Raw genomic sequence first — 71,236 nt, forward strand, 5'->3', positions numbered from 1 at the left:
TGGAATACACGTGGCATGCAATGAATGGAGGAGGTAGAGATGGAAAAGTTGGAGGGGAAGGTTGCTAGCATTCCTCTAAAAATAAACACTTAATGTATAATATTTTGAAAATGAACCGAAGAAATTACTCTATCTTTTAGAAGAATTTTTTATGTATATTAATAACAAGGGAGACTATAGTGCATTAGAATAATTGGTTGTGACCACAACACCATAACACAGATTCCTACCAAGAACCACAGTTATTGTTCAGTCATTATTAATGACATCCATGAGCCAAAAGGGCCTAACCCTTAACCAACCTTTATGCCCATACATTCAGGCTACAATGAAACGTAAATTATCCTAAATCTCCCATTTGCCACCAACATCAAGATGAACCACTTCACCCTCCCAAAACCGCAAGACCGTGTTTAAGGATAATCCTCAATCTTGTTGATAACCAAAAGCCCTAAATTTAGTTCACATAATTTCGCAAAATAATGCCTTAGAAAAAAACATAATAGTAGGACCATCACCGCTATTCCGCTAAACTTGGCTCAAAATAACTAATACCAAATTGAAAACTAAAAACAAGAGTTGCACCGGCGCGCTCTTCCTCGAGCAATCGACATTGAAACTCATCTAGCAAGTGTCACCAAGGCAAACCAAATAGGTACTCTTTCTCAAACTCTAAACAACTCCATATCCACCATTCAACCATAGGCTTTGCTTCCTCTCCAACCATCCCACCAATAATCAATCTAAAACCTAGAAATCTAGTGCTTTGAATTTAGGAAGAGATCACATATCTAGAAATTAATAGAAAGCCCAAGAAGTCAACAAACGCAGCCACCGCCGAATAGATCATGCATGCTGCACAATCCCATCAGGTTACACCAGTCAAGAACACGTCTTTATATCAGCAACAAACCGTCCCCTCTCAAATCTTACATGATTGCAGATTAATTGATGATCAATGTCCATGGTCCGCCTCCCAGCATTCTATCCAAGATGAACCGATTCGATCGAAAATCCCTTCCTACCAAAGTTAACACCAGCAGCAAATCTAAGAGCCAACCTGTCTGAGGAGAGATTAGGCTTGAGCAACAACTCCCTTCCCAAGAAACCACGAAAAACAAACAAACTAGCAGCATGTCCGGTTGCATCTGCCATGAGCCGAAGGTGGTGATGGTGGTGATGGTGATGGTGGCCGGCGATGGTGCTGTTGCTAGATCTGCACAGAGAGTGAAGCATGGCTGCTTTTGGGCTTCAATTTTTGGGCTGGTAGGGTTTTTGCCCTAGGCCCATAAACATTCTCTTTGTTTTAGGGATCCTATGTTAGTAGTTTTTAATTTTAATAATTTCTCAAGTTTTTAGGGATCTACGTACTTTCTGTGTCTTTAGTGCCTCTGGAGTAGTACTGAAGGAGGATTTATGCTAGTCTCTACGAATTTGATGTATAATGAGTGGACCTATTTCTATGTATCACCGTGGATACTACCACACCTTTTTAATTTGTCTAGATGAAGGCCATTCTGGCATGTGATTAATGAAATTGACACTCGATTTAGATTTCATTAAAAAATAAGTAGTATTTTTGAATTAATATATAGTTTAGCACATTTCACATATTGATTCCTACCGATGTAGAAATAACTATCATTTCACATCATTTTTATTAAAAGTAAGATGAAGATGCATCATTATTTCATATTCTTAAGAACATCGCAACACTACTTCAACAAATTTACGTCTTTACGCATTTGCATACACCGTTAACACGTTCTAGGCAAGCATCGATACAAACAATGTGCTTGCAATCAGTCGGGGGACATATATATAGTTGGTCTGTTTTCAATTTTCTTGCTGGAGATTGAGAAGTTGCAGAGTGCACGCATGTGCATTCATGGTTAACACAAACAACTAGAACTGGACATTTTGTTTCCTTGCAGTCATCACTAGTCAAACATACTTCCGTTGCCGATGAGAATGATACACCTGCATTTGATATTCATCCAGACAATTAATTAGTTCGCAGGGGGCGGACTTATGGTCAGGCCTGGGAGGGTCCAGAACCCCATTGGTTTCGTAAACAATCTAACTAAGCTTCATTGTTTACCTTAATTAATATAGCTTACTTCTTGCTCAAATTCATTAATGGACCCCCATAGATTAACAACAACGCATTTGTTTCCAAATCTAATAAAGAATATCTATCAGATCTTTCCTTTTGTGTTACATTATGTTAATTATATCAAATTTGAAATGTTTAATTATTTCCTTTTGTTTTTCCTATTTGTATTCCTTAATAAGCATAATAGAATTGATTTTTCGTTTTTCATATATACCACATTTTGTATTCTCTTTGAAAAGAAAAAACAAGTTTATTGTCGAACAAAAAAAAATTTAATTTGGATCCCCCAATCCTAGAATCCTGGTTCCACCCATGTGATGTATTGAAAAAGAGAATGATCAAACGATATCGTCACGCACGTTCACAATCAAAAAAATTTCAATACTCACAAGATGTGTTGATGACCAGCAAGAAGATGACCAAGAAAGCTGCCTTCTCCATATTTTCTCGATGTATTGATACCTGCAGAAATGAATGTGATAGAAATTGTGTAAGGTTTGATTTGTTTTAATTTGCACTATACAAATGAGGCTACTTCTGCTGAAATATTTATAGGGACTCTTTCTGGATTTTAAGGCACAAATCTTTAAATTGTGGTCTTTCCTTTATTGCCTGCAATTATGCACACATGCATATGCATGTTTCTATCCTTAATGTAGCTATATGAACAAAAGAATCCACATTTTCTAGTTTTAATATATCGAGGATTAAGTGCTATTATTTAGCGATTTTATTCTGAATTAGTAGTTATTGGAGAGTGGATACCTACATGTTACTTGTTAGAGATCACTACAGCGTGGTAGAAAGAATCGATTTGGATCTTATGAATTCTTCATTCTTGAGTTCTTGCACAACCTTGGAAATCCACTTCTGAGCCGAGGCCTTTTAGCAGTTCAAGACATCAAGACCTTTGGCTAGCTAGTTGGTTCATTTCAGTCAGTTCACTAAAATCAAAATAGACCTTGAATCTTAAAGCAAAATATAAATACATTTCAAGAGATTATACTATATGTATACAGTACACATTTCTAATATTTCTTTACATTGAAAAGTGTTGTTGTGTTCTTAAAAACTTACTTGGTTGTGAGGCTTGTAAACTATTGTTAGAAGTAATTTAGTAGTTAAGGATTATATATTCTATCTATATATAGTTAAAGTTGAAAAATGAAAAACTAAATTGAAAAAACTGTATAACGGAGAAGTTTGATCACCTGGCTGGCTCGGCCAGTTGGCCCAGTTGTATGTTACTATATGGCAGTAACGAATTTCTCACAAATAATCACTGGTTCTTTTTTTCTAGAAAAGAAGTTCAAGAAAGCAAAACAATTAAGTGGTTCTTAGTTACAACTTACAATAGTGTAATACGTACCACCCTCAAGCAAAAGAAAATTAAAGGAGCAGAAGAACGAAACAAAAACTAAACATTGCAGTTCCATTTTTTCCTCCGCTTGCTTTATAACTAAAAACTCATACCTCTCATATATATTCTTTTGTAATTCGTAGAGTTTTCAATTAAGCAAGCTTCTGGCAACAACCTCCATCAACAAGGAGGCATAGAAGTTTCTTCACCGAACACAATGACGATACGAAGCTGTAGAGTCCTCTTGATTGCTCTTGTTTCCATGGTGATCTCAGCCGGGGCGACGATAGCCCATTCCAAAGGCCATGAAGGGAATCAAACGCTTCAAAATGGGCCTGTGACATACGATGGCAGGTCACTGATTATCAACGGAAAGCGAGAGCTTCTGTTTTCGGGTTCAATCCACTACACCCGAAGCACCCCAGAAATGTGGCCTGATCTTCTCCGAAAGGCCAAACAGGGCGGCTTGAATGTGATTCAGACCTATGTGTTCTGGAACATTCATGAGCCTGTGCAAGGTCAGTGCAATTTCAAAGGGAACTATGATTTGGTGAAGTTCATAAAACTAGTTCAGAAGCATGGAATGTATGTGACGCTTAGAGTAGGGCCATTCATCCAAGCCGAATGGAACCACGGAGGACTCCCATATTGGCTCAGAGAAGTCCCGAATCTCCTATTCCGTACCGACAACGCACCGTACAAGTACTACATGAAGAAGTATGTGACCATGATTGTGAAAAGGATGAGGGAGGCGAAGCTATTTAGTCCACAGGGAGGTCCCATTATATTAGCACAAATTGAAAACGAGTACAATCATATCCAACTGGCGTATAAAGAGATGGGATACAGTTACGTCCGATGGGCAGCGAACATGGCGGTGAAGCAGGACGCCGGAGTACCATGGATCATGTGCAAGCAGATGGACGCTCCGGATCCGGTGATCAATACTTGCAACGGAAGGCATTGTGGTGATACTTTCCAAGGGCCTAATAAGCCTAACAAGCCTGCTCTATGGACCGAAAACTGGACTGCTCAATACCGAGTATTTGGTGACCCTCCTTCCCAGAGGCCAGTGGAAGACATTGCATATTCGGTTGCTCGTTTTGTTTCGAAAAATGGGGTTCTAACAAACTATTACATGTACCATGGAGGGACTAATTTTGGCAGAACAAGCGCCATTTTCACGACGACTCGCTACTACGACGAGGCTCCCGTTGACGAATATGGTCTGCCTAGAGACCCTAAATGGAGTCACCTTAGGGACTTACACAAGGCTTTGAAACTATGTAAGAAGCCTTTGCTTTGGGGAGTTTCTGGAGTCCAGAAGCTAGGCAAGGACACCGAGGCTCGTTTCTATGAGTTGAAGGACAACTCCACAATCTGTGCTGCCTTCTTGGCCAACAGTAACTCAAGAACTGAAGCAATTGTTAATTGGCGAGGTCAGGAATACTACCTGCCTCCTCATTCGATTAGCATTCTCCCCGATTGCAAGACTGTCGTCTTCAATACTCAAACAATTGTGTCGCAACACAACGCGAGGAACTTTGTTAGATCAAAGGTTGCCAATAATTTGAAATGGAAGAAGTCTCAGGAACCAATTCCAAGCATCGTTCAAGTTCCTATCAATAGCAAGACACCTCTAGAGCTTTACAACTTGTTAAAAGATGCTTCAGACTACGCATGGTACACCACCACCCTTCAGTTGAGCAGGCGTGACTTGCCCATGAAGGCAACTATTAAACCAGTTCTACGAATTGCAAATCTCGGTCATGCAATGCTTGTGTTTGTTAATGGCAAATATGTTGGTTCGGGACATGGGAGCCACGACGAGAAGAGCTTCATCTTCCAGAAAACGGTTAGCTTTACGGAGGGCGTCAACGAAATAGGACTATTTGCCATGACAGTGGGGCTCCCAGACAGCGGAGCCTACATGGAGCACAGGTACGCAGGGCCTCGAGAGATTATAGTTCTAGGGCTGAACACAGGAACCTTAGATCTCTCACAAAATGGGTGGGGACATCATATTGGTCTGAACGGAGAAAAAGTAAAACTGTTCACCGAGGAGGGATCCAAACAAGTTCAATGGAGCAATACAAAAGGAGCAGCTCAGGCACTAACATGGTACAAGACATATTTTGATGCTCCAGAAGGACGTGACCCGGTTGCAATCCGAATGACAGGCATGGGAAAAGGAATGATTTGGGTAAATGGCCAAAGTATTGGTCGACACTGGATGTCCTTCCTTTCTCCACTCGGGCAACCTACTCAATCAGAATACCATATCCCGAGATCCTTCATTAAACCTAAACAAAATTTTCTTGTTGTATTGGAAGAGGAGCCGATGAAGCCTGATGACATTGAGATCCTAACAGTCAACAGGGACACAATCTGTAGCTTCATTACTGAGTATCATCCACCAAACGTAAAGTCGTGGGAAAGAAAAAATAGCCATTTTCGACCAGTGTTGGAGGTTGTCAGAACTTCGACGGAGCTCAAGTGCCCGAACTACAAAAAGATTGTTTCTGTTGAGTTTGCAAGCTTTGGTGATCCAACTGGGGTATGTGGAAGCTATGTCTTGGGTAACTGCAACTCCCCTATATCCAAAGAGACTGTAGAACAACATTGCTTGGGAAAATCTAGCTGCGCAGTCCCGATTGACGACAAGCTTTTCTTTAAGAAAAATGATGCGTGCCCAGATATCAAGAAGACACTTGCTGCTCAAGTAAAGTGTGCTTATTAGAGAGTGTTCGATGTGACAAATATTAATGATTTGGGTGATCCTCATTGTTTATATTAGCTTAAAGTATCTACCAATTGTGACGGTTAAAATGACCAATTGTGCTTAAAGATCGAATTTATTCTTCATTGTAAAAAATTTTGAGTACTTGAATTCAGGATATATCTATCTCTATATAATGCAAAAACTTTGGTTCTTAAATAAGGGATTTGTTGTCGTGCAAATTGATCTGTGTGGTATTAGGGGTGGGTTCGGTTCCGAGCCTAAACCGAAATTAGAATCGGTGCGGTTTTTGTATTTTCAGAAGTTGACACTGAAAACTGAACGGTTCAACCAGTTTCGGTTTTTTTTTTTTTTTTTGGTAAACAGATTTTTACAAAATATATATACTTCTTTGGTATTGTAACTCGAGAAGTTTTTGTTTCTTCAAACCTGTAATAATAATCTATCACAATGTGTTTACAAGTTTACTAATGCATGTTTTGTACTTCAATAGACAATAATCTATAATCCCTGAATTCCATACCCCATAGTCCATATAATTCAATTCATATAGTCTAATAGTCCATCAAGTTCTAGCATCAAATCATCAACATATGAAATGGTAAAAAAATAGAGTCCAAAGTTTATAACAGTCCATCATTACATCAACACTAAGTCACTAACCTCACAAATTAAAAATGTATAAGTTCACTAAAAGATTAAACATCACAAAAAGAATGAACGAACATCAACATATGAAGGAGAGCAATGGCATGATCTCAAGCTCGGAAAGATGAAGTCTTCGACTTTGGAGGTAACATTCCTCTCCGACTACTCCCCACTACAGCTCCACATGGCATCTTAAGCATCTCTACATTAGTATAAGAGAATAATAAAAAGAACAACATTAGAAAAGAAATACATACAATCATATATAACATAAATATTACAACTTCATTAACCCAAAAAACTTTTACTAAGAAAATAGAAACAATTACCTCTTTCTGCTTCTTCCAACAACTCCATCTCCTCAATAGTAGGCATATGATGTAGATACACTCTTAAGCCAATTTTGTGTACATATCACAAAATGAATTCGGATTTAGGTAGATCTGCTTCAAATCTGGTCTATTTATAAGTCTACTCCTAAACAAGATTAAGAACCACTTGGTGATAAAAAATTCAATGGATCTCTTAGATCCCCAAGAGCGTGTGCTATAGTGCACATATTTTATTTTGCGAGAACCGATCCAATCACCTTGAGCCAGTAGGTGTGATATATTCATGCAAGAAAAAAATAAAAAATAAATCAAGGCAACAATCTTTCCAGTTGACAATATTATCGAGATAGGCTTGTATTTAATTTATTTTATTGAATTTATAAAATTAGTTATGTGTTTTCATTGTTGTTGCTCAAGAGCTCCTATAAAGAGAACCACATGGTGCGTCAAAATCTAGCGAAGTTTGTTTTGTCTAAAGAATGTTTATGAGCCTCAAAATTAGGTGTATTCTAGCGCACGATTTATTGGTGAGAATTGACACTTAAAAAGTTAAGTTCAAAACGTCGAGGAATCCAATATGTTAGAATAGGACATGAACCCTTATTATCTATATTAAACATAAATAATGTCAATGATTTTGATCTTGTTGTATGGAAATGTATTTGACTTTTTTATTTAGTTTGTAAAATCAATTCCATACTTCCACGATTTTATTTGCCCTCTGAAGAATTTTCCAGATATTTTGCCAGATTTTAAGAAAGAAGTCAAAATGCCAATGATTCCAATCAATTTGAGCACAAGAGGCTACATTTATAAGCAAAACATACAAAATATATATGGCAATGACCTTTAGCAAGTCGTCATAAAAAGATATATCTACAATTTGTAAAATTAATTGTATGCTTTCTAAGTTCTTTTGTTAGAATTGGCACTTTATAAAAATCTTAGAGAATTGTCACAGTTAGTTTTATGCGACGGTCTAGACTTATCCGTAATGTTTCGTCATCTTGATTGACCAACGATTTCCGACATTATTGAAATTTTACAGAATTTATTATAACGAGAAATCTCAAATATAAAATCCGTTTATTAAAATCTATTATATGGTTGTCGGACCACGAACCGAACAAAATCATCATTAGAGAAACCGGCCAACCGAACCAATGTGTTCGGCTTTGGCCGGTTTTTCCGATTTTGGTTCCCCACAAAGGCTCAGCCTACACACGAAAATGGGAAAGACAAACCGATTGGGAATTGTAGTCTCCGAAAAAGTTAAAATTGCAAACAGACCCGACTTTTATTCTTAAAAAAATCACAACCTATCAAAATACCCATTTTGTACTTTGGGGTTTTTCTCTTCTTCTTTATTCCCCACCTTCGCCTTCGTCGCCTTACTCTTCCCCCAGATTCTCAATTCATCACTCTCTGACGGTCCGGCCCCAACCCGCCCTAGAATTCTCTCACTTCGATTAGATCTCGCCGTAGAAACAACCCGACTGAGTACCCATGACTCTAGGCTCTGGAGGATCCGGTGTTGTGGGTGAGTCGGCCCTTTCTTGATGATTTTTTTTTTGCTTTGATCTTGTTCCTTTTGTCCCTTTTGTATATGGGTTTCGATCAGTTTTGCCGTTCATGCGTTTTTCTTGGATGATAGTGATTAAATTATTGCTCTTTCTTGTTCGTGGTCTTGGGATCAAATTGAGCTCCTTGTTTTGAATGATTTTGTACTTGGTGTTTAGGGTCTGTTTATGCAAAGGTTGAGATTCTTTTCATGGTGAATAGTCAAAGAAATTTTATTTGCTGAATTGTGGTTCATTGACCTAAGTAAGTAATACAGGCGTATTTGATGAGGGTTCCCTTTTTTACTTTTGTTTGTTTATGAGTATGTAAATTCATGTACCGATTCTCAATATGATTGTGTGGTGGAGAGACTGTTTTAAGGCTGCCAACTACTGTTTTCGGTACGTGCAAGTGTCTAGTTCTTGCTTGTGTGTGTCACTCAGAAATTGTGAATGCAAGGGTTTTATAAGTCAGAAATATCGGGGAGGGCGGCTAACCAAATGACTGTGCATGAATTTGTATATACTCCACCATTGTTTTGAACCATGTATGGTTTATCTGAAAACTTACACACACTGTGTCGAGGACTTGTCTGAGTATCTCATATAGTCCTGTCCAGGCTTTACATGTTCGTCTTCTTGTATCTCATGTTTTGTCTGTTAATGTTCTGTGCCATCTTTTTTTTTCCCAGAGTACGTGAACTAATTGGACTTCCCTTGGTACTGAAGTTTAAACAGAGGATTGATAAATTGATGTTCTTGCTTTTGATTTTTTGTATGAAAAAGCTGAAAGTTTATTGGACAGTAGAGTAGGGCAGCCATGGTTTGGACCTTATAGGTTGTGGAATAGAATAGTGTTAGGTGGTGATATGCCCACTATATTGATGATAAGGTATGCAAGAAGAATTTTGTATTGGTTTCGTGGATGAGTTTGTGAGCCAATTATTCAACACTGAAGTAAAAATTATTTAGCAGAGTAATCGTGAATCTTAGTTTTTTCCTTATGTCAAATGTGGACCCTTAAGTCAATTGAGTTTCCCTGCAGTCCCAAGAAATTTCAGATTGCTGGAGGAACTTGAACGTGGAGAGAAAGGTATTGGGGATGGCACTGTGAGCTATGGGATGGATGATGGAGATGATATCTACATGCGTTCTTGGACTGGCACCATCATTGGTCCCCATAATGTAAATTCCTCTTTCTTATAACTAATCTTATGTTCATTTTTAAAATTGGTTTTGTCAGACTATCTGTTGCATATGGGTTTATCAAGAAAGATGATGTGTTGAATTTTTAGTCCCTCCCAAATTTGAGCTGATCATTTTATTTGGAATATGCTGGAACTAGTCCCTGCACTACCCAAAATGACAAAAGATGATGGTTGTAGTCTCTCCCAAATTAGAACTAATCAGTTTATTTTGAATATGCTGGAATTAGTCCCTGCACAATACAAAAGGACAAAAGTTTGGCCTTTTAGCTTACCCTTGGTCATCTGTACTTGGAAGTCCTGAATTCCGGTAGCCTTGTTATTAAAAGTTAGTCAGAACCAACAAAATCAATGCTGGCTTTTTGTGGGAGTCCAGAATTCAATTCCATGTGGTTATTGTTAGCTTAGTGAGTCTATTGGGTTAGACATCCACCTGCAAATACGCACAAAGATATCATTGCTTTTTTTCTAGGAGATGGACTGCAGTTTTTCTGGCTGCATATGACAACTATTAGAAGTAAGTATTAGATATGTAACAGGATACAGAACTTGTTGCCTTTGATCAGTAATAATCCAACATCCAAATATAACAGAAAAACTAGTAAGTTGGTGTCTGTTTATTGTTCGGCATTGAGGAAACTTATATTTGCTTAGCTTTTGGCAAATGCTGAGGGAAAATAGAAGGGCGGTGTATATGGAGAGAGGTTGGACTAGGCTCCACTGTACAATAGATAGAAGCTTCAGTTTTCCAACTTCCAAATATATCAGAAAATAGTTAAAGGGTTAACCTATTCTCCACTTTTCCAGCATTTTCTTCTCAACTGTATTAAGCTTACAAAAGTTATTAGAATGCCTCATGTTTCATATAATTTTTTTGTTTTGTTTAATGCGGTGAACCCTTTTCTGTTATCTCTAGACTGTACATGAAGGTCGGATCTATCAGTTGAAGCTGTTTTGTGATAAAGATTACCCAGAGAAGCCACCAACTGTTCGATTTCATTCACGGATTAACATGACTTGTGTCAACCATGAAACTGGAGTGGTAAGGTTCCAATTTACTAGCTTCACTTTGTAGTTCAGTTGCTGTGGTTTGCAGTTTTTTACTCTGGCTGCAGCTACTGATTTGCACTTGACATTATTTAGTCCCATTTTTGACCACCTTTTCATGAAGCAAGTAGAGAAGAGAGTTAGGTCCATGTACTATGTAAGTTCTATTTGTCTTTTATTATGCGGTAAAGAAACCAAGGTGCCATTTAATCATTTCGTACTGCTTTCATAAACAATTTCTCAACTCTGTAATAATACTGATTTGGATCATAAAAAAGGGGTATGACTATATTGAAATTGCATTCTACTTGGTTTTGTTTAAAGAAATTCTCTTTGAAAGTACCTGAGGACGTTCAATTTAATAGGTGGATTCGAAGAAATTTGGGCTTCTTGCAAACTGGCAGAGAGAGTACACCATGGAGGATATTCTTACACAGCTGAAAAAGGAGATGGCAGCCGCACATAACCGGAAGTTGGTCCAGCCCCCGGAAGGTACCTACTTCTAGTTTCAGGACCATTTAGAAATCATGGATCCAATTGCATAGGCAATATGCAATATATAGTTTGTAATGCCCTTGTTCATCCCAAGCCAAAAACATGCAGGGGACTGCCCTCAGCAGCTTCTCCTACTACCTCTCCATGGCTTCATCTTTGTTTTATTGCCTTCTTTTCTTGAATTTCAATTGTGTTGAAGGGATGCTGTTTGATTAATGGGATTTTATGTGTGAAATATTAATGACCCTTTAAACAGATATCTATATGGCATGTGTCTCTCCTCTTATTCCTCCAGTATATCTTTCTTTATCTTTCTTGTTGGCAATTGGAAAAGTGAGTGCTAAATTTCGAGCATTGAATGGTGGGTAACTGAACTCATGTTTGACCTATAATGTCATGCTCCGTGTGAATTTATGAAGAACAACCAACAGATGGTGATGGTACTAAACGAACAATTTATGATTGTGTTGTTTTAGTGAAATTTTGATGAAATTGTGTTTTGTGACAGAATTTACTGTGATTTTGGTGCACTCTTCTTGCATATTTCATCAAATGTGTAATTACTCTAGAATCAGTGTGAGCCTTGATTCTTGGTGTGTTTTTCTTGTTGCAAGAAAATTGTTGCTTAATTTTTCAAAAATGTATGAGATGCCCATGGAAAACGGGTGCTTTCCCAACCTACAGTTCTGCACATCCCTGGTTGATTAATGACTTTAAAGGCTTCATATTTTTCCTGTTTATTGTGCAAATTATTTTAATTTTCACTTGAGCCAACTTTGGCCTCCAATGAAATTTATTAGATCCAAATCATCCAATGGATTCTAGACTTATGGACAACGTAATGGTATTAATATGAAACTGACTGCTACATCATGTGAATCTAACAAGTCCAATAGGTTTGCCCTAATCTCTAAAGTAGACTTAATTGAGGGTCAAGTAACATATCTTTAGTTTGACTTGAAAATCCATCCAAATTCAACCTGAAATACATTTGTTCCTCTCACTTTTCGTCCATCCAAGTCCGTGATATGGAAGATTGCTCTAAACCCTGTATTTTGTACCTGATGATTAATTTCCAGGATCCTAGATATGCCATGGATGTTGGATTCAACCGGATTAACTACAAATTCGTATAAATAATCACCGGACGACGACGACGACGTCGTGTCGGATGTAGGTGTAGCTCTGCAACTTGGATATGGATATGCGTCATTGTTGGAAAAAGTTTGGGGTTGGTTTTTATAACGAAGTGGTATGAATGCAAAAGTAAGTCACCCAACTCGCCAACTTGGGTTCGTCCCCTTGTATTTTTCTATTGTTAGTTGTTGCTTGGACCTTTATTTCGTGCTCGTAATCTAGACACCAGTGAATGACTGGGTCACAGCTCAGATGCCTAAACAAGAAGCAAACTAGTAGTAATAACCAAATGAGATAAACATTTATCAAAAAAAACCAAATGAGATAAACATGTTTATGTCCTTCCACCAATTTTTAGTCAATTACGCCACGCCTTTCACGTTCTTTGCTCACTGCCGACTTGCATGTTTTTATCCTTTTTTGTTTGGCCTCAAGACAGCGGAAACTGTGGCAATTTTCAACGCATTGCTGACCCGTCAAAGGTCAATTCATTAGCTTCAAATCGGCAAAGTTGCCAACTGAAGAAACTCAGCTAATGCTCGCACGATCTAAATTACGTGTATTAATCGTTAGAGAAGACTAAACATTCACGATGAGCGAAATGAAAGGACAAATGATAACATTATGATGAAGTTAGGTAGAATAGGGCAATGGTACAAGTAATTAAGGTTATTCAATTATTACATATTTGGAATTAGAATAGTGCTTGATGTGGTGCATCGTAGGGCTGGGCGCGGTGCGGTTCGGGCCGGTTTGGGCCCGGAACCGCAACCACACCGCATTATTCGGTAGGCCTATTTTACAAACCGCAACCGCTTTAAAATGGTTTGGACTGCATTTTCGGTTGCACCGTTTTACCGGTGCGGTGCGGTGCGGTTTGCACCCAAACCGCATACTAAAACATGCAACCAAAACCTGGAAATTTGAAAACCTGCAGACTTGAAAATAATAGAAAAATCAACTAAAAACTGAAACTTCTACAAACCAACTACAGAACTACTAATACAATCGATCTGAATAGATTCAAATTAGTGAATGTATTAGCATTTGTTAAAGTTCAAAACTTCAAATTAACCAAATGCAGAAAGTGGGAAACTGAGAATGGGAGTTCATAATGGTGCCAAATTACAGACCAAAATAAAATGGTAGTCCAACAAGCAAACAAATGCCAAAGTGCTAAACTAAGAGTTGCCGAGTGCCGACTTCAAGCTTCCTCCAAGCAATCCAACTCCTTCACTTCATTCCTCAGTGTCACTAACAGCAGATTCCCCTCCATCTGTCCATCAAATTCCCAACAAGTGCAAAGCAGAAAAATAAATAAACCCATCCAAATCAGAAAGCTATCTTACAAATCCAAAGAAACTACAGATTCTTCACCTTGTGGGGGAAGTGGTGGACGTGGTGGTACTGGAGCATCACTTTGAACAACTGCAGCACTTGGACTCGGTGCAGGTGTCGTCCCGATGCTAGAGTCTACAGTTCCAGCTGGTGTAGATGTCGGAGTTGAGGAAATCCCTTCCATTATCTGCAAGTAGCCATGAAAAACAATGAAATTCAATCAACTCTGCAGCAAACTAGTCACATCAGTCAGCACACTCTCATAAGTCATAATCTCATCAAAGTATCAACTGGTTTTGAACACAGATTGTGAGTGACCTTCTTTTTCCATTTCCAATCCAAACTCAGATTACCTCTCCGGCTAATTAGAAAACTTCCCAGACCAAAAATCAGAACATCTCAAGGCAAACCTTAAAACTTAACTCACTTAACAAGGTTAAGGTGTGCAGAAAAGAATGAAAAAAAGAAGTGAACAAATCTGCATGATGAAGCTTGAAAAAACTAGTCTTCTGTTGCATTATAAGCCATTGCACCAATTGCAGTAATCAGAATTCATTCTAGCTCAAGGCGAAACCAGAAGATGTTCCCAAATGACGCAAATGCAAGACAAAAATTAACAGGGGAAAATGATGTGACAAGAAATCCATACAAGTCTTAGGATGGTCACTGACCATCCCCAAAATCAAACTGGGATGTACCTGAGTTTTCCGAAACTTCAACAATAAATATTACAAACTTACTCATGGTTCTAATAGAATGTTATATGTAAGACATATCTATCGCAGTGTCCATGATTCACCAGCAAGTAGATAACCTAGGCTATAATACCCTTTCACAACTCATCCATGAAGTTTAAGATACATGTCAAATCCATCATAATAATAGTCTTCCACACAGGTTCTATTTCAAAAACAGTAAATACCAAAATCAACTGGAAGAAAAAGCCATAAACCATTTTCCAGAGAGACGACGCCGTTCTGCTCAGAACCTGAGCTTGGCGAAGAACCACCTGTTCTTTCCGGTCTTGAACCTCTCCTCGAACATTGACTTGTTAGGAAACTTACACAACAATTTCGAGGAGACCCCCAATAGCAAAAGACATAATGAGAATAATTAACCACAACTGACATAATTTGGTTTTGAACTGGAAAAAGAAAAAAATCGACAGAGACAGAGAAGTGAGAGAACTGAGAAGAGAAGGGAACTCGATCCTTACCGGCGATGGGGTTCTAGCCATGAGAGAAGCTGAGTGACTGAGATACTCGAGAGAGAGGCGCCGAGAGAAGCTGAGTCATGCGAGACCACCGCCACCGTAGGCCCGTAGACCACCGTAACTCCGCCGCTCACGATCGCCGGATCTTCAGGCCTTCTCGATTAGGTAACTGTCGTGTCCTCTTTTCGATTAGGTAACTGTCGTGCCTTCTCGATCGCCGGATCTTCAGGCCTTCTCGATGGGTCAGTTTCGATTGAAAAACCGGCGGTGGTGGTAGTTGTGTGAGGCTCACACTGTGAGCGATGATGGAGATTGGAGACTGGAGAGATCGAAAGATGAGGGAAAAAATGAAAAATGAAGGAAACGGCGATAGGTAAAGCTAGGGTAACTTAGTGATATTATATATATATATATATATATAAATCATTAAAAATAATAATTATATATAATAATATTAATTCGGTCCGGTGCGGTTCAATGCGGGCGGTTCGCAGCCATGAACCGAAACCGCACCGCAGTGAAGCGGTTCGGTGCGGTTCTCTTCCTGCACGACGTCGTTTTGATCACAATGCGGTTACCGAACTGGAAAATTCGGTTCGGTTCGGTCGGTGCGGTTTGAAAAACCAGTTTATGCCCAGTCCTAGTGCATCGTCACTTGGTAGTACCTGACGTGGAATTGTCACATTATTTCATTAAAATTTCTAATTCATCTAATTTCAAAATAGTTCTGCCACATAAGATGGGGTATATATAGTACACTAGCTAGAAGGTAGTTCACCTGCTATTATTTTCGAACTAAGATTTGGTTTAAAAACTCAGAAAGATAATTACTTTTCCATTTGAGCATCGTAATTCACTTTATAACAAGAATAAGCAGCATACTTTGGTTTTATGTAAAGGTACACCCCATCATGAATATCTATCTCTAACAGACAAAGTTGATCGCATTATATTTGTTATACATGTGCTACATATTTTGCACAAAAGACGTACATGACTGTTATGTCTGTCATATGCCACATATTTGGCATCAACTTTCGCCGCTACCACACTGGTACTCCACTTTCTTGTCTTACAAGTAGCTCAAGGTATCTAGACGGTTAAACACTTGAATATCATCGACCCGATTGGACATACATTTTAGCTAATGGAGTCAACTTTATATCGGTAAGCATAATTTTGGTGTCCATCAAAGTTATATATATCCTTTTATTGGCATCTAGTTCTATGGCTGAGTGTCAAATAACTGAACTTTGAGTTCATCTATCCATGGTAGACTAAAACTTCACTACCATACCGATTGGACCTACCTTTTAGCTAATGGAAGACTTTATATCGGTACACACAATTTTGAGTGGCAAATAACTTCACGTTTGAGTTCATCTATCCATTATAGACTAAAACTTCACTACCATTGGTCCTTTGTCTTTCCAAACCAAATACATTAGTTATGATATTACTTAACTAAATAATAAATTATAAAAACTGTATAAATAAATTTATTTTATAATAAACTAATGTTAAGTGGATCATCTTTTTAAATACTACATGTATTCCATTTTATGTGACAGCTGATGTAGCACGAAACTCATTCTTAAATGACATAAATGTGTTATATCAGCTATCACGTAAGATGGGATGCAAGTGGTGTATAAAAAATGGTTCACCTAGCATTACTCTTATATTAATTAACTGTATTTATTGCATTAAAATCGAATCACAATTGTTTAACATTAGTTACACTCATTCGATACGTCAAATATTGCATATGTGTTTGTGTTTAACATTGTCAATCTCAATCTAAATTAGCTTACTTATACTAATAATTATAGTTCAAGTAATGTTTTTTTTTTATTAGAAGGAAGCTTGAAGGTAAAGGACAAGAGACTTAAATCACAATTAATCTTAGCTTAGATAAGTCTAATAAATCAGTTTTCAGAAGAGGAACGACATCAACAATTGGAGAGCTAAAGCATCTGGAGCCAGGCTCATAACCATCAAGGTTCCAAAAAACGCTAGGCGCTAGTCGGGCGGTGACCCGGGGACTAGCGCCTAGAGGCCTAGGCGGTTTTTATTATTTTTTATTTTTTAATTATTTTATGGCATAAAATTAATAAATAATGAATTATTATTCACATAATAGCATGCATGACTTATCCTAAATCTTATCAGATTAATTGATAATACATAACTTATTCTGAACCTTATCAGATTCATTATCAATTATAGTTGTCAATCACTACACGTCTACTCAAAGAAAAAAGAACTAAAAAAAAACCACGACAAACCGCTTAATAGTTCACCTGGACTCATCTTCCTCGTCTATCTTCTTTCTCAACTCCTGCGTCTCTATTTTCTGTCATCTTCTACATGACTGCACCTCTCTCTCTCTCTCTCTCTCTCTCTCTCTCTCTCTCTCTCTCTCTCTCTCTCTCTCTCTCTCTCTCTCTCTCTTCTTTTCTTTCAAATTGAGAGAGATGGACTTATGATTTAATCAGAGTCAAGCTGTCAAGGAGAGCAAGGCTGGATTTGATTGAGGAGATACAGATGACAAGTCAGTCGTCCGTCACGGCGTCACCGTCGAGGAGAGCAAAGGTGTCCACTCCTCGACAGTCAAGGAGAGAGGCTGAGAGGAAGAGAGCCCGTGCGACCTTGTCGGAGGAGAGACGACGATTACAGTAGTCTTTAGTTTCCGATGCTTTTGAGTTTTGACGATGAAAAAAAAAAAAAAAAAAAGACAGAAAGTGCCTAGGCGGCCGACTTTATTCCCAGCGCCCAGCTCGCTCGACTAGGGGAGAATCGGAACGGGTTAGCTGCGCATAGGCCGATTTTTAGAACCCTGATAACCATAACCAATGTTTGCTTACAAATCAGTCACTGAATTAGACTCTACGTAAACATGAGGGGACAAATTCCAATCCATACCCAAAACCTCCTGACAATTTGCCACAAGACAATAAAATGAAGATGATGAAAAAAATCAGTCTAAGAGAGAACCAACTTTAACCGCAACAAGTGAATCAATTAATTTCTATTTCCACTAATCTCCAACCATTATGCCAAAGTCATTTTCCTTTCAAAAGCCCTAAAAAAATTTAGGTCTCAATATCGGTTAAAAAAGAGCATCTCATCCGAGCTTGCTCTGAAAACAAACACATCCTTGGCTAAAATTTAGATTAAAGAACAAACATTTGAAAATCCTATATACTTTTCATTTCAAGAAAGGTACTACGAATATTGTATTACATTATTACATATCCACGTCAATCATGATCCTCTGAAAAAAGAAAAAGAAAAAGAAAAAGCCCAGGTGATCCGCATCGAGACGAGCCGAGTCACGACAAAACCCAATCGGCCCACAGAACCGTCGCTCCTGTAGTTTTCACGGACCCCACCACTTCCCCCTTCTTTAGCCCCATTTTCCGTCAATTCAAATTAAATAAATCCACAACCACAACTACCTTTTTTTTAAAATTCCTTAAACAATCATCTCCTGCCCTCCAAGTGCATCGAACGGCTCGTATTCCTCCGTTTTCTAATAAAATTAGTATTCCCCAAACAAATTAAGAAAATCTTTTATTAAAAAAAAAAAGGAAACGAGAGCCCCACGTCTTCCACCGTCCCTATTTCTCTCCCTCTATTATTTCTCCATCTTCCAGCTTGTATAAAACTGTCTTCTATTTTCTTCTTCGTCTTTCACAATCGTCCATCAAACCCTAAAAAACCCCCCCAAAATTTTCTTTTTTTTATTTATTTATTTTTAATTTTCCAATCGGAAACTTTGATCCAGATCCGGTCCGATCTGGAAGCTCTGGAAGACCTCAAGCTATGTCGTCGTCGTCGTCCTCCTCCTCTTCATCAGAACCCCCGCCGCCTTCTTCAGAAATCCGAATCCGATCGGTATGGGCCGATAACCTCGACGACGAGTTCGACAAGATCCGATCCGTGATCGACGAATTCCCGATGATCTCCATGGACACGGAGTTTCCCGGCGTCGTTTTCCGGCCCAACGCCGAGGATCCTAATTTCCGGCACCTGGATCGCCCCGACGCGAACTACCTCGTTCTCAAGGCGAACGTGGACCGGCTGAATCTGATCCAGGTCGGGCTGACTCTCTCGGACCGCGTCGGGAATTTGCCGGATTTAGGATCGGAGAACAAGTATATTTGGGAATTCAATTTCAGAGACTTCGACGTGGGGCGTGACCCCCACGCGCACGACTCCATCGAGTTGCTGCGGCGGCAGGGTATCGATTTCGAGCGCAACCGGGACAGAGGGATCGACTCGTACAAATTCGCCCAGCTGATGATGTCATCGGGCCTCGTGTGCAACGAGGACGTGACGTGGATCACGTTTCACAGCGCGTACGATTTCGGATACCTGGTCAAGCTGTTGACGCAGCAAGCCTTGCCGGAGGAGCTGCCGGGATTCTTGAGCCGGGTGAAGGTGTTCTTTGGTTCCGGAGGGTACGACGTGAAGCACCTGACCAAGTTCTGTGCTCATCTCTATGGTGGATTGGACCGGGTTTGCCAGGCCTTAAATGTGGGCCGGGCCATCGGAAAAAGCCACCAGGCCGGGTCGGATAGCCTCCTGACTTTGCATGCGTACCAGAGGATCAAAGAGCTCTTCTTTAGCAAAGATGGAATAGAGCAGTACGCTGGCGTTTTGTATGGTCTAGAGGTTTCTTGATTTTTCATTGAAATCTACTCCTTATAGATTTCTGTCTCTGTTAAGTAAATTTTGTATACAGTTTGCTTCATTAATATTAGTAGGCTTTATTAATTCTTTCTAATTATTCGTTTTTTTATTTTATTTAAATTACTTTTAGTCCATACATGTAGAATTTAGACATTGGAGATGTTTGGTAGATTTTAGACATTGGAGATGTTTGGATTGGTGGTAGGGAGCTTAGAAGAGATAGTAGAGAAAGAGAATTTTGATGGGTTAGAAGGGTTCTTCGGGTGTCATTATTATGCTAATGGATGATCAGAAGGGATATTGATGGGTTGAAAGGGTTCTTCCAGTTGGATTCTCTTGGTATATGAAAACAAAGTATTAATAGTGTATTTTGTTGGTTGAGGTTCTTCAGGTTGGATCTCTTCGACATAACTATATACATATGATTCACGGCTCCAGATTATGGTCATGGGAATTAGATGAATATATTGAAGATTGAGGGGTTTTTGAAGTTGGATTATCTTGTATGAACATAAATACACACACTTGTTAGAAATCTTCTCCAGGTCATTATCATTGGAATAAAGGTAGACGCCAGTTGTTTCGGTCTTTAAGATAATTGAATTATTAAAGAAGGTTGGATTAATTCCAAGTATATTGAGTTGAATGTGGTGATGGCGAACAAATTCGTATCAGGTGACAATGATCAGTGTAGTCTAAATTGGGGGTTCTGGATTCTATGAAAGCTTAAATTAAAAGTCTATCAAGCAGTTTTTTCCTCTATCCTCTGTTGACAATTTTGTTATTGTTATTAAAAACTGGTTCAGTTTTCAAGAACCACAGCCACATACTATCGATTCATTATCAATGTCATTATCATGCCCTGTTCTTTCCTTCTAGTTGCATATTGACTTCCAAACCTACTAGAAGTTGACTATGGCATGAGATTACACTAGTCACCTTTACTCTCACCAGTTCATTTGCTTTTTTCCCTGGTACTAATCTAGTCCATATAAACTGAGATGCATTACATTCATATTAATAGCAACTACTTTATAAATTTGTCCATCACTTTATTTGCTGACTAGAAAATAGTAATGAAAGTGCAAACCAGTTTAGATTATAGGTGTTTTGACAGCTGATCATCTTGCAAGCAGTGATGCACTTGTCATCCAGGGATATATTAAGGCATACTATTGCCCTTACAGCCATCTTAATATGAGATTTCTTTCACACCAACACTTGCCAAATTCACTACACTTAAATCAACATCATTATCTGCTGTTTGCTTTAATTTTCGCAGCCAATTGTTCATCATTATCTGATGTTCTTTACAAGTGCATAATGTATCATAATAGGTTTTTTCTCACACACAAGGAGCAGATATATCCTACTACTAAACTTGGTGCTTAGTTTATGATAGACTGTATTATAGGGTTGGGCTACTCTTCTTTTTTGTCACTTATTTTTATTTCTTGACTATACCAATAACCATTGTTATCTAGGAAAAAAAAAAAAAGAGTGAAAAAGTTATGGCGTCATTGACTGGTCTTTAACGGCATTTGTAATTGTATATCAATATGTTTACAGGTCATCTGCAAAATTATCATGACTTTTCAATGGCTCTTTCCTTATCATAGCAGTGTTATTATCTCTGATGAACAAATACTACAAGAATTCCTTATAATATCCAATATTTGTTATTTTATGCTTCTAAGAATGGTAGGTTTAGAATCATGTGAATTTTGTTAGAATTTCTGGGGGCTATTGATATTAAACTATACAGAGAACTCAACCTTTCTTCTGATATTGAATTGTTTTAGCGTGATTCTAATGCAAACTCCTTTTATAACTTATCCTTAATGATTTTTTTAGTCGTTTATGGTTTATAAGCATAAAGTATAATCCATCTGTAGTCTGCATGCTTTCTAGTCTTTGCAGAATTATGGTTTTGAGGGCTCCTTGACTCATCTTCTGTGGATGTCTTGAAGTCTGGTGGCCATTATCTATGCTCTGCAACCAGGTTCATATCTGTGTTTTATAACTTTTATTTTCATGTTCTTCAATCAAACTTTGGTGCTATGGTTGGCACTTTGGCCGTTCGGCCCTTCTTGCACCTAAGAACAGGACCACCTTACCTCTGATAAGACACCCTTCAGGTTCATATCTGTGACTTTATAACTTCTATTTTCGTGTTCTTCAATCAAACTTTGGTGCTATGGTTGGCAATTTGGCCTCTCTTGCACCTAAGAATAGGACCACCTTACCTCTTATAAGACACCCTTCAGGTACTTTTATCAACAATTGAAAGGTTCCTAAAAATTGTGTTAGGTCAAAACAAATCCATGCATTAATTCCTTTCCATATCTGTTAGTCATATACAAAGCTCGTTACTGGAAGGGAAAAAAGACAAAAAGAAAAAAAGAATAATAAAACAATCCAATCAGTGCAGCAAAAATAGTTTAGTGTCTAGGTGGAGTTCAGTACTCAATTTCATTCTGATTCTTTTCTTCAAATTGTAATGGCCCAAATAATGCATAATGAATTAAAGATATATCCCTAGACCAGATAAGCAGCTGCAATGTATTTCATGTGAAGTGCACTTGAGCTAAGGTGAAAACTGATTTATGACATGGTAGTCATAGTACATGACAGGACTGTAGTTGTGCTGTTGAGACCAGGAACAGGAAAGATAGACAGCCTCATTTTTTTCGTGGCACGGTAAGTAGCAACATTCAGCTTAGGTAATTGAGATGTACTTTCCTGGCATGATACATACCTTTGCAGTATTTAGGGTTTCGGCATGTTGGTATATCTGGCCAAGTTTCCATGAGCCTGATTGTGGCAGAATTATTTATATGCCCGAGTAAACTGTCTTGATTCTATGGCACTCTTGTTGGACTTTTAGGGAAGGAAAAGGGAAAAAAAAAAAAAAAAGCTCAGAAATGGGATTCTTATTTGTCCTATGAAAAAGTTTGAGCACAAATTCACTGGCTTGGAGGGTTTAAAAGAAATGAGTGGGTGTTGGTCTCTTTCATTGTGGGTTGACAATTTCCCAATTAGGTATCAGATTCGGGGACAGTGTCCAATGTTGATGGTAATATTGTCTCGACTAGCTTGAGGTAGATTGCAATTATTATCTTTGAAAATGTTTTGGCCCTTTGGGCACCCTATGTGGCAGCTGGCGTATCATGTTCTTTCTCCACTGACCAGATTAACAGAGACCAACATGCAATGGATGCGATTTGTTGTGAAGAAAAATATTTGGCAGCGCTACAGATTTTTCTAGCAACAATTTAGGACATGATCAAGGAGTATTCATGATAAAGGGGGAAAAGATGATCAGGTTAGTCCATGAGCAGGTTGCATTGAAAAGGTAAGAAATGACTGGTTGCTAAGCTGCGTAGGTTGAGAGTTAAATGTGAAGTCTTTTGTTTCTTTTCCAAATCTTAAGCGTAATACAGTATCTTGAAAACTTGTAAGTTTAGACTTATATCACAATCAAGTCCTCAAGAAATCTGGTCAAACTTACCTTAGGAAGCAATTATAAGTAGTCACTATCGATTGGGGAATTAGCTGTAGTATTTCTTATCCAAGACATAATATATGTATCTTATCTGAAAAAAGAATGTTATAACTCTTATTATTGATGCCTTGCTTCTCTAGTATAGTTATAATTCTCTCTGATAGGTCTATTTTCTTGAGTGATGCCTTATGTCCACCATGAATTAAATTATGCATTTTATAGTATTCTAAACTCAGAGCGAGCGTATTGATTATTATAATTCCCTTACTTTACCATACCAAGAAGATATTGTTGTTCAGAAATCAGAACAAACAAGTTGTGGCATGATGCATCATGAATTAGTCTTAAACTATCCAGTTATACATCAATACTTTGTTCACAGTTAAGTAGTCGAGTTTAAGTCTCATGAAACGAGCCTTCTGAATATAGCGACTGTAGGCACGAGAATAGAAGAGCATGGCCGTGACAAATTATTTGTATGTTGCTAAAGTATCTCATCTTTTTGTTTATTCCAATTCATTAATGGTTAATAATGTAAATTGGATTTCGTTCTCGTCAAATATCTAATTGCTCTTCTCTAAATAGTTTGTCCGATTAATAAACTATGAACTCCTTTTAATACCCAATGTTTGTTCTTGATGCTTCCGGGAATGGTAGGTTTAGATCCTGTCAAATATCTGTCGCTATTGATATTGAGTTGTGAAAAGAACTGATTTTTTTGTTCTAATATCTTCTCCATCTCGCCAGTCCTCTTTACATGGCTATTAGCTATATATGTATACGTACTAATAAAATCTAATTGAGTCATAAACTGGATCAATTGTCGTGAATGCATTTGATGAATTTGTATGCTACTGCACATGCAGGCACATTTCTAGGTGTGTGTGGTTCATACATACTTTTCTCATCGTGATTTCTAGGTGTGTATGGTTCATACATTCTTTTCTTGTCGTGATAGTATATTGCATTTGCATCATGGGAGTAGTAGTTGAATGAACAGGATGATTGTTCTTTTTCAGTGTGACATCTGCTTGGGCATTGAATGCATTTTGGTAAGATTACTGTCCATCCTGATCTTCATACTGGTCGTCTTGTAGTTTTTCTTCTAGTTCTTAGACGATTTCAATCAGGTCCTGTAATACTGTATTTTGCGGTCAACATGTTTTCATTATTTTAATGGGAATTGGAGAGGCTCAAGTTTTTGTGGAAGGAGACTCTTAACAGGATTGATTTTTTATTATGCTCTTGTTGTGCCCTTTAAGCCATTATTCGATTGATTTTTTATTATGCTCTTGTTAGATTTCCCAATTGACACCCATCGGTATCGGTTAGTTTAGAGTTGTCAAAATTGTCTAAACAGCTGAACCCCAGGCACATTTTTACAAAATTATGCCGGTCACCAATTTGGGTCGAGTATGAGTCCAATTTAGAATCAGATTCCATTGCGTATGAGTCTTTGACTTTCAGTATCCACCACTTAAATATTTGCCGGAGAAGAGCCAATTTTCCAATCTGGATATCACATGTTGCAGGCCCCAATAAATTTAGCAGCATGCCAGCATCCCCAGCAGGATTCTCTCTTGGATTATAACCTGCTTTGTCCATTTATATAGGAAATGTAAAGGAGCTGTATTCCACCTATAAAAATTCACATATTAAGTGTCAAATCTGTACTTCAGCAACAGATGGAGAGGGCCATGCATTGTCCAATTTGGATCATCACGTGGCGCTGGCTCAGTCTATTCAGGCTGTGCCCCATATGGATGATATTTTTACGAAGCACTTGCGTTTTCTCTGTGTGTGAAGTAGAGGTACATCCTCTCAAGAAAAATGTATGTTCTCCTAATTGATTTTTATGTACAATTTTGTAGCTGTGTGCAGTGTCACTGTGCTGGCTTCTGTAGTAGTTGCTAACGGCTGGTAATATCCATTCTGGTTGCTAACTAATTTGGCTGTACACCGCATTCTATGTGAATAGTGGCTGTTGTTCATTAAAGAAGACGCGTGCTATTTCATGTGGAAGTGCAAGTGAGCAAAGGGTGAAAAAAGATTACGTGGTAGTTACTCGGCGCTTCAAGTCATTCTTGTTTTGTACGCATCTCTTTTTTAAGGGGAGCCAGTGTGCTACTGCTTTTAAGATAAGTTGAAAAAAAAAAATATATATATATATATATATATATATATATATATATATTAGAGCTTATTAAGCATATATATATATATATATATATATATATATATATTAGAGCTTATTAAGCGTGCACTCATGTACATAGACATGGTCTCTTTATTCCCAAGTTTCGCGAGTCAGGCCAGATTTGCAGCTGGTTATTGCCCAACTAATATGTCTTAATTCTTTGACTTCTTGCTGACCTTTTTTTTTTTTTTTGGTGATAAAATAGGAACACCAGGGTTTAGAACTTGATTCTTTTTAATCATATGGATAAGTTGGAGCCACAAGTGAGCTGGCTAGGTGAGCGTAAAAGATATTAGCGGGGGTTGGTCTCTTTCATTGTGGGACAACTATTTCGCAATCTAGTTAGGGGATTTAGGGACAGTCCCCATGTTGATGTGAATGTTGTCTCGACTAATTGGAGGTGGGGCTGTAGTTGATATTAGCGAACAAGTTTGGGCTACTTATGAGTTATGGGGGATGCTGTGGTATATGTGTTGTGTTGTCTTTGTTCCTTGATTAATGATCTTTTTTCTCCATTTGCCAGATTAGACAAGAGCTGGAATGGAGTGGATAGGATTTGTTAAGAAGGAAGATGTTTGGCTGCGGCGTATGGATCCTTTTCTTAGCAAAGATTCATGATCATTACCAAACAAGGTGCTGAGGTTTAGTAATCATAGGGGAAAAGTTGACCAGTGAGGGATTTCAAGTCCCATGGTTTTATATGCATGGAAAAGGTTACAATCTACAAACTGGAACCAAGCAGTTTGACATCAAGAATCAAACCTCTGTTCTTTCCAATAGTCAATCTTACTATATGGTGTTTTTTTTTTCCTCTCTTTTGATGAGAAAGTCTCTTCTAATCAAGTCTTAAAGAATCATGGGTCAAGCTCATCTGGTTGAGTTGAGATTTTGTGGGGGACTGGAGACTTTGCCCCTTTAACCAACAACCTCCAGCTTCCTAGTGAATTATTCTGCAGTTGAAAGACAAACAGGACAAGATAGAAAAAAAGTTATTTCGATTGTTTTCATTTAATATTTGCACTAATCATTTTTGTTGAATAACATAATCATATTGAAGTAGTACATCCTGTTATGAACCTAATGATTGATGCCCTCATTCTTCCATTTGCTATACAGTTATGATTCTTTATGATTGATCTGCTTGAGAGCTAGGGTTAAACTAACATGAACTATGCATAGTCGTGTTTTGTGCACACTAACAGATTCACAAGGCAACTACATGCTTATAAATGGCAAAACTAAGAGGTTACTCATAGACAACAACCTGTAAAATTTGGTCCCCATCAGAAAAGGAATGAGAGATAAGGTGGTCCTCCTCCTTAACTCTACCTCTACAGAAAAAATTTCAGAAGCAATAATCCTAAAATCCCCACAACTGAAATCTATGCAATATATTTTGTTCTCATATATGGGGAAAAATGTAGAGAAGCAGTCCGTCTGAGTCTGTTATGGGATTAAGGCTGCTGTTTAGTCTTTTCGACAGTTTGAGTCTGTCAATGTCACTCCTCGACTAGATTGGAATCTAAAAGAGAGGCATGACCCATGAAGGCGAGTGACAGGATAAGGTGGGAGCGAATGCGCTGTACATTGTTGTTTGCTGCTCTCTTTTGGTAAATGATACTACTCGGTCTTATTCTTGATATTTAAGAGCTGAGATGTGAGATGAACTTTATTTTTTGTGGTGGATGTAGTTAAAGACTTAAAAGGCCCACCTGGCAACCGTGGCCGATGCAGTGACCATTTTATGGTCTGATACTGGAAGTGGCTTCGGCAAGTATGCATCACTAAACCATATAAGAGTGCCCCAGAGTTAATTGGACAGTTTCTTACTCTGGAACTTGTCATTTTTGAGAATTTACCACACAATGTAGTGTTAATTTTGAACTGTTCTGAATGTTTTTGTCTTTTGGGTGCTCTTAATAGATGGTTCTTGATTACAAAAATATTCTAGTTGGATCTTGGAGCCGTTTTATTACTGTCATGACTGTTTCATTGTTATATAGGATAAACGATCCAAAATATTTTAAATTGTCTTTTTATCATTGATTTCCAATAGAAATCCATATCTTTCAGTTAAGCAGATTATGAGTGCAAACTTTGTTGATATAAGTAGAGGACCAGCCTATACAACCAAGATGAATGCCATGGACCCCTTCCGTGCATACTATAAAGTATAAACAACTATTTTTCTTGGTGTGATGCTGGAAATGGAATTTCTTCTATTTATCTTCTAAATAATTTGATTTATCCTTCTGTACATCATAATAAAATACCAGGGATTTTTTTTTTGAATTCGGGCAAGCAACACCCGTTAGGTTGGAGTGGTGGTGCTCCTCCCTAAACTTTCATTATTCATAGAAGGATAGTACACCGAGGGGGACACAGTGGCGGAGCCAGAATTTCTTATTAAGTGGGGCACAAAATTAGAATTTAAATATATACCAAAATTTTAATAAAAAATAATAAAGTAAAATAAAATTAAGGTAATATTAATATTTTTCTCTAAATTACATATTTTATTAATAAACTTTATAGCTTTAGATATTAGATAATTTTTCATTAAGGAGACATAATTTATTTTTAACTTTTAAAACTATAAGGAAAAATTGTATTATTGTTCTCAAAAGGTAAAAAAAAAATTGAAAAAAGTAACATTTCCTGCATCCATGACTCGAACTTGGGACCAATTACAAAACCAATGCACACCTTACCACTACACCGAGTTGGTTAGTGCTAACATTAACATACTCTAGATTATTTAAGCAAGTTTGCATGTACAGAAATTGAAAAAAAATATAAAAGTCAGTGGGGCAAGGGACCCACTGGGTCCCCATGTGGCTCCGCCCCTGGGGGGACATATAATCTGAACCTCGATTTAACATTTTAACATACAATCATCCTCAATAAGGATGTCTTGAATAATATTAGGAGTTTCCTCCACCCAAAACTCATCCAAACTGGATGTACTAGCAAGGTGCGCTAGCCTATGAGCCACACCATTTGCTTCCCTATAGACATGTCTAAGAAGAATAAGATTGAAATCTTCGATATACCGTTTACAATCATGCAAAATAAGACCAACCTCAGACAAATCAGTGTAAATACTGGGGACTTTTACCAACGAAGATTGGAAGGTGGGCTTTTTCTTTGGGAAGCTTTGGGCATATAATGTAGTTAGATTATTAGAGTCAAGATTACTTACTTTGAATTTCATGCTCAATGTTGTTCAACTATAACAGTGGGTAATAATGATGAAAATAAGTAAATTCTAAATACTTTATTATTCTTCACTATATGATTTATATCTAACAGTAGTAGTTGAGCATAACCGAGTAGAGAATTCATTGCGTATGTGAACATGACTGTAGATTATCAACCAAAATCAGGATTTACTATATACATGTAGTCTCTCGATTTTACTTTAGGATTTTTTTATGACAGTTTTGCTATCCAATCTAAACTTAAACAACAAATCTGAAATGTGAATAATGTGGTTTCTTGCTTATATGTAGGTCGAATTGAATGCTCTAGAGATATGAATTCCGAGGCCATTTTCACAAGTCTAAATTATACACAAAATTAGAGGGTAGAAATTGGCTCTGGCCGAGTCAACAAGACTAATGACTAATATTTTATCTTTCTTGGTAGCACTATGGTTCAAACAAAGATGACTCTTCAAGTTGTGTCGAGAAATTATTTGTAAATCAGATGTTTGCTCACCTAAGAGACAATTTTTAAGAGACTATGACGAACAAGTGAATTGAAGCTGAAAACATATGCACAGTTTTAAGTTATTATAATTTTATATATTAAATTTAATATATGTAGTTGAGAGACATTTATTCCTTACAGTCCCTTAAAACCGTCTTTTAGGTGAGCATGTAAATCGTACCCCTGCATAAATCCAGAGGATAGAGAACGACATGTTGAACATGTTGATTGTCAACAATTTCTAGATGAATAGACACCAAGTCACCAACCCTAGGACTAACCATCAGTTACTTTAATGTGGCGAAATCTTGTATAATTAGTTGGAGGATTCGCTTTGTTGCCCAGTTGGTTGACCTTACCTCAAGAAACTAGTAGTTCTTTGTTTTTCGTTATTGTATTTCTACTTTTCAGTTTGTTTTTTTTTCTATGTACATATATAGCTTAATTTCGGTAAATAATTAAGACTTTATATAAGGTTCTTTCCAAAATCCAATATGTCACTTCAAGATCTCTGAAAGAATTTCGTTTTACAGAGTTGATTGCTCCAACTGTAAACTGATCGATATTCGGTACTTCATGAAAAGGCTTCATGAAATTGCTATCTTCTTTCAAGAAAAAAACATAGAACAAATTCCATATGATGGGTATGCTGAGTCAACAAGATCTATAGGTGTCAACCCTAGTATTGACACTATTAGTTAATATATACGAAGAACAGTTCAAAACTGATGGATGTGACCTACTTTTGGAGGCACACAACAAACCCTAACACTGGATTCAATGCTTGCTTCTGGTTTTACAGAAACCCTTATTATGGCAATTACCAAATCTTTCCTCTCTCCCAAAATTGATCTCAGTTTTCGATCTTTATATATTCTCAGAAAAGACCAGAAACCAAACCAATCCACCAAATACAGAGAAGAAGTAATAAATGAGTCTCTCTCAGGGGTCTCAGTCTTGCTCTACTGTAATGTAATCTTGCTGAGGGGGAAATGCACGTGATAGAGAGTTACTCTGTGAGCACTGCCACATGATATTCATCCCCACAGGTCCCCCATCCATCACCACCAGATTTCCCACCTTATTTGAATTTCATCTCTCTCCCTCCAGTTCTAAGCAATTATTGACATCATCCAGCTTTGAGTGAATTACTGCATTGTGTCTTAAGGATTATGTAGGTATTAATGGTGGAGTAAATTCGTAAAACATGTTGAGTGTTTCAGTGAGTCGGTAATAACTCGAAAGTCAGGGCAATAAATAAGTTGCAATCTCCTACTAAATCTATCATGACCAAAAAAGTATGAATGTCCGTGTTTGATTTAATTTCTCATCCAGATTAATATAAAAAGGATTTTACGATTTGTAGGACTCGTGATATGAATTACAATGGGATGCCGGACGGTCTAAATCTTTGATCTATCTCAATCGTAATGTATTTTCTTATGGGGCATAGTTGACTTCAGTGGTTCTTCTGGGTGGAAAGGGCCACCTTTTTTTTTTCACGAATTCAGCCACCCCAACCTACAACCACGAGGACAGTTAGCCGAGTTTGACCCCAAGAACACCCAAATCTACAACTCACCCCATCAACAACATATGACATCCTTGTTGGAGAGGAGATATCTTATATTAGAAAAAAAAGAAAAAGACAAAAGATAATATAATTGTTGCTCACACATAATTGTACCGAGAACTTTTGTGATTAAAATTCAAAATCTAACAAGTAGTTAAGTTGGGACGTTGTACTGTTTTGGTACAATGTGGGTCATATGCCACACTAGTCGTTATTTAGCATGGTATCAAAGTATGTCCATCTCTAATTGTCATAGACCCAATTTTTGTTCATTAAATTGGCCATCGGAAAGATTCGAATTGGATTACTTGGTAATGTCCAATTTGGGCCTTGGATTGTTACGTGATTGACCAAGTCTCCAATGTGGGAATTAGATTGTTAATTGATTTCACGTGCAGACCTAGACTTAGTTTGCATGTCAGGAGAAATGTTGGAGAGGAAATATCCTACATTAGAAAAGTGACAAAAGATAATATAACTTATAAGTGAGTAGCTCACGCCCAATTGTATCGAGACATTTTTTGATTAAAATCTAACACTTAATGGGTGGTTAAGTTGGGACAATATCGGTACAATGATGGGTCATGGGTCATGCTTGTCGCTGTTTAACAATCTTAAGGGTGAGTAATTTGTAATTCTTGTTCAAATTTGTAATATGACGACTATATTAACCCAAAACACTAGCCAAAACACATTTGACCCAAAAAAAAGGAAAAGACCAGTTATTGGTTTAGAATTGAAGAGGTCAAAACGATCACCGAACTTAACCAAATGCTAATAGGGGGTTCATGCCATTTATCGATCATATTTACTCTTTTTTAGTTTCCTAGGATAAAGAAAATTTCATTCAAGGCAACTGGAAACTATACATCATGAGGAACAAAGAACCAAAACTCTGAGAGAAATTGTGGTTACAAATTGTTGAAGCGATCTCTTACACATATATCATAAATAAAAAGGCCGAAACTCTAACCACAATAAACGTCCAATTTCTACAGGCTATTAACATCAACTAATCTACTTGGAGAGTCACGATAATTTATCATAACGTTCAACAAGAACTACAATTCTTCTGCACCATTGAAAACGAGAAAACACCGACGGAATGGTAAATAATATCCAACAGTAATGTCATAGGCATGACACAACAATACAACCAAGACCGAGGCCCAAACTAAATCCTTAACACCCCTAGAAGACTACTTGAATGACAAATACACAATATCTAATTCAATAGAGAAATAAACTAACTAATAAGAAATAAAGAAAACTCTAGCCAAACTAAAGACACTGTGCTGCAATACACAGTTGGAGCATTTCACATGCACTGAAGGAGTTTATCTTAGGCCTAGAAAACCTTTGAGTCCTCTTGACAAAGTCAAAAAAGACACTTCCATCGTTACTACTACCATTGATTGGAGAACAATCTACCCATATAGACCATACCAAAAGTAATCCAACATACTAATCGCTTCTCACCACCTAACAAGTTAATTATAGGCGAACCATCTTTTAAGTACCACTTGCATCTCATCTTATGTGGCAGCTGATGTCACTCAATAAAAATTTCATTAAATGATGTGCATGGTTGTGTATGTGCTATATCTCATAGAAGGATGACGAGCACCTCTATGAATCGGAAACCTTGAAAAAAAGAAAACTATGGTCCATAATATTACTATCATGATCTCTTGTTACCATGAAGAAGCTAGGGAGAGCCTGCCATAATATAATATTACCATCATGATAACTTGTAACAAAATCAGCCAAAGCTTTTCTTGATAGTTTCACATACCATTTAAGTTTAATTTGAAATTAACAGTTAAGAATAGCAAATTCCACCCTATCATCTGCTTTCTTTTCTTTTTGTCGTCCATTTTCTTTCCTCAATCCAAAACATGGTTCTAACCTTCTCCAGAGTCAGACATAATACTGTAGATTTCTTGGTCGAGTCTGCTTTGAATCAAGTTATAAAGCTCAGAGACTACTTGCAAATATGAACAAAGACCAATTGGAGGAAATTGTTTAAACATTAAAACATTCAAATTTTTGTGCGGATATGCATCCAACGTCTGAGCTTCTTTTTTCTTTGTAGCTACACCAACGTACCTTCAATATTAAAGACTCTTAGAAATATTTAAAGCTCTGGTAGACTGGTACCATAAGGCTCAGCTAATCCATGAATGCCATTTAATAAACACCAAAAAAATGAAACAACATTAAATTAAAAGTAGTGTTTTTTTTATATATACAACTTATGTATAAAGACCCCACTAGTTCCCTCCTCCATTCTATTTTTAATCTTCATAATTTTTCTTTTTTCTTGTCCTCACTGCTTTAAATAATCACCTCTCTTCTCCTGACTAAACCATTAATGCCACATTTCTCCACCTCCAAAAATTCATTTCAAAGTTTTGAAAACTCCTCCACAATTCTCTCCTCTCACCCAAGAAGAAGAAATGAAGCTTCTCCCTTCTTCTCTGTTCAAGAACACAGCACAAGCACCAGAGCCAAAGTCTTCTTCTTCCTCTTGGCCCTGGCCTTCTTGCACACAAACCAGAACCATCTCCTTCAGAATTCCCGGCAATGATATTTTCAAGACCATAAACTCGGCCTACTTCGACACCAACACGCCCGAGTCCTTCTTCACTAACTCGTCTGAGGGCTGCCCGAGTTTCTCCACTACAGTTTCTGAAGAAGAGTCCTCGGGCGGAGGAGGAGATCCGATAGAGACTGTGATCAACAAAGGGTTGAGATCAGAGCGGCTCTTCTTCGAGCCCGGTGAGACCAGCTCTATTTTAGACAAGGAATCTATCAAGGATGATGATGAAGAAGAAGATGATGGGGTTGATGATGAACTTGCTGTTGGTGATAATAACATTCCATTCAAGGAGAGTGTGGCTTTGTCAATGGACTCGCCGGACCCGTATGTGGATTTCAGAAAATCCATGGAGGAAATGGTGGAAGCTCATGGTTTGAAGGACTGGGAACAACTTGAAGAGCTTTTGTGTTGGTATTTGAGGGTCAATGGAAAATCAAATCATGGATATATTGTTGGAGCTTTCGTTGATCTTTTGGTAGGTCTCGCATTTAGTACTACTATTTCTCCTCCTTCTTGTTCATGTAGTGAGTACTCTCCTTCTACTCCTTTGTCTTTTTACAACAGTACTACTTCTTGTTCATCTTCTTCTACCTCTACTCCTTGCGTGTCCTCCATTGGACCTGAGGAAGGATCGGAAATGAGTACCAGCATCATTCCTTATTTGTCTTCCCTATTAGAAGCTGAGGAAGAGATTAATGAAGAACAAGATGATGACGATGATGATGATGATGATGGTGCTTCATCTTAGCTTAACTAGTTAGGTGTCTTTGATTATTAATGAAAATATATGTATACCAGTAGTTGAATGATAGTGAAATTTAACTTTCTCTTGATGACTCTCATGTCTCTTTCTCTTCACAAAAGCTAAATCCGTGTGGTGAATGCAGAGCATGTGTGTAGGCTGCAGAAGCCCTTTTTTCGAATGCATTTATTAGAGTAAGATATAATGCATCCATCTTATGCAGATATTTTTTTTTTTAACCATATTCAGAAACTGTATTATTTCTTAATCGTTTGAGAAGCATCTGCATTGATCACAGTTTTCACAGAAGTGGACTCTTATCTCTGTAAAGGAGAAGTCTTTGTATATACACAATCCTTTTCTGTACACTAGCTGGTGACATAGAACACGTACAAGTAAGCGACATTTAAACCAACTAGCTATTAGTGTACGGGTATTTATCCTCAATTTTATGAGGTTTTTTGGTCACGAGTTAATGCCAAATTGACGAAAATATTACATTAACTAACAGCGATAACGCATGAATAAATATGGATAAATTAGTAGATAAAGAGGAAATTAGGTCAGAAAGTAATTAAATTAAGGATAGCAAAGTTACTTCACCGTTTGAGTGGTATGATAAGCTTTTGGTTGCTATTTTGGGAAACCTTTCGTCACAATTGAAGGCAAAACTGAATCTTTGTATGCATTTATACAAGACAAATTAAAAGTTTTTCTCTATAGATTGTTGGAGACATCATCAAAATCCATTTGCTAATAAAATATATACTATGAATTTAGGACCACGTAGGAGCTTGCTTCAACGGCATTCTGTTATTATGGTTCATTTAATTAAATATCTACATAACCCAGGGTAATTTAGTGTTGTTCATCACTGCCACTAGATGATATCCACATGGGTATCGAGCACTAAATTTTAGCAATGTCTAAGAAATCAGGGCCTTTTATTTTGAAATGGACAGTCATTATCGATGATAGGAACAAAACCAAGGGCTGGAGTTTGGCGTGGTCCTAACACTCATTTCCATGCACCTGCAGAATTATGCTCAATATGTTTTGAGAAATATTGTCTTCCAGTGAAGATGAACATGGTGTATCATTCATCCATGGTTTTGAGATCGAGTAGCAACGATTTTAGGAAAGAAAACAAACCCAACTCAGCTTTTCAGTGGCCAAAATGATTTCAGATAGACATTGTATATATGTTTTTTCCTTTTCTTTTTTTTAAAAGAAAACAAATTTGATAATCCTGGCTCCTTTTGGGTACCTTACTACCTTATCATTATCTCCCGTCCCCTAAATAATTTGAATCTCTTTGTTGAGGAGGCTCTTGGCAAAAGCAAGAGGTTGTAGGAAAAAACAAGAGATGACATATATTCTTGGGAGGGTGATAGGCGAATGTCAGGATTTGAGTGGTGCATAGGAACAGCCCAAGTTAAATCCAATATGGTTCGATGGGAACAACTCAAAGTGAAAATCCGATACTAGATTGGTATTCACCTTACTTGTATTGGTAATAGGAAGGCAATGATTGGGACGCCCTTGTTTCAGCAATCTTTGATCTAGTGACCTTTCCTTCTATCTTAGGCAAACATAATAACTCTCAAAGTGTTCAGTAGTTAGACTTTCATTTTCCAATATGGTAATTTGATAAATATATATATATATATATATATATATGACAACATTTTATAAAAGCATTTCTCAGAAATCTTTCAATTTCACTTTTTAAATTGTACTTTGACAACTTTGGTTAATTTGGAATTATATAAAATAAAATCTATAACATTCATCTAAGGTCTTCGATGGAAACTTCTAAATTTCATGCTGTAGTTTATGTTAAAATGGCTTGACATGTCTTTACATGTTGAATGTGTACAACTCTTCAAATCAGTAATCAAATATCTACTGAGTAAAATTTTGTTCAAACCAGTATTCAAATTTTTACTGAAGTTTTATTCGAATAAGTGGTCCAAATTAATTATTCATACAACCACAATGTACAGATTATTTAATCAGAAAAACTGCCCAACTAAACTACTTTACTATTGAACAATATTTCACATTAGTGTGGTTCTTCTCTAATGCATGCAGGTACTACCGATAAACACGTAGAATATGAGTTCAAAATCTCGATCCCACTAGACTGGGTCTCATAACTAGAAGACAGATTATGACAATATTAATGACAGCACTTTTTTAATTACCTGTTAATTGATAGTTACCCTAGACTAAGACTCATAATATATAATCACAACCTGTTAATTAATATTTACCTTACACTCACTCACTCTGGCATACAAATTAACAAAAGCGAATATACGGAGAGACGGAAAACCTTAGCTAGATTGCTGTAGCTAGCTCGAACTACCTCACTCAAAATGTTGCATAATTTCCTTATTTATATCGGAAAAATTGATAATTAGGCACAAACTTTTAAGTGTGGTGGTAGTAATAGGCATAAATTAGTGTGTCAACGCTCCATGAATCGAAGTCTTTAGGCTCGATCAGCAAGCATAGCATAGATGCCTCTTCAGTCTCTGAGGCAAACAGATTCTTGTCAAGTTTAGCGGCGAAGCTTCTAAACCTTGTGCCACTCAATTTTTTATTACCTCAATCTCGATGAGCAATGGAGGATTATATATACTGTTTAATTTATGATAGCTGATTAAACTAGTATACTAAGGTTGGTTCTAATTTGGCTATTTCTTCGTTCCTAGATGCAATCATCTATTACCTACCATTAATTTTCCATTGAAAACTATTATCACATCCTATCACATATATGTACGTAGTGTTTTTGTGATGCGGCAAAAATGTCCATAAATCATATTGAAAAGAAAAGGAAGCACAGGAAAATAGTCGTGAATTTAAAAGTATGATTCTATGTTATTATATATAGTAAAATATGCAGCATCATTGGCGTTCAATAGTTGTTTTTTGATCTTAGATTACTAGCCATCTTTTGTAGGTATTTAATTAAAGAAGGGTGAAAGTTCTTTTAAAGTTTTAATGAAAAAGTAAAAAAAATAAAAATAAAGAAAAGCTACGAACAATAGACTCTGACGTCCTAAGCACTAGTTATGTGGATCTTTCATAAGTTCACCATTTAAAAAAATGAAATATTTGAGGCAGAAATTGGGTGATTGTGTGGGATAAATTACCCAACGCACTGCTTACTACTCATGCATTGTAATCAAAAAGTAGTTTACAGATATTAGGTTCTTAAACTTTTAGTCTATGCTAATTATTTATCATTTATTTACCCTTTTAACTACAAAGCTAGTCATAGAATTGAAGACAGGAATTCAAACTTAAGATCTATGTAATATTCCGGCATTGCTTGGATAAGTGGCGGAGTCAGAAATTTAAGAGGCACAAAATGAAAATAATAATAATATCAAAATAACTCTAATGAACAACTTATACGCGACAATTTCTACAACATAATTTAATTTTAATTTTCTTTTCAAGTATTTTAAAATCTCTGTAAAAAAAAGGGCTTATAATTGATAAAAGAATTGGCTGATAATCGTTATTAATGTTAATAACATATTTTTAATAATTTTTGTATTAAACTTGAAAATCTGTAAATAAAAAAATTATAAATGATTAACTAAAATTAATTATATGATCCATGTCAAAAGAGTTTAAGAATTAGAGTATTAGATTATCAAAGTTCAAAACTAGACCCAAAACTGATCTGCCTTCTTTCTTTGGTTTTGCCCAATGCGGGAATTGATCAACTCACAAAAATGAGGTTGAGAGCCTTGTGCTCTACTAACCGAACAAAACCATTTTTCATTCACTCATCCCATACTATATCATATATATAAACCTAAAAATCATGACTGGAGCACGTGACCCAGTGTGCCTCAACCTCCCTGTGCCCCTGGCTTGGATCAGTCGCATAAGCTAGAGCTAAAGAAAGTTTCATGTCTATTTTTCATTGCAGTTTTACCCTTAAGATACCATATGATGTGCGTAGAGAGGGATGGGGCTAGTCAAAAGGAATCAAGGGTACTTGTAAGATCAAATCATCTGCTAAGTAGGTCTCACTGGTAATAATATTATCCCAACTGCACTCGATCACAATCCTCCAGTTCCAGACAAAGAAACAAACACCCTGCAGGTTTTTATTTGTCATATTTGGAGGAAATCAAATAATCAATGAGCAACACATGTTTCCCTAGAAAACTAATTAAATGCTTAATTATTTTGATAATTAGTGAGATAATGACCCAACAGTGAGACCCTCATTTTCAGAGAAAATATATAATTTTACACGAAAATTATGACAGAAAAAGAGTATGGAAGTTGGTGTCTGTCTGTCCCTCTCAACTTGAGAGACTTGAGTGAGCTCGATGATCGATCTGTGTGTTGTGGTTTTTCGCATTAATTGGGTTTCATGGGTCTATACGCCAATCCCACATTTTCCTCATCAATTTCGCTTTTCGATTCATTGCCTGACGGCTTTGCATTGGACCTCGGTAATGTATAATACTATAAATCAATCATATTAAACAAAAATATATTAGGGTTTTCTGGTTTACCCTTTGATACAAGTTTAGTTAGTAAATAATTGTATAATATTTGTACTACACAAGCGTATTTTCTTAAATACTCTAGTTTATCAGATAGTTTTATTATATTGTACGTGTATTTAATTCATACATATATTTATAATCACTACAGGTGGTCGAATTGGTAAGAGCCTTTAGGTGTGGAACCCCCACATCTGGCTGGCCAGGGAGGAGGAAGTCTTTTGACAAGATCTCTCGAGCACGAATTAATCTCTGGACCTAGAAAGTTTTTTAGGACATCGTGTGATTAACAAATAAAAAATAATAATAATTCATACATATATTTATTACTTTAAGAAATCGATTACTCTAATGAGAACCGGTCTTTGAAAACTGAATATTCTCTAATAATAACCTCATTTAGACATTTACCATAATTAAGATGTTGATTTAGATATTATCTACGTAGTTCACTTCTTATAATGATAATAACAATTGTCAAAATGATAAATTTATTACATGAAGAACATGTTTATACGAAAACTTTGGCCTAGTTCTCGTAAAATCTTTCCAAAGTTACAATAAACTATTTGCTACAAGACATCATCTTCTCCTCTTAACAATGTCAAACTTTTGTTCTTTGTTTGACAAATAATCTGTGAAAGGCAGGCACTAGTCTATTCCATTTTTGTTCTTTTCGTTGGATAAAAGACTATTCATTCATCAAGTCTATTTAATGGAGCACGATATTGGGGAGGAGGAGGGCTGTTTATACCAACAACCAACTCCAGCCCATATCAATCACATTTCAATCGGGACATGACTTGACCGCCGTGTGCATTTATTTGGGCTTCGTCTTTGATATCGAACTTGTCAAGCCATGTGAATCAAAATCCATAGCATGTGTTTCTAGTGAACCATTACTCACTTGCATCATTACTTTTCCATAGTTCATGGCTTCATGAACAAGGTTATGACGGCATTTCTATTGAAAAAAAAGAAGGTTACGAACTTATGATGGTATGTATAACATGTCAAAGGTTAATTTGGTAATGTATAAGAAGCCTGTGTTCACGTTTCTCTGTGGATGCATGCGATAAAACACTTGAAAATTAAAATCCTAAAACATAAGAATTTAAGTGAACCTCTCAATTTTCTAATGAATATATGTTGAATATCGAAAATAACAAAATTTGCATGATCAGGCCTTGTGTAACAACCAAATCCTATATGCATAACCCTAAATTTCTTTTCTATCCAAATAAAAATGACAGCAAATAAACCTATGAGCTATGACCTGTTTTATCCAACTTATTAATGCAGTTAAAAGCAATAGATAAAAAATAGCGCTAGAGCAGTATCTAACCCTAAACAAAAACGATATGTGAGAGAAGTCTTCAAATTCATGAATTTTAATGAATAATAGATTGCCTGATACATGGCTAGATTTGACCATATATAGGATTTGAAGTCTAAAAACAATTATTAAAGTCGGCCGGAAAACTTAACCCATATCTCACTACTTAAAAGCCTATTTTCACATTGCCAAAAAAGAAGAAGCCTATTTTCAGTAAATTCATTATTCATCCATACAAACATGAGGGGTAAAATTGAGTCTTGTAGGTCTTGTAGTGCCCTTTTAAAAAAAGGGTAAGTTCAATCAGACTTTATAACCCAAAGTTACACCTTGCGTGCTCCTTTGCCGCTTTGCGTCACCCTTACTGCTCCTCCAGATCTGCTTCCACCCGTTCTGCATTACTTATTTAATGATCCAATCAATATCTGTAAAAGACGATGAATCGATGATGACGTCCATATGGGAGATTGATCAAGGAGTTTGATGGATTAATTGGATGAACTGAAGTAACATGCACGAACCCCATCAGTTCCTGAAAGGAGATAAGAGTAATTAAGATGACCGGAAGTAGCAGTACTGCAATTTTAATAAAAAACATTGATCTTGGTTTTGAAGCTAGTAATTAAGATAAGGACGTATGAACCAGACTCTAACTTTACAATGTGATCGACTTTCCGTGCTAAACAAAGGAGTGATCATGAAGTTTTTGTTGGTCATTTTCTTTCACTAGCTTTAGTTCTTGCATTTTGTACTTGAAATACAATCAGTAAATTGCTTTTGTTTTTTCTATTGGCCAGCACTAACCTAACCAGTGACCATCCTTTTATCTGGGTTTTTGAAGCGGAATTAATGACGCAAAGTATGCCCAGAGTTTTTTTTTTGAAAGGGATGCCCATAGTTTCTTATTTTCCATAAAATTGAGACATCAAATTAAAGAACCCTAAGAATATTGAAGCACAAATTGATAGACTAGTCTACTTAATTTGGACGTTTTGCTTAAATGAGAATAAAGAGGAAGCTGGTGGAAGTCTGTAGAGAAAGAAAAGATTGGTGGGGAGAGAGAGAGAGAGAGAGATTACAATTACACCTCTTACAATATTTAAATAAAAAATTACAATTATTTGAACTAAAATTACAACATTGAGAACAAAATTTACCATATTCATTTACACTATTTACATATAGTTAAACAAAAATTACAACATTGACAACGAATTTATTCAAAAACTTGTAACAATGTCGTAAGAGGTGTAATTACCATTATTAGAACTAAGATTACAACAAAAATTACAACATTGACAATGAATTTGTTCAAAAGCTTGTAACAATATTGTAAGAGGTGTAATTACCATTATTAGAACTAAGATTACACAAAATAGGACTCAACATTACAACTCTGACAACAAATTTGTTGTCACTTTTGTAAATGTGGGTATGAGATACTCACAAGTACACTAGAATTTTCCAGAGAGGAGATCATCTGGTGATTGTTTATGTGCTTTTATGACGTAAATAGGAATAGCTAAACCTGCCATGACCTCAAAATATTTATTCTTAAATTCCAAAACGTTATCGTAGGTCTGGGCTACAAGCACGTGGTAACTAGTAACAAGGGAGGAGCAGTTGCAATTCAGCATAAATAGAACTTGAAATTACAGCATCGGTTAAGAAAGTCAAGTGCATAGTCCGAGCTAACCCAAGATAAGACTAAACAACAAAGTTTCTTGAACAACTTAAGCTGCAAGTGTCAAAATTAAAAGTTGTAAGAGCATTCGGCAGAGTTATCAATCCGACCACATCTCATAGAGCAAAGGTTATAAAAAATATAATTGAAGGATACATGATAAATCTCCAAAACATTGAAGCAATCTAATAAGTGTCCTTCATAGTTGCTCAACTGTAAAAATAACATATAATGTATTAACAGTTGAATATTATGTTCCAACTTGCGTCCTAGATATTGTACCAATTAAAGGACGGCCACAAGCTTTGTTCACAGCCTTGTAGGGTTCTTTGGGTTGCAAAAGTACCAATTATTAGAACTAACCATCCATAAAGTGACTTAAACCCCTATATGTCTTTATAAAGCAAAAAATTATAGCTTTAGGGGCATGTCTTGAAGACTTGAACTTGGGCCAAAAAGGAGTCACTGTCTGTCTTGTCATTACCATTTTTTTTCCATCCTCTTGGTTGGCCACTATGTACCTCTTTATTTGTGAGTCTCGCATTTGATTCTCTATATCAAAAGTTTGCATTTTATTGGTCTAGAAAGAACCTGAGTCCTGAGGCATTCGGTATGTAATTGTCATCTCCAGTTACAAGTTGGATTACTCTGGCTGCACAAAAGTTGAATGAATATACAGATGATATGTCTATATGTTGTACCCCAAACCCTGAAATGAAGAGTTGAATACCTTTTGTCATGCCCTTTTCATTTCTGTGGTTAAATTAAATTCTAGTTCATGTATTTTGAAGAGATTTTAATTTTAGTTACTCAAAAGCTAGTTAAAAAGATTGATACTAAAAAATTTACAAAGATAAATCAATATTGGATAAACTAGTAGAACATCAACTGCATCCACTACACGAACAAATAAAAAAATGCTCTGCTAGGGTTTCTTCCCTAGTCGAGTTTTACAACGTCGTCGAAGGCGAGAAGCGGTGTTTTGACACCGAGCTAAGGGTTGTGCACTGCGCTGATCCTTGGAAATGGCTCAAGCGTCGGAAACCAAGGACGTGGGAGGCGAGGTTGCTAGACAGGTGGATCGGAAGGCCGGTATGGAGGCAGATCGAGGTCGAGCGCGTCAAGAAGGCGGGCTTGTAGATCGGCGTCGCTTGTGAAGGTCGGGCTCGGGATGGAAAGTCTCAGGTAGAAGAAGACGGCTTCTGACCATGGGCAGTCGCGTGGGGGCAGCGCTGCAGATGACGGTGCAGGTTCTTCTAGCATCAGCTTTGATGGTGCAGAAGGTCTGGCCAGGGTTGGCAGCGATCAACCTCCCAGATTCTGGATGTCCAGAGCAAGAGGATGTTCAGATCAGGAGGCTCTGTGTTTAGGCCCATAGTAGTGCCCAGTTGTTGGGCCTGTTTTCTCCAAGGATTTGGATTTGGGACCCAAGAGGTGTTTTGGGTATCTGTTTGATCAATTGTGTTATTCATATTCTTTCGGGTGTACCGTGTTTATGTGAAGATAGGTTGCTCATCTTTACATTCTATAAGAATTCTCAGTATAATATTACTTTGAGTACCACAATTGTGTGCCTGGCGAATGGTGATACTTGTGCTGGGACAAATATAGTTTTTATTAGTCTATCGATCTCTTGCATACCCGAACTGCAGATTCTGATGGTTTTGCCTCCAACTCTCAAGGTCATGGCAATGGTCTCGTTGTTGGTAATTATCTTGAGAATGCTAGGAATTTACCTTCAGTTATTTGCTAGTTTCTCTATAAGTGATTCAGAGCAGTATTGTATTGTACATGAACAACCTATTGGTGTAGTACACCTTCTGGTTTGTTCTAACTTTAGCTCTAGCTTCAAGTCATTTATGGCTTGTGTCTACTCCTAAGATTTTTCGGGATGTCATTCTAAACGATTGTAATCGTTAAAGTTTCAATGAATTTACTTTAAAAAACAAAAAAACAAAAAAACTATCAACCGCATCCTCAAACAATCTCGAAATTTGTATATATCAAAGGAATAAAAAAAAAAGAAAGACAAACTTCGATCACATAATAGACTCCACAACTGGTGCAACATATCAATCAACGCTCGTAGAGTCATCAAATATGTAATCAACTAATGTTTGAGTTTTATAGCTCATCACATGATCGTCTAACAAACTAACTCTAATAATGCCAAGAAGGTTAACCTTTTTTGTTAGTGAGAATCAAACTTTAGTGATTACAATTGCAAAAAAATTAAGTTACCAACACTAACTTTTTAGTTCGTTCGCACAAATTATCTCACTAAATTTCTATGAAGAAAAGTTTTAACAAGAGTACTTACTGACATCTTACCTCTCAATTGTAAGTTGTAAGGTATATTTTTGTCAATAAAATGGGAAGAGATAAAAAAAATTATAATCGAATGCAATTCTCCCTCACACGCCAACAAGATCATGATTCAATTCATAAATGTAGCTGACAAATACAAAAATTGAACGTTGTCAACTTTGAAGGGCTAGTCAATTCTATGAAGGAATCTTGTCAATTAATTGCTACAGAAAACACAGATGGGCCTCCATTAAAGACCCAGGAAGCAGATTATGAATGCATCCAACTTGGTCCCTTTAAATCCTCGCAATTAAATTTCCTTGTTTCCTGCGATTCACAAGCTAAAGAAAATGCCAAGTAACTCGTATGATAAACTCCATCTTCATCCCCATCTCTTATTTGCTTTTATCTGATAGTGGGGAACATCTTTCTCCTTTCTGTGGACCAAAAAAAGAGCAAAAGAAAAGAAAGATATTCCTGCCTTTTAACACATGAACTCTAACTTGGGAATGCTTGGAAATTCAGAAGCATGAACTCTAATTGCCACACTGCAATGTGTAAAGGTATGAACAAGGAGGATCTTTGTGACTTTTGGTGAGTTGTGGGTGTTGCATTGTGGTTACAAACGGAGAGTGGCGTGGGTCCTCATCATATTGGCTTATCCCTATCACAAGATGACTTTGATGATCATGATGAATTGATAGTTCCTAGACCCATCTAATCTCTATCAAAACCAAGTAGATAGATATATGTACACCTTTTTGGTTGGGAAATTATCCGAGCATACTCTCTTACGTTTTCTCCTTTGAATCTTGGAGTAGCGTGTGGTAATGGTTGTGGATTGTGTTAGCTGAAGCAAGAAGGAAAGAAAGGGTTTGAGCTAAGCGGACATCATGACGTGAAAAAATATTGGAAGGAATTGTTTTTGGACCTCCTTCATTTCATACATAATTTAATAATTGAGATTGTTCATTTAAATTTTTTATGAGAAATTAAATATAAGAAGCTAACTCATTACTCATTTAATTATCACATTTTAGATTACTGAACCATATTCAATTTGGTTAGTTTTCTATATTGATGGTTATTGTATACAGGGACGTATCAGGTGGCTCTGGGAGTGTGCCAGTGGTGCAGCTGCACAGGGTCTCCGGCTTTCGGAGGCCTCCGAAGTTATAACTTATAACACCTCTTTTTTCTTTTTTTTTTTGTGTTTCTGTTTATATATTTTTGAGGAGGTTATGAAGTCTATAGTGTCTTTGCTTGTCTTTTTTTTTTTTTCCTCCTTAATTTTATTTCCTCAAGTTTTTTTTTTCACTTTCTTCTAATTTTTTTCTCCATCCAAACCCATTTATTTTTATTTTACCGTTTTCGTTTTCTTTGCTTGTCCTTTTTTTTTTCTCTTTAATTTCTTCTCATTTTTTCCTATCCCAAACAATTTTTTTTTTTAGTAAAATCTCATTATAATTTTCTCAGTAGGTCTCTAAAATCTCAGATTCGGCCATATATATGAACATAAATAGGTCATATAAAGAAAACAATACATGCGTGAATCATGAATGTTCTCTTTAAAACATATTTGATATGATATATAGTAGTTGATGAGACCTCAATTGTTGTGCAATTAGAAATGCTAAGAATTAAGCCGACAAAAACTAAAGTCCATCTGAAAAGCAAAAACTAGATAACAAAGAAAAAAAATTTCTTTGCCCTTAGAATTAGGCTAACGCAGAAAGATCAAAGACCTGACCCAAGGGAAAGGCCTATAAACCAGGTCCAACCACTCAGGTCCGAACGAAATCGCAGTGAACGAGCAGCTCCAGCGTAGCACCACCAAGCAACTTCTCCGTCATCCATGGCAACATCAAAGCTGTCGAAGCCAGTGATCCCACTCGGTAGCTAAGCTGTCAGTGCCCACCGTCTTCAGCCCACCCAAGCAAGCAACGTTATCCATCATCACACTGAGATCTAGGAGCAATCTGGCCACCCTTACTACCGCCGCCAACAATAGATCCCGCTGCCCACTTCGCCTTCAATTACCCCGCAAGCACAGTCGTCCTTTCCGGCCCCACAAAACCAGAGCATCTCGTTCACTGCGATTGAAGGCGAAGTGGGCAGCGGGCTGGGACTGGTTTCTCTGGACGTGGTCTGTCTAGGAAGTGGCCGTAAATTTTATCGAACTTTTTTTTTTAAATTTATTTTTATTTAAAGAGGATCAAAAGATTTTATTTCTACCCTCATGGTGACTCGAACCCAGAACCTTAATCTTAGGTAGTGGTGAAATCCTTTGATCCTCTTTATTTAGAAGAAAAAATATATATATATATATATATATATATATCACCAAAATACCAATTAGCAAACAAAAAAAGTTATATTTTAACCGTTATTTATCAATTTAATAAAGCAACTACAATATCATATCATCAATTAATATAAGGATATAATAGTAAATGTGATTTATTACTCATTATGATGGAGTGAGTGACTGTGTGACTGTGTCAATCCAGATTGAAGTCCCATAAGAGCAAGTCCACCCGTTGAGCTTGACCGGTCAAAACTATTCACTGTTTTTTTTCCTTGTATTTCTACTATTGAGGTTGGCTGGTCAAATACTGTTCACAAAATGTCAAGAATAGTCACTTCTTGACATTTTGTGAACACTATTTGACCAGCCAATCTCAATAGTAAAAAAAAAAAAAAAAAAAAAAGTAGTGAATAGTCTTAATCAATCAAGCTCAAATGGTGGACTTGCTCTAATATGACAAAGCAAACTCTTTGAGATTTGCAAATTGGAGAGAGAAGGGGATCAAAGGCCAGCTAGCTAGCTTGTGCAAGTGTGAGTAATAACCTAGTGGCTAAAATATAATGAGCGTCTCTTGGAAAATGTAAGACGTCAGTCATAGACATTTCCATTCTCATTGAAAAAGAGCATTAATCGACTGTCCTTCCCCCGGCCTTCACCTCTTCCAAGTTCCAACCCTCTCTAATAATTGCAATCCAAATCCCAATGCCAATTTTTTCCCCCCACAATGCTTTTTTCTTGTAACTTGGCTTCAATTTTGACCAACTCCACTTGCCCTACTCCCGAGTTTAGGACCATAGACCTTGCCATTGGGTTTTGGCTCTTTTTAACTCCCATGTGTCAGAACTTTGATTTGCAAATAGCCGATTGCAATATTGTCTCATATATGATCTATCAAGTATCAACACCATAAGACGGTCTGAATTTTTTTTTCCACAACAATGAACAGATCCCTCATATCTTTTGGTGAGAGGTGAAAGAGTAGCAAACTAAAATGCATGCCAAACGGTCCATTCTTGGATATCTTGCTTTACATACACCAAAACCTTACAAGAATTACGGCTTCGATGATACCCTAGTCTACAGAGGCAACGCTAATCGCACACTAAAAAAACTAATACTTGTAGAGGAGTGCAAATAACTCATCATTATGATTGTAATTTGCATTCCTCTACAACACTTGCAACAAGCTCTTTGGAGCTTTTATCATAAAAGAAAATCTACATATGACGGTACAATTGCGGGCGGCACGTGCTGAATCTAATAGTCACGTGACTTGCGAGCAAGACGAAGCTGCATTGTGGAAGCACTAGACCTAACGGAGAAGACTCCATTCCAGATGTCAGTGAAAGCCCTGATGATGATGCCATGGTTGCAAGGCGCGTTGAGCTGCAAGAAGCAGTTGAGAAGCTCCCGGAGATCATCTTTCGAGTATATCTCGTTCTCCAAAATCATCTGAAGCATGGAATGCCTAAAGTCCAAGTAAGGGTCGCCGGAGTCTTTCTCCACCGCCACGCTCTCGCCGCCAACCCTGCCGAACCCCTTGACTGGCGTGGCGCTCTTGGCGACGGTCCCGTGGTCGGAAAACGAAGCGTAGTCGTCGGTGTTCGGGGAGAATGTGGTGGTGGTGGAGTCTTTGTTGTAGGAGCTCGAAGAAGAGTAGTGGTGGTGGTTTTGTTTGCGGCCACCGAACTTGGTGGTGATGAGCTTTGCCTTGGGACGGAATATGTGGAAGAGCTTTGGTCTTCTGCAGCTGCTGCAGCCTATGTCAACGGCTGTCACAGTGTTAAGGAGCTTCTTTCTGGTTATGGTAGGCATTGTTGGTGTGAGAGTGAAGCAGAGAAGAAGGAAGTTGGGATGATGAGGATGAAGAAGGGTTGGAGTAATGGAGTTTTGTATATAAAAGTGTGCATGTGAGCTCCTGAGGGGTCCCTGTGCTTGCTATGATTACTGCTCTGTTTTTCTCTTTAATGACAGACTGATCTGAACCGCAAGATTGGATTTGATATCTAGGTAGTAATCATGCTCGATGTTCCTGGATATTAATTTTGACTAGATGACTCCCAGTCTCACGTGAAGGAAGGCTCATAATTAATTTGTTTTAATGGTTAACAGTAAACTATATAATATCTAAGACCATGTTTCGGAAATGCTCCGGTGGGGGAGGTGGTGGCTATCGTCTCACCAAACTGAAAATGGGAAAAAAAAAAAAAAAAAAAAATCTAGCTGAAGTAGACCGAATTCGTAAAATAAAAGAATAGGAGTTGTTAGAAGTCTATAGGAAAATATGAAGGAAAGAGCAAATGAAATAACAAAATAAGAATGAAATCATTTAGCCAAGGCATGAATTAAATTTGCTTTCTTTATGATTAATTTGTCACTCTTTTTTAGTGTAAAAAAATTTTATCACAAATTGCCTCCAGATATTTGTTCCGACGAAACATTTATTGGCACATGTTTGTCTATATATACTTGCATTGCATTTCCTCACAACCTCTGTATGTGCAAGTTATTATTATTATTTTTTTCTGAAAATAAAAAAGAAAAAAGTTAGTTATTGCAGAGAAAAGATAATGGAGAGAGAAAAGTGGATTGTGGATACTTTTTTTAATAAAAATATATTTTGTAAATGTCTTAATTATCCTTCTGATTTAATTAATTCTCAAAGTTTATTAATCTTCTAGTCGGTCAAAATTCTAGATTTTGGCTAATAAACCCTTTTATCTTAGATCATTTTTAGCAGACTCTCTATTGTGGCTCCTTAGTTATTTTGGAGAGCATGTTTAGCTTTTTATCTATTTTAGCAGCTTCACCAGACTTCTAAGTGGCTCTCTATTATAACTTTTAGCTATCTCGCTACTAATTATAGAGAGCGGGATGAGGTTCTCTATAATTTAAAACATTCATTTTAAGTTATTTTATGTAATTTATAAATACAATAAATTTATTTAAAAATAATATAAATTCAAAACTAGTTAAAATAGAGAGCATTGATGCAGACATAATTCTAAAGTGGCTACTAAAATAACTTTTTAGCTACTTTAGCTAAAATTTAACTCAAAATTAGCTAACATTGTTAAAAATGCTCTTAATAATAGTGTGTGTGTGTGTATATATATATATATATTTTTTTTTTATAGCAGGCTATTCTCGAAGAATTGTTTATCGGCAAGGTGTGTCCCTTTTTTTTAGAACCATTTCAACCACAAAACATTCGTTTGCCAAAATATAATTTTTTTTTATATAGGATGCTTTTACTGATAAACGTGTGATCGCGGAAACGTCTCTCATTTTATTCTATTTTTTGATGAAAAATTCTTGACGCCGAATCTTCATCAGCAGAAGGAGCAAAACTACATCTATTTTTTTGCGAGAGACTTCTGCCAACTAAAATTTCGCTAAAACCATGCATAATAAGGCTGCCAATGAATCATTTGTCGGGGAAAAATGTGACCCTATTTATATAAAACCCAGGATCGGTCCTAGTTATCGACAAATAATGTGAATTTGGACTATAGATTTCAACGGGTCCATCTAACTGATGGTTTAGCTTAGATGGTAAAAGAAATTTTTTCCTCAGGTATAGCAGATCAAACTCACTATCTAGCGCATTCTTAAAAATAAAAAAAAATAAAAAAACTCACTTTGCATTCGTAAGACATGTAATTAGTAAATGTGTATAAATAGCTTTATTTATCAAAAAAGATTGGCCAGAAATGTGCTAGTGTCCACAGGAAGCAGCCTATCTAGTTTACTGGCGCTTCTAGTATAATCTAATCAACCAAGTAACAATCAAATGACTCAATTGATTGACTTATCCATCCAGTTATCTTTGCATCCTAAAGAAGAACATGGTGGGCTAGGGCAGATCACAATGAAACTTTAATCTTGATCAAGCTTGCTACCTGCTCAGCAACCCACAATGAGCCAGCTTCAGTGCAACAGAAACCATGAGTAGTATGACCCTCTCGTTCAATTGAAAGAGCAACACCAGGGACCTGCTCGGCAATCTGGGACCACGGAAATACAAAATAAAGCCCAGACATTCAAGTTGAAAATCGCCAAAAGCAAAAGTTTGAAGAACCAGTCGCCAAAAGCAAAAGGTTGAAGAACCAGTCAATTTTCATCATTAGTCTAATCAAGTCTCATCAGTAACATTCTCATTATACTCCATCTGATTGAGAAGAAAATTCTACTATTCATTTATAAAAATCACTATGGTTTTCTCAAATGACATCCACACAAGTTTATCATAATACACCTTGTGACTACCATGTTAGATGTCACAAGTTCACAACTTCATTAACATTAACATCTACAAAAGAAAAACAAAAGTTGTTTGGTTCAAGCATACTTCCACAGAAATCAATGGGATAAACAATGCTAAACCTCTGGGGTTTTATAAAGGAATTCTTTTTATGTCGAATCTTGTTATTATTCTCAACAGAATTAGAGAAAAAAGAGAAGAAAAAGGAATAAAAGAACCCTCTTTATAACAAGTACCAAGCTATTGGTCTCTGTTGAACCCCTTTCAATACTAGGTGTTCTGTTCCGAACAATGGAGTTCATACAAAATGCAACCAGAGTTGAAGGAATCTAGGAAGAGCAGGGGTCTGGAGGGTCATGAATCAGCATATGCATGCATAACTTATACACACATTTAGCACAAACAGGCAGACAGACAACATCCCACTCAAACTTTCTGAAACTTGGTCTTTCTTAAAGTAATGAATTTACGATAAGTTCTTATATTACCTCTTCAAACATTTGCAGTGGAGCCCAGTGATCATCAATGCCGAACAAAAATGCTATCTTGTCCAGATTTTCCCTCATGAATTCCCAATCTGGTGTTTCTGAAAGCTAAGATACGATGCCCCAATAGTCAGCACAATAGTTTAAAGTTTAACTTTCCTACACAAACATCAATTTTGGTCTTTGTTGAAATTTAAGAAACAAAACATGGAACTATTGAAGGAATTATAAAATGCTAACAAAACATACTGACATAATCCAACAGCACATTGAAATTTCTAGCTCAGATGTACCGGTGCTAGAACTATTTTAAAGATGAGGGAAAATGATGCAGCAGAATTTGAAGTTTCAAACACATGCGTGGCTAGTGAATGCATATATGAAAAGCAAGTATGAAGAGACTGTAATTCATAAAATTACATCAAGAATGCACTAGTCAGACCAAGTAGCCTGTACACTGCATAAGCGACCAGTAACAAGATTTTCAGAAAGAGAATCAGAATATTATGGAAATTAATAGTGTGAAGAGAATCTTGGAAAAAGCATATTGAGTAACAACAATATTGGCATAAAAGAAGGAAGGTGGCAGAAATACAACAACATGATGATACGCAGATGTTAATCAATTACTAGTCAATTACTAAAGTTATTTTCAAAACAATATGCCTTAAATTCATCATAAATATTTTTTTTATAAATCTACAACAAAGCCAGAACTTTACCTTTTGGAATTCTGTCATTGCCATAAAGAGAATATTCCGCATTGTGTGGTACTGCAAATATACAAATCAAAAATTGAAAGAAGGATGCCAAAAACAACTCACAAAAACTTACTATGTGATAGTGGACTACAATAGTTAAAAGAGCATGCCAAAAAACAAAAAAAACTTGATGACATTTTGACATTTCTGAAATATAAAATGACCTAAGAAGACAACTTCATCAATCTATTCCACACATTTCTTTACCTTTACCAAGTGATAGCAAGCAGCCTCAACTGCAGCAGCTGACCATGACTTCCCAAGGAATGTGAGCACAATTAACCTCAAAAGTGATATAGGCAACAATCCCAAGAGCGCAACAATAAAGCTCAAGGCAACACATACAATGCGGGACCTGAAATACACTATTTTGTCTTAATCTCGATGATGCCTTCATGTAGATCGTCAAAATCATATTTTTCTAAAGAATCAACCGACATTTGGATCAGGTGAGAAACCAAAATAAAAGGTTGAACGTTAACTGACTCGGTCGTTCTCATTGAACATTACATGATAAGTGAAACAACAAAGCATAACAACAAGGGCGATAACTGGCTAACACAAAAGCATACACTAGTAAGTAATAACTGTCTATTGCATGGGCATGAAGTAGAGAGATGCCACGAAATGTAAACTACAAGATCAAAAGCATTGCCAATCACAACAAAGAAAGAACTTTACTCTGTAATCTTCCCAATAAGGGCCTGTTTTGTGGACTCTGGGTTTAACGCCAAAAACGGATATAGCCCAACACAATAAGTCACCTGGAATGCTCGCAAACTATGTCAGGGAACAGGTTCTCCAAAGTGAGAAACCTAAAGGAGAAGTATGACAGATGAGTAGTAAACATATTTCACCTGTTCTGGAGACCTCCTAAACATTTCCATGGATATATATGATCCAATAGAGTGCCCTACCTGCAGGAAATTAAATGTAAGTTCACAAAAACAAAAAAAAAAAAAACCAATAACTCAAGAACACAATCTTTCAAATTCTTTCCTGATATATTTGAAATCAAACTATGGAAGCTGAAGAACACAGCAATAACTGAGATCAGGTGAAACAACTTAAGAACACAATTCTAGTTCAAAACCAGGAAATGCTGAGAGATTTCTGTCACCCAATCATTCGTCAAAGATGAGCAGCACTACTGACATTGATTGATTACTAAACTCCTGTTACTTGTTTTATAATGGAACAGATATGATCACAATTTATTCTTCTTACTGAAATTTCACAGAAATATAGTTCGTATTCATGAGAAAAAACCTTACGAAACAATAAGAAAAAAAGTGAAAACAGAAAAGTTTGTGTATTAACACACAAAATACTGGGAATGCTTTGTGTGCCAACCCTTTTTAGTAACAAGACACATGGAAGGTTTCATGATTAACGAGTAATTAGTAAGACTATGAATGTTTCTTGCAACATTGTTGATGTAACTGTGAGCAACAAAGGTGACCGGATACAGCATTGCTGATAAACAATTGATATTGGAAATCAAAGCTAAAAGATATTTAACCTGGAACCTCAATCCTAATGTGATTTAAGAATAGCTAATGAGCTATTGTACTTTTACACCCCTCTTCTCCAAACAACAAAGCTCTTTTCAGAGCCAACATCACATTGAAAGATCAAAGATGGAAAATGATCCCACCAGTAATAAAGGGCCTGCAGTATTTTGCAATTCCTGTTTGATGAAGTCCATCTGCAAAAGCACAAATTGAATTGAAGTTAGAACTATATGCGATGCTAATTTACTAAATATGTTTCAAAATAGGAAAATTGGTGTAACAGTGTCATTGGGAAAGAAATGGAAATGAGGGAAACAAAATACAAACAGGATCTGAGAACACAAAGTCACATCTGGAAGTCAAATTGGATTTCTTTGGGGAAGAAACTATTTTAATTATACATGAAATAAAACGAAAGCTTATATTCCCAGAAGCACAGTTCAATAATTTTTTGATATCAGTTCACACTCTGTCATCATTGAGCACATTGTCCAACAACAAGCAGATCCATCAACAAGGATTTTGATTTCGAAGGTTTAACATTCAATCTGCTTCTGTTCTCCATTTTATAGAGGACAGTATTAACTGGCCAACAAATCTGCCAATAACACAAGCAGTTTACCTTGTGATTAATTTGGGCTTGTAATGAGAAAATCCTTCCATGCTCCCAGTTCTATACAAGAAGAGAATAACATAACAATCATACCCGTGACAGAAATCAGTGAAGCAAGTGTAATCAACTGGATGCTTCTTACAGATTAATGTTCTATACAGTTTGTTGAAAACTGAAAATCAGAACCATAATTAGAAGAATGTGATCAAAAATAACTATTAAGCTTTAAAAATTGAAACTAGAATTTTAAGAATAGACTTGCATGCACAATTGGTTCAAAAGACTGCCAATTGTCCTTGAAAAAGTATTTGAACAGCATTCTTCCCTTCAATACTTGCAGTTTTTCATAGAGTAAAAGTTGTCAAGTGCATATAAACTCTCCTACTTTTCCAAGAAAAAGGCAAGAAGACTGGTTAATGGCTTTTGGTTCATCAAGTCTGTGGTCTGTACAGACTAATAACAATTAACAATAGAAAATCAAAAGAAACCTCGAGTTCGTTCAACTCGTGCACTCCCGACTAAGAAAGCAATTTTACTCTGGAAATACACCAATGCTGGGGAGAATAAACTTCATGAGTCGTACATTCTTATAGTTTTTCTTTCTACTATTAAAAATTTATAACATTGGGAGTCCACTGAACGAAAACTTAATGCAAGCTACTCCGAATTTGCTACATAAATCACGCTTGCTTCCATTTAGGTTCATAGTAGCAAGAAAGGAGAAAGAAGTGAAAATCATGCAAAGACTGACGCTATAGCTTACATAAGAAAAGAACTGCAATACCTTTTTGGTGTGTGATATATGCCCAACAACTGAACAATCCAAGCAAATTAGAATAGTCATGACAATTTCAAAAGGATTAATCAAATTAACATAGGACAAAAACCCAAGTCTTGCCTGTCACAGACGCATTTCCACCCAGCAGCTCATATAGAGCCTCCACAAAGTCTTTATAAAATGTAACAACACCTGCAACACCCACCAACCCGATTGTAATTCTCACAATTGAATCAGTCACACACACACAAATAGAGAGGGGGCAAAAAAAACAAAAAACCCACCTGGATTTCCAGGGATGATTAGAACATGAAATGTTGGATTGTCAGCTTGAATCTCCATTACTTCAGTAGTGTGACTGAGGCAATAAAATTACCCAAAAGCTTAAAAAAAAACAAAACCAGAAAAGTTGATATTAATTTGGAGGCAAAAGTAGCTACCTCGACACATCGCATAAACGAAATGCGACACGCTTCTTCACTCGAAGCACTTGGTTTTCACGTTGTGAAATGTCCTGATCCATTTCTCTGCTCCGACAATAAAGGCTAGAGAACCTTGGCCTTATACGAATACGAGGATCAAGAACTGGGTTTCACTTGAAATATCGGAATGGTTGGTAGGTAAGCTAAGTGTCTAATTCCACATTGAATGATGATGAACTGGTTGGTAGGTAAGCTAAGTGCCTAATTCCACATTGAATGCTGAGAACTCTCTTAAGTCTTACCCACTACCCTCGTAAAGAAGAAAGATGAACATGCAAACTAGTGGCTCTATTATGGAGAAGTGAGAGAAGGGTGTACCTGAAACGTAAGAGAGTGAGAGGGGATCGTGTAATGGGAGAAATGAACCCACGAAGCATATTTCTCTGCTATGTTTTTGGGACTTTGTTAGCGTTCGAGGAATTTACGGCTGAGGTGCCATCTAGTTTTCGCCGGACATTTTGTTCTCTACCAAGAGCTGCTTGTTAGATGAAGGCGTTGGGCCATCTCCACAGGCCAAATCCTAAAATATAGCATTTGTTTTATCTCTAAGAGCATCTCCAATAATGGAGTTAAAAGCCAAACCTATTTTACTATTCATTCATATTTTGCATCTCTAACCAAAAACCAAAGTCAATTCATAAATTAATCATTTTAGAGAAACAATTAAGCCCATGTGTGGCTGAGGCCCACATCTCCCCCATCTCAAGACTCAAGCCACTTAGCTTTCGTTCTTCATTCCTTAGCCAAAATAGTTAAGTTTTTGACTAATAAGTCAAAATGACTACACAGTGAATGGTTGGAGATGCTCCCAAAAAAAGCTAAAGCCATTTTGGCTTTTGACTACACTGGTTGGAGATGCTCTAACAACAATAAAAGAGACATTGGGGCTCTTAACTTAACTCTTTGGCTAGTCTAGTCTAAACTTGTGGTCCTAGCATCTACCAAAACGTGGAGTATTTGGCTGACAGAAGAAGACTTAAAAAAAAAAAAATCTAACCACATCCATTCAGAAGAAGACTAAAAAATGGACAGCTTGCCATTGGTTGAAATGAGAATCAATTTGCTTCCCAAAGATCAAATGTTCATCAATGACTATCAATTAAACATTAATTACCATAATTACAATTAATGGCCAAGATTATGTGGCTGTTATTTAACAATGGCTAGTTGTTTTAAAAAAAAAAAAAAATCAAAATAGTAAAATTTCAAAATATCATTTTTCTCTATAAATACAACCATAATTTCTCTATAATTTCACACCTTTGATTTTCCTTCTACAATTCACTTCAACAAACTTCTTCTTGTTTTAGGAAAACTGAAATTGGGAGGGAATTGAGTCGTGCTTTCATTGATAATAGAGGTCTCTTTATATAGAGGATTATAAGCATAGAGATAGAGTTGTATATGGAAACATAATCGTACATTGAATGGATATCTACTAAGATTCTCCGAGATTATCTCTAATACTAAGATTCTCCGAGATTATCTCTAATACAAACCCTATTACAACTAGAGCAAGTAACCTAGAGTTTGGACCAAACACATATTCTGGATTTACTTGAACACTCCCCCTTGTGTCGCCCAAACGTGGTGCTCCTCTCGTTGCCTCATTAAAAGCCTTGCCGATTAACAAAAACCTAGTGTGACAAAAATAACCTCGGTCGAAGGGAAAAAAAAGCACAACACACCCTTTACGTTTCGAGATCAACATGTAGACATCTCCCCCTGATGAGTTTGGATAACTTCCACAGACGATGCTACCAGTATGTTTCTCAAAAGTGGAATTTAGGCAATGACTTAGAGAGCAAGCCTGCCATACGGTCCTCAGATCGAACCTAGTTCACTTTGATCTTGAGGAGAGTTTGTTGTTGCTGATTATGCTTGGTGTTGTTGCTTTTGATGTAGCATTGCTTCATTTGTTCCAAACAAGCAGCATTATCCTCATAAATGCTCGCAGACTCATCTGTGGTAGACTTCAAACCATAATTGCTTCAAACATGCGTAATTATGGATCCAATCCATATACATTCACTAACCACTTTGTGAAGAGCAATAATCTTTGCATGGTTCGAGGATATAGCGACTAGGGTCTGTTCTGTAGACCTCCAAGATTTCGATGTCTTCCCCATGGTGAACACATAACTAGTTTGGGAATGACCTATGTGTGGGTTAGAGAAGCACCCAGCATCGGCAAAACCTTCCAAAACACTAATGTTGTTTTGGGATGAGGATAAAAGATGCAGGCCAGTGTTGGCGGCGTTCCTAGTGTGTGATGGGTCAAAATCTATCATCTCTCTGTAGGGATAGAACAAACTCATATCAATCGTACATCTCAAGTATCGAAAGATATCTTTTACACCAATCCAATGGCGTCGCGTTGGCGTAGAGCTAAACCCAGCTAACAAGCTCACTGCAAATGAGATGTCTGATATTGTGCGTTGAGCTAAGTACAATAATGCGCCTATTGTACTTATGTATGACACTTTTGCCTCTAGCACGTCTTTGTCATCATCCTTTGGATGAAGATGATCCTTTTTAGGATCAAGACTACGGACGATCATGGGGGTGCTTGAAGGCTTAACCTTGTCAAAATGCCTAAGCATCTATCAACATGATGCTCAAGTTCCAAACCGAGACATAATCGTGTTCTCCCAAGATCCTTCATCTTAAACTTGGATTTCAAGTGTTCAGCGGTTTCCCTTAACTCTTTAAGGGCTTCCAATAAAGATCATGTCCAACATGAACTGCGATCAAATCCGGAACTTGTTATAAAAATGTGCGGGCATTTACATATCCCTTCCCAATCAATTAGTCACTTTAATGAGCGTTTCAACCTCATTGCAAACGCGCTCCGTGGTCTAGAGCCACTTGATTTGGGTAAATGAAGTTCACCGTGAACCTTCATGTATATTTCGTATCTAGATCTCCATAGAGGTATGTACTGACCACATTGCAAGCTGCATATTCAGTTATTCAGAAATTACCAAACTGATAAGGTAGTGGAGTGCAAAGACATCCATTATGAGAGAATATGACTCATCATAGTCGATTCTAGGGCGTTTTTGTGAGAAGCCTTGCGCCATAAGGCGAGAATACCATATCTTTTTCTCATCACACTTTCTAAAGAAGACCCATTAGTCAACAGGTTTTATGTTAGGAGGTGTTGACATCATTAGCTCGAAAACCTTCATCTTCGTTAGAGAATCCAACTTGACCTGAATCGCATTTTTTCATTTAGGCCTATTTTCTCTACGTTGGCATTTATTCATCAACGGAGCGTGGATCGATATCATCTGACTCAACAAACTCATGCACTATGAAATGCGCGAATACATCATCAATCATGATAGAGTTTCTATCCCACGTCTCATGTACACTAGTGTAATTTTCAAAGAACTCTATATTCTCATGAATAGGTTCTGATGTTGAGGTGTCCCCAACGATAACCATAATCCGGAAGATTCTCATGAGACGGATTTTGAGTGTCAAAGGATTGAATAGTGTCAAAGTATCATTCGAACCCACAAGCCTTCCATACATCGTAGCTGGGGCCATGGCCTGTAACGCTAGAGTGCCACTCTTTATGGCGTTGGCAATATGCCTACCTCTGCATAGGGTGGCGCTACATCCTTTCGTAGGGACGTCCATCCTTGCAGGCATATTTGCAGCAGATATGCGTGATCTGGTCACTTAGCAGAGATCGAGATGAGACATAGTGGGGACATGCCACGACAATTCCTATCGTTCTTGCTGAACATCCATATTCTTATCTCCCCCTAACGACGGGAAGACTGTCTCATCAAAGTGACAATCCGCAAATCTAGTGGCAAAGAGATCACCTAGCAAGGGAATTAAGTGGCGGACGATTGTTAGAGTCTCAAATCTAAAGTAGTTGCCCATTTGTCTGTAAGGACGTATTATAGTGCGCTATGGCGGCACAATTGGCACATAAATAGCACACTCAAATATGCGTAAGTACGAGATACCAGTACCAGTCACTAGCTGTATCGCAGAGGTAGATTGAGTAGCGATGTGTCGTAGACGAATTAGTATAGCTGCATGCGATATTACATCATCCTAAGCAGATATAAGGAGATTGGTAGGCATTACCAATGTTTGGGCTACCATCATAGTCGTTTCTGCAAGACCATTTGAGTGTGTTTATGGGAATATGATGTCCAACATCTGTCCTAATGCAATAACCATTGAAAGTCTTCGATGTAAACTATCTAGCATTGTCAGGTCCAATTAACTGAATAGGATGATCCGGGGAGTGAGCCCGTTGTCATATAATATGTGCTAGGAGTGTAGTATAAGCAGCATTTACAGGTGGACAATGGCACACCACTTGACCAGCGTGTTTGTGTATCAACCAATATCATGAACTATTTAAACGTTCACAAGTTGGTCGAATCAGTCCACAGAATCCCCACGAATTCTATGTAAGAACAAAATGTGTATGTTCATATCCTTTGCATAGGACGGTCTCAGTCCTAATTTCCCTAAAGAATGGGCTTTGTAAAACTAGCGATAGGCCTTAGAAGTAATCAATGAGAATTTTAGTTGGGCCTAAGCGTTTGAAATGCTATTGGAAGAAAATTTGGTGATTATAGCATCACCTGGGCGCTATCACCATGATGGACACCATCCATGGCGTCATGGATAGGGATTGTGCCATCCCTAAGCCGGTGGTGGCGTGGACTGCGGAGGCACCAGAGGTAGCAGCGGTGGTCACACTTAGTCCAGAAATCAACTTTTGATTCATGCTTTGTTTTGCTTGAAAGAATGGATATCCATGTGAAGTCTTTAGTAGACGGATCATCATGACTAGGATGACCTATCCTGTTGTGACAAAGCCAGTATGTGTCCAAATCTAAGAGATCTTCTCTCATAACTTTATTGGATTTAATAGTTTGAATAGTGACATAGAGTCCATAAGAGACACATAAATTTCTCTAAGATGCACCTTTGTTCGCAATCATTAGAGGTATTCCAAAAGAACTCATTTTCATTCTCTACATGCATTCCGCATGAAATCCGTTGGCTCGAATGGCTCAATAGGGTTTGATTCACCCTAGGAGCGTAGAGAGTTTTTGTGACAATAATTAAGGTGCCATTTGGCAAATGGAATTTGGCGTATTCCATGTCCTTGAACTAATACTGATGGCCCAGCCATCGTAGTCACAAAGTAATATGCTTAGAATCAAAATAGAGTCATAATGAAAAGAACTCGAAATTTTATTCATAAGCCAAACAGAAATACATCATTGTCTCTTTAACTAGAGAGAATCTAATCCAAAAAACTAGCTAATTCTTTCGGTAACTCCAAAATAAATATGACCAGGTGAGTAGAGAGATGTCGGTGGAGCAAAGCTCGCTTAAGTACCACTTATCTCAAAATCTTCCTTGACATCATACTCATTTTGGATGAGCCTATGTGTAGAAAAACTAAACTAATGACATTTACTACAAAGTATATGGCAATTGCCTATTTCATCTCTTGGAAAAATAAAGACTTAAACAGAATTAGTGATCTATTGATCCCAGTCAAATTTAAAGTCTTCAACCCTTCATTCTATATCATCTTCTTGATCTTCTTGTTCCATATAGTGAGCTTCTCTTGCTTCACAATATGCTTTGTAGGTGGTGATAATTTCTTCACGATCTCTACAAATGTGTGCCCAATGACCGGATACTCCATTTTGGGAACATTCATCTCTGTGCTCAGACTCTATTGATTGAGGCACTTTGAAAGCATCATTTGGATGGCTCTTAGTGTTGGTGGTGCCATCAACATGGCCAGAGGCGTTGCCTTCCTCTCTCTCTTTTCACGTTGACCTCTTCGGTTCCGTGTCCGCCTATTTTAGTAGTTAACTTCCTCATTAGAGCAAGAATATGGACCAGAACGTCTAGAATTGTCCCTAGATTTAGGGTTTCGCTCTTGGCGCCCTCCCTTAGGGGTGTGACTATAATTGGACTCCGGAATATGCTCTGTTTCCACGGGTCTCAAATTATAGTTCTTCACAAGGGTATTGTCATGCTTTTCAGTGACATTCATAGCTCCAATGAGCTCATGAAACCTTGTGATCCGTCATGCAATAACATCGATTTGATAGTTCTTAGCAACCATCAATGCAGAGATGAGGAAGGTAAAGAGAGTCCTCTCAATCAACATCGCATCTGTGATATCTTTTCCACAGAATTCCATTAAGGATTTAATGCGAAGTGCTTCTGAGTTGTAGTCAATAACTGACTTGAAATCATAGAAGCGTAGGGTATGTCATCTCACTTTTAGTTCAGGAAGCAAGGAGTCACGAACGTTGCCAAATCTTTCTTCGAATGAGACCCACAGCCTTCTGGGGTCTTCATCGTTCATATACTCATATTGGAGCGAATCATCCATATGACGAGTCATTAGGATGATGGCTTTGGCCTTATTTACCTCCAAGGCTGTTCTATTTGCTTCCAAAGCTTGAGCTTTCTCAACAGTTAGCACATCCTGGCTAGGCTCGAGAATCATATCCAGGATTCCATCAGCCTTGAGATGCTGGGCGGACATCACGAATCCACTTGTGATATTCAGAGCCAGTTGATCCCAATGGAGCGAAGTCCAGTTTGTTCAGGTTACTCATCTTGAAAGAGAACAAGAAAGAGTGTTAGTTTCAGAGCGAAAAAGGCTACCATGAAAACATATAAAATTTCTTAGTGTAATCGCTCTCAAGAAATTAGGGATTTCTAGCGTAGTCGCTTCCAAGAGGTATTGGTATTGGATCGCTTCTAGTGTAATCCTCTTTTTTCCTCCTTCTTTTTCTTTTTTTTTCTTCTTCCAGTAACGTGGGCCTACTGCCCCCCTCTTTTCCTTTTTTTTTATCTCTTTCTTCTCTTTTCTTCTAATTTGGGCCGCTTCTTCTGACTTTGACCGCTGGGTTGGTCCTCCCCTTTTTGTTTTTTTTTTCCTTTTCTGGCAGTGGGCCAGGCCACATCTCTTCCTTCTTTTTTATTTTTATTTTTATTCTTCTGGGCTACAACTCTTCTTCTCTTTTTTCTTTTCTCTTGGGCTGTGTCAGTAGGTCGCGTGGGCCTTCTCCCTTCTGGGTTGCTCCTCCTCCTCCTTTTTTTTTGGGGGAATGGATCTGACGATTCAAGGATGTGCAGTAGTTCCGCAGGCCGGTCTGGTCGATTTCCGACCGGTTCTTGGGGTAATTTTTCCGGTTCCTAGATTCTTAAGTTAAGGCTCTGGTGGTGACAAAATTTGACGGTAGATGGCGGTCTAGAAGGGTGTGAACCAGGCAGTGATCTTTTTTTCTCTTCTGAGGGCCGGTTCGATACTTTTCCAGCCGGTTCTGGTGACGTCGCCGGAGGTTTTGGGCTCCTGGGATTGAGAGCTTCATGGTGGGGGTCGATGTTGCTAGGGTTTGAAGGCTACGATTTTAGGGTTTCAAGGTTAGGGCTTCGTGCTGATAACGTGTTTTAGGAAAACTGCAATTGAGAGAGAATTGAGTCGTGCTTTCATTGATAATAGGAGCCTCTTTATATAGAGGATTACAAGCATAGAGACAGAGTTGTACATGGAAATATAATCGTACATTGATTGGATATCTACTAAGATTCTCCGACATTATCTCTAATACAAACCATATTACAAATAGAGCAAGTAACCTAGAGTTTAGGCCAAACACATATTCTGGATTTACTTGAACACTTCTATCTTTAAATTCTCATTTTAATGAAAAGCATGTCCATATGGAGCTAATTGGACAAGAAAGGAAGATGAAACTCTTTGCATTGTGTTCATCAAAATGTTCGAAAACTCTGATAAAGGTAAGATCCAAAAAGAGACCGGCATTTGGAAATAAGTAAAGCAAAAGTTCGAAAAATTGTTGAGCAAAAGTTCAAAGAATTTTTCAATGACACTCCTCCAAATGTTAGAAATTTTGAGAGTTGTAAATCTCGATGGCAAAAACACATTTTCCCACAAATTCAAGAACAAAAACACCTATCCGAAAATGTTATAAAAAATACCACATAAATACCTCATCCAAACATACACCTTAAGAAAAAAAAAATTTGTGTCAAAAATTATTTTTTAGTCTAAATTAAAATATTATTATAATACAATAAAATGATAAATTTGAAAAATATAATTTAAAACTATAAAATACTTGAAAATGCTAAAATTTAGCCCTGCCTTACTAGAGATGGTTCACTATTTCATGAATAAAGAATAATATTTCTGGGGTTAAATTATTGCCCTGACCCTAATATAGCCCTCTCTTATTGGAGATGGCCTTAGTGGTCTTCATTAGAAAGACTCATTCTCTTGTAGATCGAAGAGAGTTATTTTTGACCGGACTATAATTTAGTCCCAAAAAATATTGTACTTTATTCAAATAAGACAGAGCTAAAATTTAGGCTTTTCAAATATTTTATAATTTGCCTTTTGTTTTAATCGGAAATATTTTTTGATTTTTTTTTTTGAATAAATTTATGACTTTATATAAAAAGAAATATGTTTTTCAAATTTAAGATTTTACTTTATTATAATAATATTTTAATTTAGACTAAAATTTATATTTGAGATAAAAATTAACTTTTTAAGGTGTACGTTTTGGATGAGATATCTATATGGTATTAACGTATTGTTGATAACATTTTCAGATAGGATTCTTCATAAGTAAATTTCTAGATTCTCAATTAGATTTAGTGTCGATGTTACAAAACTAATAGTCTTATCAAATTTTCAGGTAGAAAGTTTGAATGGCATGTGGATGTGGATGTATTGATCAACTTCCTAGAGTAAGAATAAAACTTTTGAGAAATGTGATTTCTGTAGCTTGACGAATATATGCACAAATCCTCTGCCAAAGTTGGGATTAGTTTTTGTCAATAGTTGTGTTCTGTGCAAGCAATCTACATATTCGGTAGCAAACTATTTATTATGTTCAAATATATGCCTGTGAAAATCTAAAGTGACGCTTGCATTCATAACATGCAACTTGGTTAGCATGAGGGATGTTTATCTAGGTTACGGTGAAAACTGGGATATAGTTTTGGATTCATGCTGGATATGTTACATCATTAGACGTGTCAAAGCAAAAGAATTGCTTTTGTTGTTTATCATACATTACATTTTGGTGCTATCATTGTGTGATATATACTGTTCAAGCGCAGGTAATAGTTAGATTCTATTTCCATGAGTATCATAATCATCTCATTCAGTTCAAGTTTAACTTGAACATGTTCCACTGCGTGCGATATTTATGCGATGTATATTGTGCATATAAAATTTTATGTTTTTATTTTCTTGACAATAACAAATAAAGTTGTTTGTTCTTTGATGTTAGTTTGCAAATGAGAATTGTCTTATGTGGATACAATATTTATCTGTGATTAGTGATATAAGAAATGTCAATGAAAATTTGTGTTTCCTTTTCTGGATGATAAGTTGTATTTCATATGAAAATGATCGTTTGTAGGTGTAGTTCGATTACCTGATTTCCCCCCTTTGTTTCCTTCTTCTTCCTCACTTTGCATTTTGACCCCATTTCATTTGTTATAATTGAAGCTAATACTTGCTTTACTCCACAACTATCACATTTTCTGTCATTTTTTTATATTAAATTTTTATTCTTTTGTTTTCTATTTTACAATTTACTATATTATCCCTATTGATCAATTACATTTCATAATTTTTTAATATATAAGGGTTAAATTAGTAAAAAAATTCATTTTGGAGAGCAAGCTCTCTTCTCTTAATAATAGGATAGATTATTAGTTCTGTTTTGCGACATGTTTCCTTTCTTTTTCACATATAATTAAGAAACCTTTGGGATGTTGTACTTGCTGAAATTGGGGGCAGATATCACATTTACATGTGGAATTGAGCAAGTATACACAACTGTGAAGAACTTGAAGAGACTACTATTTGAAAGTATTGATTTTCATGCATGTAAAAATGTTGTTTGCTTTAGTATTATTGGACTTTTGGGAATGTGGTTTTTGTAGATGAAATGTTGTTTCTACGTACTACTGTAAGTACATCATAATAAAGAGGTCAAGCATTTAGCATCTGCTCCAATCCTTGCTCCAGTGGCCATTATACCTAAGCCAAAGCAAAAAAATGAGGATGGAGATTTGAACTCTAGAGACTAAGCTAGTATTTACTAATGATATGTAACAATAACAAATCTCGCTGCATAGTGCAGGGAATCTTTCTAGTATATATACATTCACAATAGATTGCTTCTTGCTTCATACAACTACGTACAATCAACAATATTTTTTCCTATTTTCAGGGGCGGAAGGATGTAGGAGGCTATATGGGCTCAAGCCTAAACAATATTTTATGCCAAATACCCTTAAGTATATATATCTATCTTTAGCCCATACCAGCCCAAAGAAGAAAAAAATTATCAGTAAAAGCAACGTGTATTCCCAGTCTCCCACAACAGCTCATAGCTGCACACTACTCAGTAGGTCAGATTTGTGCGTTTCGATGGAGCCTCACACTACTTATCTTCGAAAGCGAAATGCCTAAAGCAATCCACACCCAAATTCTCTTCTTGTGGAAAATCTCACCCCTTGTTGCCAGTGGCCTTAGTCTGAGACGCAGACCAAGGAATTTCCAAAGCAATAAGAGCCTCACACTACTTATCTTCGAAAGCGAAATGCCTAAAGCAATCCACACCCAAATTCCCTTCTCGTGGAAAATCTCACCCCTTGTTGTCTAGTAGCCTCAGTCTATGACGCAGACCAAAGAATCTCTAAAGCAACAAAGAACCTCGCACTAATCTTCGAAAGAGAAATGCCTCAAGCAATCCACACCCAATTTCCCTTCTTGTGGAAAATCTCACCCTTGTTGTCTAGTAGCCTCAGTTTGTGACGCAGACCAAGGAGTCTCCAAAGCAACAAGACCCTCACACTACTTATCCTCGAAAGCGAAATGCCTCAAGCAATCCACACCCAAATTCCCTTCTTGTGGAAAATCTCACCCCTTGTTATCCTGTAGCCTCCGTCTGCGACGCAGACCAAGGAAACTCCAAAGCAACAATCTTTCTTTCAATGGAGCCTCACACTACTTATCTTCGAAAGCGAAATGTCTCAAGCAATCCACACCCAAATTCCCTTCTTGTGGAAAATCTCACCCCTTGTTGTCTAGTAGCCTTAGTCTGCTACGCAGACTAATGAATCTCCAAAGCAACAATGTTTCTTTCGCTTTCTCGTAAACAATGTATGAAACTCTATCGATCTCTCTTGTTTTGAATTTTTGATACATCTTTGTTCTTCTTCCTGCTTTGTTTTTTCCCAATGGAGTTTTCTTAAAGAAATTGCAAAAGGAGAAGCTTGCCGATTCTGTTTGCTACCAGTGGCGGATGTAATTGTGAGTTGGGCTTTTGTGTATAAGTTGAGGATTGGGATTGTTGGGACTGCTCTTACTATTGGTTTTGCTTGGTGAGTTGGGGGCTATCGGTTTTGGGTTTGTTTGTGTACACTAATTCTGGTGGGTGTTCGGAAACATCAAACAGGGACTGGTTTTTCAGCTCAAGCAGTCAAGCTTTTGTTGGGCTTTGGAATTTCTTGATGCTTTCTTTGGCTTCTGATTATGTTGTGGTTATTTTTTTATTTAAAGATGTGCATTCTGTGATGCAGATTAGAGAATTTTTTTAGAGTTTTGGTGATAGTGTCTGGGTTTATGCAAAAAAAATAAAAAATAGTGGTTGTTTTAATTAGCCTAAACAAGGCTCAGATTTTAGATCCGCCACTACCTATTTTGTCTCAGTCGACTTGATTATCAGTGTGGATTATGTAGAAGAAGCGAGCCTAGAACTATAAATGACGTTAAGCTAAAACTCACTTAGTTACAACTAATGATTTCCACAGATTATATTTAATTTATTCTTGAGTCGTTAACCATAATATTTTCCAATACGTAATCCGTTCACTGGTGAATGGTGATTATAAACTTGGTTCCAAGCATGTTCATTTTCTTATGATTGGCTGTTGTCCTGTTGATCTACTGGAACAACTTCAAGGATATCATGTATCCCGTAACAAATTTCATCAATTCTACAAAGGAAACATTCCAGTTAGGGTGTTGTCTTGGTTCTCCTATTATTAATAATATTCGGGTGTGGGGCTGAGCCTCCCAGTTAGGCTGGGTTCCAAACCCCTTTCAAAAAAAAAAAACAAACAAACAAACAAAGGAAACATTCCATTAACTTGACCCGGCCAATAAGTTTACTCCCTAATAACATATTCCATTCTTGTGTTCTCCATCTTTTGAATGAATCTTGGGTTATTGTGGTTTGAATTTCGTAACTTTAAATGCTTGTTTAGTAATTAATGTTTAAATTGTAATCATTTTTCGACATTATTAATCGTTGCTAAAAAATGGACGTGTTTCTCTCATGCAATGTCAATTTTACTAACGTCTATCTCACTTTAATTCATCTAAAACATATTCTTGTAAGTAAAAAAGCATGTTCGATTACTTACTAAGGTCAAATATGAAAATACAAAACGAGCAACTAGTTGAAGCTTTTTCTCATATCTAGGCATTTATATGACTATGTACCATGTAGCATATGAGAATTTAGAGCGGTTGCATTTAAAAAAGAAAAAAGAAGATGAAAGATGAGAAAGCCAACGAACATGGAATGGAATCTTTTCTGAAGCAGGGAATGTTTTTCTCTTTGCATATGGTTGAACTGAATAAAGTTGGAACTGACCAATTCTCATGAGGCTAAATACCTTTTGCTTAGAATGTTGTATTCTATAACATCCACTTTTAAAAGATGGTAGTCAACCAGATTTTAATTGCCAAATACACCCTTAATCCTGTTAAATCTACATGATGCAACAAACAACATACATCAATAACCAAGATCAACTCATATAACAACATATCAAGATCAATTAAACCAGCTGCACAAAATCCATATGAATATGCAGAATAGCTTTCCTAGTGGAACTAGGACTCCACCTGAATCAATGGCACTTTGAGTCCCTGCAGAAACAACTTGACCAAGGTTAGACATCTTGAGCAACTGGAACGAGGATGAATAGCAGCAGAACTAAAGCTAGAAGCCTTCTGTATGTCAACACCAAAAGCTTCAGAATGGGGCTGAACTATATGCTAAAAACCGGTGGTGAATACATGGACTTTGCTCCCTATATATATTGGCCAAAACCATGAGTTAGACTCATCCCATGTTTATCTAGATAGGAGACTTAGAATTTATCACAAATACTTGATGTAATACAGGTTGATTACTAATGAGTTTCCTACTTCTATTGAGAGATACACACCTCAATAGATAACCAAAATTAGAGTTATATTCATGTACTTCTTGTTATTTACATAGGATTAAATCAATTGGTTTTATCACAATGTGATTCAGATAATGTTAAGTCCACATATTCTAACAAATCCATATGGAGAATCTGATAATTAACTAAAGAGAAAGTGTTTTCTGCTTAAGTTACTGTTCTTGGAGACTTGTTTGTTTTATCATGAAAATTAGCAAATAAGATTGCTTGATTAAACAGCAATTATGGGATAAGTGTTTCTCAAACTTATAAAAGTAATAAAACTAACATATTATAATCGAAAATTCTATTATCGACGGAAACAAACCGACCCAAAAAAAAAACATAGTGTACACCATCTAATTAAATGTTCTAATGAAACTGTTATCAAATGTGGAACAAACATATTAAACAGAAAAATAAAAGATACACCATCCATTAGTGTATGATAGAAAATACCTACTGTTTATGATAGAAAAACATAATCTAAATCACTTAACTACTATGATCAATCACAATCGCATTTTACGAGAAAACTAAATTTGTAAAATGAGATAATTATACGTTTCTAATTTCGGGCAAACTTATTGTATTTTTTTCAAGTAAAAATTTGAAGGAAGAAACCACCGTTTCCATTGACCATAGCTCATACCCTTTGGTCGTGACTCGTGACTTCTTGGGTGGCTAGACGAAATGACGAAACTACCCCTCGAGAAAACATAACTGCCCCAACGGTGAATCCGTCATTGAAGCATCCCGAGGAGGAGGAGGATGAGGCGTCTATTGCAAGAAATCCTTTTTTTTTATTATCCAATCCTTGTTCATCTCTCTCAACTGTATAAATATAGAACAATCACAAATTTATAAATAGAATCCAAACAACTTCATGTACATATTATAAATAGAATCCTAGTTAAAGAGAATTAGGGGGAATAGATTTGCCAATTTCTTCCCATCTCAAACTCCTCCTCCTCTCTGCGAATTTATCTCATTATTCTTGCTTCCCTCTCTCCCCTTAGAACTCTGTTCCTCCAAAGAATCGGAGATCAAACCCCATTGCCCCATTTCTTGTCAGGAATCGCTTTTCTTGTTTGTAATTCCAAACCATCAAGTGGGGCATTCTGAGTTCTTGTTCGATTCCGATTCTTTCTTCTCAGGAGCAGAGGTAAATCTTAATCTATCTGTGCTTATGTTTCTGATTTTTCTGGGTTTTCCAAATGGGATTAGAGCATTAATATCGTTGTTTCGTGCTGCAGGGTATTGAATAATTGATTCAAGATGTTGGGGAGCTTGCTTACCAGATGTCTCATGTGAGTTTTGTTCTAACATGAATCAAAGTAAATTGGGTTGTTTTTGGTATTCAACTTTACCCTTTAATTTCCTTTTTGGATTGATTTTGTTGGATATTTGTCTGCAGAATGTCTTTTGGGTATGCATACCCTGCATTTGAGTGTTACAAAATCGTGGAGAAGAACAGAGTTGAGATTGAAGAACTTCGGTTTTGGTGTCAATACTGGTACGTGAAATCATGTCTTATCATTCATTATGTTGGGTGCCATGGTTGCCATAGAACAAGTCTTGTAATTTGGTTTTTGTAACATTAGAGAACAAAGAGGATCCCGTTCAAAAAAAAAAAAAAAAATCCAACTTTTGATGTATTAATCATGGATTATCATTCGCAATTAATTTTTCGCCTCAACATGTGTCGATATTTTGTATCAAATGAAAGAATAGTTCGTTGACATGTCCTAATTTAATTTCTTTTCATACCCTTATTTTCATTACGAGGCTAATCCGAAAGGCTTGGCTATACAGTAACTTTTTTGAATTGTACAGTTGCTTTATGCTCTGTATGGTCTATTACCTCACTATGCATTTGATTAATGTATACATTAGTGTCGCTATCGATGTGAACGTATCACCAATTTAAAACACATTTTTGGAACTTTCGCAGAAGTATATTTCATTGAATGGAATGCCTCCCTCTGCCATAGTTTTACATATAATGATAGCTCTTTCACTTGAAATGGGAGAGTGATGATAGAATTTAATTAAGAAAAGAAATGAAAGTGGGAAAGTGATGGTTTTGGTCTCAAAATATCTGTAATTTCCTTGACATCCAAACAGTGTAATAAAATATACCTTCATGTTACTGTTGCAGGATTATTGTGGCTGCGCTTACAGTTCTTGAAAGGCTTGGAGATGTATTCGTTGCATGGTAAAAACCTACTCTCAAATTCCATGATAAAACATTTTGATCTGTATGCTTATGAAAAACTCTCTTTGATTTTTGAAGGTTGCCCATGTATGGTGAGGCAAAGGTTGCCATTTTCATCTATCTTTGGTATCCAAAAACCAGGGTAAGAAAAAAATAGACCGTTACTTAAACTGTTTACATTCGAACAAGAACCGACATGATCAATGGTCCAGATAGGCTCGAGAAAATTTGGATAAATTCTGACTAGTACCATTTGATTGATTATGTAGGGAAGTGGGTACATATACAAGACCCTGTTGAGGCCTTATGTATCAAAGCATGAAACAGACATTGACAGGAAAATACTGGAGATGAGAGCAAGGGCATGGGATCTGACCGTTTTCTACTGGCAAAACTTCGCCCAATATGGGCAGACA

At 36.9% G+C, this 71,236-nt stretch overlaps 7 protein-coding genes and 1 long non-coding RNA gene across 10 annotated transcripts in view; 6 read left to right on the forward strand and 2 right to left on the reverse strand.

Moving 5' to 3' along the window:
• Positions 1 to 3,693: 3,693 nt before the first annotated feature.
• On the forward strand, positions 3,694 to 6,216 carry LOC112194273 (beta-galactosidase 13). The gene has a single exon (XM_024334523.1). It carries the CDS (start codon positions 3,694 to 3,696, stop codon positions 6,214 to 6,216), a length of 2,523 nt encoding a protein of 840 aa, XP_024190291.1.
• A 2,297-nt stretch (positions 6,217 to 8,513) lies between these two features.
• On the forward strand, positions 8,514 to 11,788 carry LOC112193287 (ubiquitin-conjugating enzyme E2 variant 1C). The gene is made up of 4 exons (XM_024333366.2): positions 8,514 to 8,736; positions 9,801 to 9,940; positions 10,877 to 11,002; positions 11,373 to 11,788. Exons 1-4 carry the CDS (start codon positions 8,703 to 8,705, stop codon positions 11,511 to 11,513), a joined length of 441 nt encoding a protein of 146 aa, XP_024189134.1. The 5' UTR covers positions 8,514 to 8,702; the 3' UTR covers positions 11,514 to 11,788.
• Positions 11,789 to 18,835: 7,047 nt separating this feature from the next.
• Positions 18,836 to 19,982, forward strand: LOC112192657 (probable CCR4-associated factor 1 homolog 11). Its single transcript, XM_024332490.2, has one exon. It carries the CDS (start codon positions 19,019 to 19,021, stop codon positions 19,877 to 19,879), a length of 861 nt encoding a protein of 286 aa, XP_024188258.1. The 5' UTR covers positions 18,836 to 19,018; the 3' UTR covers positions 19,880 to 19,982.
• A 1,915-nt stretch (positions 19,983 to 21,897) lies between these two features.
• LOC121052214 lies at positions 21,898 to 26,961 on the forward strand. Its single transcript, XR_005808471.1, has 3 exons — positions 21,898 to 25,225; positions 25,372 to 25,450; positions 25,796 to 26,961. It is a non-coding gene; the product is annotated as an uncharacterized LOC121052214 (long non-coding RNA).
• A 6,172-nt stretch (positions 26,962 to 33,133) lies between these two features.
• Positions 33,134 to 34,309, forward strand: LOC112193786 (transcription repressor OFP13). Its single transcript, XM_024334016.2, has one exon. The coding sequence runs from the start codon at positions 33,334 to 33,336 to the stop codon at positions 34,222 to 34,224; it is 891 nt and encodes a 296-aa protein (XP_024189784.1). The 5' UTR covers positions 33,134 to 33,333; the 3' UTR covers positions 34,225 to 34,309.
• A 13,071-nt stretch (positions 34,310 to 47,380) lies between these two features.
• On the reverse strand, positions 47,381 to 48,274 carry LOC112195072 (transcription repressor OFP6). Its single transcript, XM_024335423.2, has one exon. The coding sequence runs from the start codon at positions 48,210 to 48,212 to the stop codon at positions 47,655 to 47,657; it is 558 nt and encodes a 185-aa protein (XP_024191191.1). The 5' UTR covers positions 48,213 to 48,274; the 3' UTR covers positions 47,381 to 47,654.
• Positions 48,275 to 50,055: 1,781 nt separating this feature from the next.
• Positions 50,056 to 55,807, reverse strand: LOC112195420 (lipid droplet-associated hydrolase). 3 transcript variants are annotated; one of them, XM_024335854.2, is made up of 13 exons: positions 55,613 to 55,807; positions 55,253 to 55,372; positions 55,097 to 55,170; positions 54,933 to 55,004; positions 54,819 to 54,847; positions 54,044 to 54,094; positions 53,565 to 53,615; positions 52,765 to 52,824; positions 52,589 to 52,671; positions 52,115 to 52,262; positions 51,869 to 51,919; positions 51,150 to 51,254; positions 50,056 to 50,404 (listed from the first exon to the last, which is right to left on the reverse strand). In XM_024335854.2, the coding sequence occupies exons 1-13, from the start codon at positions 55,669 to 55,671 to the stop codon at positions 50,264 to 50,266; spliced, it is 1,044 nt and encodes a 347-aa protein (XP_024191622.1). In that variant the 5' UTR covers positions 55,672 to 55,807; the 3' UTR covers positions 50,056 to 50,263. The 3 variants fall into 3 exon arrangements, with proteins under 3 accessions (XP_024191622.1, XP_024191624.1, XP_024191623.1); XM_024335856.2 differs by having other exon boundaries at positions 55,253 to 55,407; positions 55,613 to 55,756; XM_024335855.2 differs by having other exon boundaries at positions 55,253 to 55,495; positions 55,613 to 55,747.
• Positions 55,808 to 69,505: 13,698 nt separating this feature from the next.
• LOC112191297 (HVA22-like protein i) overlaps positions 69,506 to 71,236 on the forward strand; it is a 2,092-nt gene continuing 361 nt past the window's right edge. The window contains exons 1-6 of the mRNA XM_024330622.2: positions 69,506 to 69,767; positions 69,859 to 69,912; positions 70,020 to 70,118; positions 70,764 to 70,820; positions 70,899 to 70,962; positions 71,090 to 71,236. The exon at positions 71,090 to 71,236 is cut by the window's right edge and continues 66 nt beyond it. Of these exons, the coding sequence (XP_024186390.1) occupies positions 69,881 to 69,912; positions 70,020 to 70,118; positions 70,764 to 70,820; positions 70,899 to 70,962; positions 71,090 to 71,236 (399 nt within the window). The 5' untranslated portion in view covers positions 69,506 to 69,767; positions 69,859 to 69,880. The remainder of the gene's footprint in view (positions 69,768 to 69,858; positions 69,913 to 70,019; positions 70,119 to 70,763; positions 70,821 to 70,898; positions 70,963 to 71,089) is intronic.

The sequence above is a fragment of the Rosa chinensis genome, chromosome 3 (genome assembly GCF_002994745.2).
Source record: "Rosa chinensis cultivar Old Blush chromosome 3, RchiOBHm-V2, whole genome shotgun sequence".
Taxonomy (NCBI): domain Eukaryota; kingdom Viridiplantae; phylum Streptophyta; class Magnoliopsida; order Rosales; family Rosaceae; genus Rosa; species Rosa chinensis.

Coding starts and splice junctions, on each gene's coding strand:
- LOC112194273 (XM_024334523.1), top strand. CDS start 3,694: ATGACGATACGAAGCTGTAGAGTCCTCTTGATTGCTCTTGTTTCCATG.
- LOC112193287 (XM_024333366.2), top strand. CDS start 8,703: ATGACTCTAGGCTCTGGAGGATCCGGTGTTGTGG. Junction 8,737..9,800: donor TGGAGGATCCGGTGTTGTGG/GTGAGTCGGCCC, acceptor GTTTCCCTGCAG/TCCCAAGAAATTTCAGATTG. Junction 9,941..10,876: donor CCATCATTGGTCCCCATAAT/GTAAATTCCTCT, acceptor TGTTATCTCTAG/ACTGTACATGAAGGTCGGAT.
- LOC112192657 (XM_024332490.2), top strand. CDS start 19,019: ATGTCGTCGTCGTCGTCCTCCTCCTCTTCATCAGAACCCCCGCCGCCT.
- LOC112193786 (XM_024334016.2), top strand. CDS start 33,334: ATGAAGCTTCTCCCTTCTTCTCTGTTCAAGAACACAGCACAAGCACCA.
- LOC112195072 (XM_024335423.2), bottom strand. CDS start 48,212: ATGCCTACCATAACCAGAAAGAAGCTCCTTAACACTGTGACAGCCGTT.
- LOC112195420 (XM_024335854.2), bottom strand. CDS start 55,671: ATGCTTCGTGGGTTCATTTCTCCCATTACACGATCCCCTCTCACTCTC. Junction 52,825..53,564: donor CTGCAGGCCCTTTATTACTG/GTGGGATCATTT, acceptor AATTTCCTGCAG/GTAGGGCACTCTATTGGATC. Junction 52,263..52,588: donor CTTATTGGGAAGATTACAGA/GTAAAGTTCTTT, acceptor AGTGTATTTCAG/GTCCCGCATTGTATGTGTTG.